This window comes from Nesoenas mayeri, assembly GCF_963082525.1.
Source record: "Nesoenas mayeri genome assembly, chromosome: 23".
Classification (NCBI taxonomy): Eukaryota; Metazoa; Chordata; class Aves; order Columbiformes; family Columbidae; genus Nesoenas; species Nesoenas mayeri.
The window spans coordinates 6,480,395-6,552,483 of record NC_137574.1 but is presented as its reverse complement, the minus strand read 5'-3'; the positions used below and the strand labels follow the sequence as shown (position 1 = coordinate 6,552,483).

At 50.7% G+C, this 72,089-nt stretch overlaps 1 protein-coding gene and 1 long non-coding RNA gene across 3 annotated transcripts; both read right to left on the bottom strand.

Moving 5' to 3' along the window:
• Positions 1 to 14,577: 14,577 nt before the first annotated feature.
• On the bottom strand, positions 14,578 to 22,562 carry LOC308048945. Of its 2 annotated transcripts, XR_013923199.1 has the most exons (5): positions 22,315 to 22,562; positions 20,895 to 22,220; positions 20,284 to 20,567; positions 17,027 to 17,310; positions 14,578 to 15,012 (listed from the first exon to the last, which is right to left on the bottom strand). It is a non-coding gene; the product is annotated as an uncharacterized lncRNA (long non-coding RNA). The 2 variants fall into 2 exon arrangements; XR_013923198.1 differs by having other exon boundaries at positions 20,895 to 22,562.
• An 8,568-nt stretch (positions 22,563 to 31,130) lies between these two features.
• LOC308048910 (olfactory receptor 14A16-like) lies at positions 31,131 to 32,063 on the bottom strand (the record flags this gene model as incomplete). The annotated part of the gene is made up of 1 exon (XM_080358239.1): positions 31,131 to 32,063. The coding sequence occupies one exon, from the start codon at positions 32,061 to 32,063 to the stop codon at positions 31,131 to 31,133; it is 933 nt and encodes a 310-aa protein (XP_080214365.1).
• Positions 32,064 to 72,089: the final 40,026 nt, after the last annotated feature.

Sequence of the window (72,089 nt, the reverse complement as noted above, 5' to 3'; positions counted from 1 at the left end):
AACCCTAACTCTAACCTGAAACACTAACCAAACCCTAAATGTAAATCCAAACTACATCCTAACTCCGAAACATAACACTATTCCAACCCATACCCTAACCTTACCCCTAACCTCTACCACTAACTCTAACCATAAATCTAAAACTGAGCCCTAACCCTGACTCTAAACCTAACAGAAACCCTAAACCCTAACCCCAATACTAAACTCTAACCCTAAACTAACACTAACCCTATCACTAACCTAACCTTAATGGTAAGCTGAAACCAACCTAACCTAATCCTAACCCAGACCCAACACTAACCCTAATTCTAAACTGAAATCTACACCTAACACCTAAATTCACCTCTAAACCAATCTTTAACCTAAACACAACCCTAATCTAATCCTAGTCCCATTCATATCCCTAGACCATGAACCCAGCCACCAACCGTAAGCACTTAGACTAAAATTAACACTAACCCAACCCTAATATCTAACCCTAACCATTAACTCAACCTCTAAGCCTAACCCTAAAGCCTAACCTAAACCTATCTCTAATCTAATGCTAAATCCTAACCCATCATTCTAAGATAAACTTTAACCCTAAACTGCTATCCCAAAAATAACATTAACACTACCTCTAACCCTAACCCAGTGTCCTAGCCCTAACCCTTCAATATAAATCTAAAACCTAAACCTGACAATCCAAATAACAAAACTCCTAACCCCAGCATCTAACTCTAATCCAACCCCCTTACCCCAACCCTAATCCTAATCCCTATCTTTAACTCAAATCTTAACTCTAAGTCTAAAATCTAAGCCTAATTCTAACCCTAAATCTAATCAAAATTATAATGGTAACCCCTAAGCTGACCTCTAACCCTTACCCCTAACCCTAATTCTAATTCTAACCCCTAACACTCACCCCTAACCTAAACCTAACTATAACTGTAATACTTACAAATAGTGCTAACCCTAACCATATTCCTACCCTTTCCTCCTAAACATGAAGTCTAACTGCTTATACTAACACTATTCTCTAAACCCTAACCTTAATCCTTACCTCTAACACTAACCCTAATAACTAACCTTTACCACTAACCACATCCCTACCCATAAACCCTAAACCTAATCCTAATCAAACCCTAATAACAACCCTAACACTACCCCTAACACCTATCCCTAAATCTAAACCTCTAATGTTAGTCCAAGCACTTACTGTAATCCTAAAGCAAAGGCTAAATCTAAGACCAACCTCTAACCCTAACACTAAAACTAATTCAATGCCCTAACCCTGATGCTAACCCTAAACCTTAATCTAACCCTACCCCTAAATCTAAACCCAAAACTTAACTCTACCCCTAAGACAACTTCGGAACCCCTAACACTAACCCTAATCCAACCATTACCCTAAACCAAATACTAAAACTTAAGCCTTAATGTAAATCTAAATACTAGTCCCAAATCAAATGTAAAATTTAAGACAAAACCCTAACTCTAACCCTAAGACCAACATCACATAAATAGAAATCCAAACTCTAACCTAAAAATACCCCCAACCCAAAATCTAACGCCAACATCAAACGCTAACTCTAACCTTTCTCCCTAACTGGTAACGCTACCCAATCACTGACTCCAATCTAACCCTAAAAGGAACTATAACCCTAAACCTAAGTCCTAACCACTTATCCTAGCCATAATCTTATCCTTCAATCTAACCCTAATTCTTCTCCCTAATACCTAAGCCTAACACAAACCCCCTAAAGCTGACTTTAAAGCTCAGCCCTAAACCTTAACTCTAACCCTAGCCATTAACCATCAATCTAAACCTCACCCTTACTCGAGCAAGAACCCCTAAACCCTGAAACTAACCCTACCTAACCCTAACCAGTCCCACTAACCGTAACACTACTCCCTAACACAAACATGATAACCCTATTGCTGACCCCTAACACTAACTAAAACCTTCATGGTAAGCCTAAACCCTAACTCTAACCCTAACTTGAAAACTAGTCCTAACACTAAACATAAACCCTAACCTTAACCTGACCATAACCCTATCACTAACCTAACTTTAACCACAACCCTTAAACCAACCTAACATGAAATCTCACCCTAACCTGACCTCTAAACAGAATCCTAACCCTAACTCTAACCCTAACTCTAGCCTCACCCCTAAACCTAATCTCCTATGCTAATCTTAACCATTTACAATAACATTTCTCCCTAGCCATGAACCCGAACCCCTATCTCCAACAGAATTCTAAAACCTAAGCCTAACCACCTTTCCTAACACTACTGCCTAACCCCTAAACTTTAATCTAACCCTTACTCTAATCCTAATTATATTTCCTATCCCTAACTCTAATCCCAACCCCTAAATCATACCCGAAGTCCCAACTCCTGCACCTAAGCTACTCCTAACTATGTCCACTAATGCTACTCCCTCAACCCTAAGCCTAATCCTAAATTCTAGCCAATTCTCTTCACTTTAATGGAACACTAATGCAAACCCCTAGCTCTAACTCCAACTCTAAACGTAATGCTTAGCCTTCTTACTGTAATCACAAATCTAAGCCTAAACCTAAAACCAAACTCTACCCCTAACCCAAACCCAAAAGCCCTAACATTAATTCTAACCCTAATCCTAATCAAACCCTGACCCTACCCCTAACTCTAACCCTAAACCTGACTCTAAACACAAGCCTAACCCTAGCCCTACCTCCTAAAACTAACCCCTAACCCTAACCACTTCCACTGACACTACTCTCAAACTCCAATACTAATCAAATCCTACCCCTCATACTTGAACACCTAACCCAAACCCCAATGCAAACACATACCTGAACTTCAAACCCTACCTCTCAGACTAATCCCTAGCTCCTAACTCTAGCACTAACCATAACTCCTAACCCTAAAGCCTAACTCTAACACATAACCCTAATCCTAAACCTCATCTAACTCAAACACAGGAATTCTAACCCTAACTCTGACCCCTTGCCCTACCTTTAACCCTATTTCTAACCCTAAATGTAACTCTTCCCCCTAGCCCTAGCTCAAACCCCTAATCCCAAAATCTAACCCAACCCCCTAATTCCTAAGCCTAACCCTACCTGTAACTCCTAACACTTACCTTTACCCTAAATCTAACCCTAGACCTCAACCCTACCACGTAACCCTAACCTAAACCTCATATAACCCAAACACAAACTCCTAACCCTAACCCTTAATGCTATACTTTAACCTCTTGCCCAAAGTTCAATCCCAGCTCTAAGACTAACTCTAACCCAAAGCCTGACCCATAACCCTCACTATAAACCCTAACCCCAAACACTAACCCTAGCCATGCTCCATAAGCCTATCCCAAACTCTAACCCTAACTCTATTCCCTAACCCAAAACCTTATCTAACAGTAACCCTCAACCTTATCTAAAACCTAACCCTCATTTAAATGCTAAACCTAAACCAAATTCTAACCCTAACTCTCAATCTAACCCTAACTTAATCCTTAAATTAAGCCCTAATTTTTACCCTAACTCTAACCTTTACTGTAAATCCTAACCCTAAGTCTAAACCTGAAACCTAATGCTAACTCTAGCCCTAACCAAAGCCCTAACACCAAACCCTAACAATAACCCTAATCTAACCCTAAGCCTAACTATAACCATAACCCTAAGTCCTAACTGCTTACTATAACCCTGTCCTTAACTCTACTTCTAACTCTAACCACAAAAACAAACCCCTAACACTTATTCTAAACCTAACTCCTAAACCTTAACCCCAACCCTAGCCTGCAAGCCTCATTCTAAACCTCATACTTACTTTAACAATAACCCCTACACCTTAACACTAACCCAAATCCTATCCCTACAACTAAAATTAATTCTTTTCCCTAAGGCTAAGTCTAACCCTACCTCTAATTAGAACTCGAAAACTAACCACTAACCCTAATCACAAACCCTAATCCTAACTATAACCCTAACCCCTAAACCTACCTGTAATCTACACCTGACCTGAAACCTTACCTAATGCTAACTCTAACTCTACACCCAAACCCCTAACGCTTATCTAAGGCTCACCATACACCTTATCTAAACCTAACACTACTCCTAATCCCTAACTGGTAACTCTAATCCTGACCCTGTGCTTTACCCTGGTCATAAATGCTAACCCCACCTCTACCCCAAATTCCAACCCTTACTCTACCCATCGCTCTAACACTAATTCTTAACCCTAATCACTATTCTAAGCACTACCAGACACCTAATCCTAATCCCAAACCCAAAATCTAACCATTTCCCTTACCCACAAACTGTACCACTAACTACAATGCCAATTCCTCATCCCTAACCCTACCCTAATCCTAACCACTAACTCTAAACCTAAACCATAAACCTACCTCTAACCAAAACCCAACCTTAACTCTGTCCCTACCCCTAACCCTAACTACTTACCATAATACTCTTCACTAACCCCAAGTCTAACCCTAGCACCTAACAGCAAACTGTAACTCTAATCCTAATCCTAACCCCTAAACCTAACTTTAACCCTATCACTAACTCAAACCCTAAACACTAAACCTAAACCCAAGCCTTCATGCTAACCCTTACCCACAATCTGTAACCCTAATGCTAAACCTAATTCTAACCCTGAGCAGCACTCTTCTGTCTCCTCCATTCTCCTCTTTTTCTTCCTCTTGAGGGGGCAGATGGGCTCTGTGTCCAGACAGGTCCTGGGGCCTGACACTTGCACCACGGGCCTGATCTTTCGGTGCTGACAGCTGGGTGCCTCCCTGCCACCGCTGGGACCCTTGCCTGCCACCTCCTTCCCCGCAGGGGACACTGAGCCCTCCTGTGAGATTCTTCTTCTTCTTCCTTGGGGGCTGGAGACTTGATCCTTGTCCTTCAGAGCCAGAGCACAGGGGCTGCTGTCTGCTCCACGGGTCTGCTTACACTGACACTTTCTGGAGGAACCAGGGGTGACCTGGCTGGGCTTCTTCTCGCTGCTGCAGGGAGGAAGATCGTGCGAAGTGTGGGATGTGGAACAGGTGGTCACCGGGAGGCTGGGAGCCAAAGGGCTGAGCTGAGGATGAAGCTGAAGGTCGGCTTTTCAGGATTTGGCCAACGGAGAGCAGATGAGGACAGCCTGCAGAACAGGAAAAGAGGCTGACATGATCTGAAGGCCAAGTCAGGAGCAGGAGCCCCCCTCTTCCTCCACACTGCACAGTGCACAAGCACAGCACCCAACTGCTCCCATCTTAGCCAGTCCAAGAGAACAGGAGAGGTGGCTGCTGAAATCACTCCCGCGGGCCACCTGCCATGTCAGACAGTTGCCTCGTGGACTACTGGCCTTGCTGCCATGCAGGAGCCGGGGAGCGACTGGCACCACTTACCTCGACTTGCCAAAAGGCCAAGGAGTTGGGGTGGGTGGTGTCCATGGGGTAGGTGTGGTTGGCAAATTGTGAATGAGGTGGTGTGCAATGGTCACTTCTGCTCGCCTTCCACAGGATGCTGCGCTGCAGTTATTGACATGAAAAAAAAACAACAATCTTGGTGATCTAAAGAAAAGAGGTTTCCATGAGCCAAGAGAAGAAAATAAGAAGGTGAGCCCAGAGAAAAAGGAAGGGTAAAGACACAGAAGGGGAGAGGAAAGTGGGGGGTGGTCAACAAATCAGAAGTGTTTTCTCTTAGAAGCAGAAACGGAAAAAGGAAGGAAGGAAATTTAAACAACGGAAACCCCAGCGCACTGTCCTGAGCCCTGGTTGCACAGCGGCGCCCAGAGGGCCGGTCCCAGCCCCTGCCTGGGGAGGAGGAGACTCTGCAGCCTCCAGCTGGGGAGTCACCTGCTCCCATGGCCCCAGGGGACAAGACACTCAGAGAAGATTGGTGAGGCCACCCCGCTCCAGGGACTGGCACAGCCGCCCCTCTGTCCTGAGCAAGAAGACAGGAGGCGTTTCTCCAGCCTTAATCAGGGACGGGAACAACAGCGGGGACCTGGCCCTGTACCCCAAACCAGAGCAACTGCTGCAGCCCTGGGGCTGAGGGGCTCTCCCTGTCTGCCTCCAGCTTAGCAAGACACCCAGCATCCCGTCTACACTCTCCCCAACACAATCTCCAGCTCAGAAGACACAAGGCACCTGTAGAAGACTCCAGACAGAAGCTCAGGCTCACTTTTTGGCAGAATGCACCAGCTTCATGGCTGGTGGTGGTGACATGGTGATGTTCAGCTCCAGAGCAGCACTGGCCAACAGGGACTATTTCAATTTTGCCAGTTTGGAGTCTTTGGGTGCAGCCATCTTGGTGCTGGAGCCAGTAGGGAGGTCCATGCCACAGCCTGATTCCTGAGATGTGCAGAAGCTGCTGGTTCCACCCTGGGCCTTCTGGGACGCTCTGGGCAGATCCCCGCTGTGCCGTGCACTGGGCTGGCAGCACCGCTGCTGCAGGAGTCCCTCTCCAGGGTCTCAGCATTCTCCCCACTGCCCCTGGGCTCCTGGCTGGGGATGGGCTCCAGCAGCAGCTTGGCTGAGGTAGGTGGCTGCTTGCTCTCCCAGGAGCTCTGCCAGGACAGCTCTGCTTTGGCCCCACTTGTGCTGCTGCTGTTGCAGGAGCTCTGAACTGTTCTGGACACAGGAGGCAGCTGCAGGAGGGCGAGCAGCTTTTTGGGCCACTGACCAGGCCTGGAGCTGTCAGGAGAAAGGACTCCCTGGAGCTCACCCAGCTCTAAACTCAGCCCAACCTGCCGCTGGCTCGGCAGCCGGCACTGCGAGCAGCGCAGAGATGGAGCGGTTGGCAAAGAGCTTTGCAAGGCAGAGCCCTCTGGGGCACAGCACTGAGGCGGACCCACTTCCCCTCTGCGTGACCGAATGTCAGCCAAGAAAGTAGCAAGCTAAATTTCACAGGAACAGAAAATTAACATGGAAACGCTCATTTGTTCCAAGGTCGAACCTGTGGGATCGCCCCGAGGCTCACGGACAGATTCAAGTCAAGAAGTCAAGTAGCCGCTGCCTACAGGGACGGCTGGAATCAAGGAGAAAGGAAAAGAGTTTCCATTTCACATTGTGATCTACCTTGTCCTCAGTGACCTGCAGTGCCTGGACGGGGGTCAGGCAACAACACGGGACCCAGACGCATGCTGAAATTGCCAAAGCTGCAGAGGGGCTGCAGAGCCCTTGGCTGGGACCTGGCAGCTTCCAAACCCCTGTGTCCAGGCCACATGCAACACCCCTCAAGGACCAGATGGACAAACATGGAGGCTCTCAGGGCCTTCTGACCAGGACACCTCTCACATACACAAAAGAAAACCCACACTAAGGTGGGAGCATGGAGCACCAGGGCAAAAAATGATCATCCATGTTTCTTCTAGCAAAGAGCCTGCTGGCTACTGCAAGGCTCAACTATTGCAGGAAAATGTTAACAAATAATAAACCAAATATTAACAAATGCAAAAGGCCAGTGACCAATGAAGGCTGAACACGTACTCCTGGGATTGCCCCAGGCTCAGGACCAGGATTACACCAAGAGTCTTGATCACCATGGACTGCAGGAACCAAACAGGGAGTCAAACACAGGGGAGGAGCTTCCATGGCATGTTGTGATCTCCTTCTTCCTCAGTCACCTGCAGTGATGGGAGGGGGTGAGGTAATGACACAGGACACATACAAAGGTGTACGTTCCCACAGCTAGAAATGGAACATGGGTGACCTTTTTGCTGAGACCTAGCAGGTTTTCTTGTCTGTGTAACACCACCAAGGCACAAAAAGCTTTTGAAAAGCCTCTGAGATGATCCTGGGTACAATCACACATTAATAACCTATTAAAATGTGAGTGTGTATTCCTTCAAGCAGACAGACAGTGACAACTTACCTCTGGGACAGCCCAAGGCTCATAACCAGGATCCAGCTGAGAAGCTCGATCAACTCTGCCAATGCCATGGCCTGGAGTCATCACAGATCAGAGAGGTTTCCAGGCTCACAGAGCAATACTCCTGCATTTCGGGTAAAAGAGGACATAAAGAAGAGAGAAAAAACAAAACAATACACAGCACAGCATATTTAGGACAACAATGCCCATATATTGCAGAGAATTAGCCCTATTTAGGGAGAAAACTGGAAAAATGCCTAAGTATTCCAAATATTTGGGGGCTCAATTGGCCAAGACAGGCAAAAGATTCTGAGTATTTGGGCAAAAAGTGGCCAAAAGCGGCAAAAACATCCACATTTGGGAGCAAAACTGCTGGCAAAGGTGAAAATATCCCATATTTGGGAACACAGCACCTCCATTAGGAGAAAAAATGGGCAAAAGCACCTGAGCATATCGGGTAAAAAGAGCCAGAAAAACCAAAGCACCACTAGATTTGGATCAAAACGGGCTAAAAAGGGATATAACATCTCCAGATTTGGGGTGAAATTGGACCAAAAAATCAAAGTATGCCCAGATTTGGGTAAAAACGTGGCCCAAACACCCCCAGATTTGAGTATAAACTGGACTACAAAGCCAAAGAACTCCCAGATCTAGGCAGAAATGGCCCCAAAGGGCACAAATGTGCCCAGATTGAGCTCAAAACTGGCCCAAAGGGCCAAAGCAATCCCAGCTTTGATTTGAAACAGGCCCAAAGGCTCAAAGCGTGCCCTGGGATGGGGCCGTGTGGCACGGGGCTGGGGGGCAGGGAGGGCCCCACAGGGACTCAGTGCTGGTTTCTGCCCCTGTGCCACCACTCCCAGCCCCTGCTTGCCCAGAACTTGCCCCTGAAGCAGCCGCAGCCCCTCTCCCCTCCCTGCGGGGCGTCTGCCCCCTGCCCACACCCTGGTGCTGCCTGGCTCGCCCTGCCCGGCCCAGCCCGGCTGCTCTCCCGGCCCCAGCCCCAGCCCTGGCCCCACTGCTGCCCTGCTGAGCTGCTCGGGGCTGGGTGCTGCCCCTGCCCGCCCACCTGCTCCCTGCGCTCGGCTGGAGCAGCCTGGGCCTCCCGAGCTGGCAGGGACACCAGCAGGAGGAGGAGGGTGAGGACCATGGCCCCCACGCTCGCACCGTGATGCTGCTGCTGCCGAGACACAGCACAGCACGTCATCGTGGGGCTGTGACCTCATAGTCACATTGGAATCACCACATCTGCACACGACTGCATGGCCTTGTTCTACACCAGCATGGAATGAACAGAAGTGGAGAAGGGTGAACCTATTTTGGGAGGCAGTGCTGCCTATGGGAGTGCACAGGCTCTCACTTCTTGCTTCCCAGAAATCAATCAATCAATCAATCAATCAATATCAAAAGCTCCATATTAAGAGTAAATTAAAAAAAAAAAAAAAGGCCAACTTCAAAGGTCTTTACTTGTAACTATTTGTGTCAGGCAGCTCTCTAGGAAGAAACGAGCTTTACCTGCTAGTTTTACCACAGCTTCAATGCCTTTAAAGCCACCACTTCTTACCTCTGCTGCTCCAACACAGCCTCACAGCCCAGCAAAATCATAGTGCAGGCAGAAACCTTCACCATACAAAGAGGGAGAGTCAGGAATACGTTACTCTCAACAAACAGACACTGTCAACCACTCTTGCTCTCGCTTACCAAATTCAGACAGTGTAAGAAAACAACAAGGAAGCGAGATTCTTATTTTATGGACCCCATTATATGGACCATTCAACATCAAGTCCAACCAGAGTCTGAACCTGGAGACATCCCAGGCCAGGCTGGATGGGGCTCTGAGAAACCTGAGCTGGATGAAGATGTCCCTGCTCATGGCAGGGGTTGGACTAGATGAACTTTGAAGGTCATGTCCAACTCAAACTATTCTGCGATTTGATGATTCTATGACAGGAAAGCCTGGATGTAACGATGATTGATTGCTGGAAAAGGTCTTGCCTGGCTTGTGCAAGCCAAGCTGGCAGATTCACCCGTCAGCTTTCCTGACTCAGAGGGGAGTAATAAACCGATTCCCCCACTCTCACACTGCCCCACAGTGCCCAGAGGATGCTGACCAGGGCCCCCAGGATGGAGATGCTTGGGCCAGGGGTGCAGTGAAGGGAACCCCCTGCCCCCCGAAAAGTCAGGGAGAGCTGCAAGGCAGGCGGGGGAGAGGGCAGGGAGGCCGTACCCCTGGGGACACAGCTCCATCCCCCAGCTGCTCTGAGCCCCACTCCGGCAGGACTCCCCTGCCCACAGGCTGTCCCGAAGCAGAGCGGCACCCCGGCTGTCCAGCTGCTCCCCTGGGACCCCCCGGCCTCTGGGCTCCAGCCTGTGCCAGGGCAGCCAGGGAGCCCCAGGCGTGCGGGTGCCCCAGCACCTGCTCCTCCCCGCTGCCCCAGCACTGCCCTTCTCTGTGGGCTCTGCCCGCTGCCAGGGCTGGGGGAGCCCAGGCTGCCAGGCTGCTTTAACTGCCCTGGATCCCCCGACCGGTCACTCTGTGAGGCACCGATCTTGGTGAACGGGCTTCTTGTGCCATGGGCCCTGGGCAAACAGAGCTTATCAGAGCCGCTGTGGGAGCAAACATCCCTCCTCGTGCCAGGGCAGCTCCGTCAACAATTAGTTCTGAGCAGCTGCCTGGGAACAAGCGCCCGCTTCATCACGTCCCTCTGGATGGCCACATCCTGCTCAGGGACAGCGCTGGCCTGGGCCGAGGATGGGGGCATTGGAGGGACACTCGGTGGGGACAAGGGCCTTTGGTGAGCTGTGGCCACGTCCCAGGAAGGGACGGGGCTGGAGCCAGAGCCTTGTTGGGGACGGGGACACTGGGACCCACCATGCGGGATCAGCTCTGCAGAGTGGGAGCCAGGTTGTCTGGGAGGGCACAGTGACCCCAGGCAGGGGCAGGTGAGAGCCAGGGCAGGGGATGTTCCCTCTGCTCTGTTCTCAGCTGTGGCTGGAGACTGGACCAGTTGGGCGCTGGCGGTGCAAGGGAAATGGGGTGGGCTGGAGCTGGGCACTGACACCACCCCAGCGCTTCCCCCAAGCCCAGCCCTCCTCTCCCAGAGCCCAGGATTCACCAGTGCTCCCCATTGTCAGCGCCACCAGTGACTGAGGATCCCAGTCCCCAGCTGTCCACATTGCCCATTGCCCCAGCTGTCCTCCCAGCTCCCAGAGTTCCCGAATCCTGGGGTCCCTGGTGCCCCAACAAGAGGAGTGACTCCCAGCCCCTCATTTATTTAAGGGGCTGGAAAGGGCTCAGAGATAATTGTGCTTAGAGACCCCAGATTTGAGGCTGGTGTCATCTCTGAGGGGGGTTCCACAGGGAAAGACTGGCCTGGGTGTTGAGGGGCGCTGGGACATGGTGGTGCTGGGAGGTGAGGGGCACTAGGAGGTGGGGGGATCTGGCTTTTGGGGCTATTGCAGGATGGTTTCGAGTTGGAGCAGTGGGTCATCAGCACAGGGTGTCTGGCTGTCAGGGACACACTCCTGTCCCCCCTCGCCACCGTGGATGCCTGGGCCCTTCCCCGTGCAGCTGCCCCATGCAGGAAGCTGCACTGGTGCCAGGGAAGGCAGCCGGATCAGTGCTCAAGGCGGGGGTGACTCTGTGCCAAGGCTGGGTTGCCAGGGCAGTGTCTCTGCCAAGCCTGGCTTTGCCCTGGGGGCTGGAGGGGTGGGGAGGGGCAAGGAGTCGTCCTGGGAGGGATAAAGGTGCCCTCACCTTCTCCGGCATCACCCAGGACTCCCTGCACCGCAGAGGAAGATGAAGGTCGCAGTGCTCAGCGTGGCCCTGCTCTTCACCATCCTGCTGTGCACCCGCGAGGATGCGCAGGTGAGGCTCCAGTGAGGGCCCCCACCGGTTTCTTGTCTTGGTGCCCCCACAGCCCTCTTCTTTGGGCCTCCCCATTCCATCCTTTTGGGCCCCTCAGGTATCTCCTCCTCAGGATCTCCTCTGTGTCCTATATAGGGTCCCCAAATGCCCTCCCTTTGATGGATGCCAATGCCTTTCTTTCCATCTTTCCCCTCCGTCCTTTGCCTTTCATCCTGTCCACTGCGGTAATGTCCTCAGATCTCCTTCCTTGAACATCCCCTCCCAAACACTTTCCCGATCCCCACGTTTTGTTCCTCTGCTCTCCTCTTCCTCCTGCCCCCACCACCAACCTCACTTGAATTCCCCGTGTCCCCTCCCCTTGAATTCCTTTACCCCCCACTTGCATCCCATGCAGTCCTGTCCCTCCAGCACCCCCAGCCCGGTCCCTTGGGTTCTGCTAGTTCACAACAGTGCCCTGTCTCTCGGTCCCCCTCAACCCCCGTCCTCCTTGGAGGCCCCAAATTCCCTTGTTATCCTTTTCCCCGACCCGAGCCCTGGTCCCTGCATGAACAGGTATCCCCGGTGAAACTTGGAGGAATGAGGCTGGGGGGAGCAGAAGGGATTTTCAGGCTCAGATGAGGGAGAATCCACGGGCCTGGGTGGGGCTGGTGTCACCTGTGTCCCACCCACAGCCCCATTTCTCTCCAAGCCAGACCAACCCCTTTCTCTTCTTTCATAGGCATATCCAGGAGCGTTGCTGGAAGCAAGTGCAGGTTCTCTCCTGCATGTAAGTAGTGGGGTGGACTTGGAGGACATCCAGTCTGGGGAACTGGAGGGCACTTTGGTCCTCCCCTCCCTTGCTGGGACTGGGACATCCCAGTGACCACTGAGGTCTCATGGTCTCTCTACAGGGGGGACTCAAACTCGGGCGAGTGAAGAGGGCTGCGGTAGGTGTCACAAGTTCTGCTGGCCCCACACCCTCCCTCCCATGGCCACGAAACTCCAGGGCATCCAAGCGTGACCCAGAACATGCCAATGTGCCCCAGTACACTCCCATGCACCCCTCGCAGCCCCCCAGAACATCCCTGCTGCCCAATGTTTTCCCAGGATGCCCCATTGCCCAGGGCTCCCATTGCATTCCCGTCCATCCCATCACAACCCACTACACCCCAGTGCACCCCAGGATACCCCAGGACACAGCCCCTTCCCCAGGACCTCCACTGCTTTCTGTGCCCCACCACACAAGCTCACGTACCCCATTTTTCCCTGGAGTCACCTTCCCCAAGGACCCCATCGCTTTCTCCTGCCTCCCAGTGCACCCAAGTGTGCCCCTCACCCAACCTTTCTCCCCAGCTCCCTCTGTCTGTCAGGGTGGATGATGTTTTGCAGCAGAAACGCCAGGTTCCAGATCTTCCAGATGTTGACTTGGAATTGCAGAATACGCTGTTGCGACCTCTTGAACTCGAGGTGAGCAGCATCAGGGCATCTCCAGCCCCACCAAGGGTCCTGGACCCCGGGGCATCCCTGAGCTGTCTGGGTGGGCAGAACGTGGATCCAGGACAAGAAAACAGAGGGGACTGTCCATGACCTGTGTCCCAGGCCACACTGGACAGAGCTGCCCCCATGACTTTTGTTGCACCCAGTGGGGCTCTATGGACCCAGAGGGTCACCATGCAGGCCAGGCAGGGGCTCTGGGGCCATACAGACCCCGAGGATCACCCTGAGGGCTGGGCAGGGTTCTGCAAGATGTAGGGGCATCCCTTCAGCAAAGCTACGCTTGCGTGTGGATGGGTGTGTCTGTGTCCATGTTCCCACTGCTGTGCCAGCACTCGGACGCCTGGGTCCTCTCTGGCCACACCACGGCCATGAGCGGAGTGGCTGAGGGAGCCCAGACACCCGGGGTGTCACTGTAAAGGACACCTCCTTCCCACCTGCCATGTGCCCCCAGATACGGGCAGATTAGGGGAAGGTGGAGTGTTCCCCCATGAGGCTGGAGGAGGCTGGTTCATGAGGACTGGGTTATGGACCAGTTAAACAATCTGGACATCCATAAATCCATGGGTCTGGGTGGGATGCACCTGCAGGTGCTGAGGGAGCTGGCTGAGGTCACTGTTAGGCCACTGTCCATCATCTTTGATAAGTCATAGGAAACGGGAGAGGTGCCCGAGGACTGGAGGAAAGCAAATGTCACTCCAGCCTTCAAAAAGGGCAAGAAGGAGGACCTGGGTATCTATAGACCGGTCAGCCTCACCTCCATCCCTGGGAAGATGATGGAACAACTTATCTTTGGTGCCATCTCAAGGCATATCAAGGAGATTAGGGGTCATTAGGGGCAGTCAACATGGCTTCACCAAGGGGAAGTTGTGCTTGACCAACCTCATTGACTTTTATGAGGACATAACAAGATGGATGGATGATTGCAAAGCGGTGGACGTGGTCTACCTTGACTTGAGTAAGGCATTTGACACAGTCTCCCACAGCATCCTCACAGCTGAACTGAGGGAGTGTGGTCTGGATGAGCGGGGAGTGAGGTGACTGTGAACTGGCTGAAGGGAAGAAGCCAGAGAGTCGTGGTCAATGGGCAGAGTCCAGTGGAGGCCTGTATCCAGTGCAGTGCCTCAGGGGCAGTGCTGGGGCCAGTACTTTTCACTATATTCATGACTGACTTGGAAACAGATTCTTCGTGGGGCTCTGGTGAGAACCATCCCCCAAGGAACATATTTTGGTGTTGGGGCAGGAGAGGAGCGTGGACGGGCAGCCCGGACCCCTGGGTCCTCTGCCCTGCTCAGGGAGGGGAGGTTGTTCCCTGTACGATGGGCTCAGCACTCCTGGGCTCACAGGAGATGTCACCACCTCCAGAAGCCATCGGCTGTTCCCAAGGCCACCAGTGCAGCAAGTCAACATTTATTTGATGCAACCAGTCTGTTACAGCCAGTAATCCTGTGTAAAATCGATGCAAAATTACCACTGCGCTTAATTACAATGTGCCATATTACAATCAGGCCTTGACAAATTTCTCTGTTTTCCCTGAGAAATCACATTTCTGGCACTTCTACCCCCACATTCCAGCAGCAGCGTTTGTTAACACCGGGCAGCTCTGCTCTCCCAACAGCACTTCCCGTCATTCACGCCCAAGCCAACACGTCACTGGAACCTGGCCACGCATTTTCAAACAATGTCCTTCTGGGGTCCAACTGATGCTGGGGTCGATTTTCTCCTGCAGAAATCCAGAAAATTCAGGCAATCCAAGGGAGGTTGGGATGGTTATTTGTTACCGGTCTCAGAGCTCTTGATGGTGACGTTGTTGCATTGCAGAGTAAAAGAAGAGAACTGGAAAAGGAGGTTGAGATTTTACAGGATGCAAAGGCCATCACACAAGAAGTAATTACTGTTCAAGCGGAGCGGTGCTATGAGCTGCAAGATAATGTAGACCGGCTGCTAGCATGTATTGCTAAGGAACAAAAGGAAAAATATGCCAAAAGTGAGTTCTTGTGTTCTCAGGTTTGTCCTCTTACCACAAAACACTCTTGGAATCCCAAGGAACGGGATGGAAATATTTGGAGTGGATCCTCAGACTCCAATATTGAGTTTGAACTTGATCCTGACTTCAATGGCAGGGAGGTGGTGGGAGCACAACCCCCATACAAATGATGCTGCAGCAGGAACAAGCAGATGAGGGGGGCAGATCACACAAACTCACTCTCCGAAGGAGTTAACGACATTTTCAGAGATCTCTCAGCAGACGAGCGGGGAAGGAATTCCGGCACAGATTTTGCCAGCTTGGGATAGTGGAGCTGTGTCTATCCATTTATTGGCAGATGAACAAGATTTCTTAAGCCCTATAGCCTATGGTGATCAGATACAACAACAATATGCTCAGCTGCAAACTGTCAGAGGTCCGGACAGGCAAGATATTATTGCACCTACGCTATATCAATGTTTGTGTGCAGCAGTTTCAACAGCATATGCTGAACCTGTTGAATCTGTGTTGTCCCGTGGAAATTGGTGCACAATGGAGGAAAGTATTGATTTAGTGCGGCAGATGGGGGTGGTGTATGCATTGATTATGGGATCCGATTCGGACAGGGTAGCAGTGACAAGTGCTACAGGTAATGCAGCACTCTGGCAAATGCCTTGAGGGGAACTGGGGCTGTAATTTCAGGACCCTCTGTTTGGGTGGTGGATAATGGAAATCCGGCAACACTGAGCAGAGTTACAGCACAGGTGATGAGAACACCAGTGCGGAATGACTTAGTACAAGCTGGTATCCCACGATCAGAAATAAGCGGGATCATACCATCACAAATTTTTTGCCGCTTGTAAAAGTTAATGCTTATGCAAAAAAGCCAACCAGCCCCAGCCCCCCCGCCCACACTGCACCCACCCTCCACCCCCTGCCACCTCAGTGCAAGACCAGCTTGCCTTTACCTGGCAACAAAAGCAATGTACTAGCCGAGTACTGTCTCAGAGATAAAAACACGGTCCCTCCGTTTGCCACCAGATGATAGTAGCTGATATAGCACTGTGGTCGGGTACTGTTACTGACTGCCATGAGATTGATGATCTGTTGATTGTGGCAGCGTCACAACAAGAAGCTGAAGCAGCTGCTGAATTTTTGAAGGTGCATTTGCAGGACCAAGGCTGGGCAATTACTCTGACGAAAACGCAGGGCCCTTGTGCCACTGTACTACTTTTAGAAATAGTTCTGCATAGGCAGCTTAGAGAAACACCAGATTAAGTACAGCACACAGTGCAGCAGTTTTCTGCACCAGCTCCAAAAAAACAATTACATGCCTTTTTAGGACTTTTAGGGCATTGGAGCATTTTCATGCCTGGCTGAATAACTTGTGTAATTCCTTGGCAAGATGAATGGGACACCTGATTATTGCAGAAATATGTTTTTTCCTTTTTCTGTATGTTTACTGTGTGCCCCTGTAAATTGCTCTGTGCTACACCTCACAAGCACAAATGAACAACTCTGGCTTCGCTGGCCCCAGCAGAAGCAAGTCACCTGAGCGAGGGGCTGGAACGTATGGGGATATAGCGAAAGATTTGGCGAGGTGATGAGTTAAATGTAAATACACTCCAGTGACTTGCGCCTGCCTGTAGAAAGGGATCGCACAGACATTTTTACAGCTACGCTGCTTGCTAAAGTCTTCCCACAACAGTAAAGCTCCAAGTCGAACCACAGCCCTGGGCCAGGTCGCATTCTCCCAAGGAGCCTCAGCACCAAGAGCCCAGCTGTGCCCAGAGCCTCGGCTGACACAGGGATCGCACAGACACTCTTACAGGCAGCGTGTGACACTGGCTCATTTAAAACATCTCCATCTACACACACACTCACCCGTCCTGCGCGGCATTCGGAACCTCCTCATCCACCACAGCTCAGGCGGGAACAGAACAAATCCTCCTGCTTTCCCCACACCGAGAGCAGCCAGTTTTCCCTGCAAGCACAACAGCAGCTCGTGCGCTGCATCTCCCAACCACGCTCGTTACCGCAGAGGCTTCGGCAGCGCTAACCAGGACAGTCTGTACTTGCGCAAGTGATGAGCTCGGTCTCAGCACAAGGGCCGGGACGGCTGCAGCACACAGGGAGAGCGTTGTAGCTGTTTCTCCTGGAAGGCAGAGCTGCAGGAAAGGAAATAAATTAGTTTTTCAGGAACAAGAAGAACACATTCAAATCACAAGGGAAAATCTGGAGGAAAACACTAAAACCCCAGGTTTTGCAGGGAGCTGGAAAAAACACCTAAAACCTGTCCCCGGACCCTTCCCTTTTCTGTCTCACAGACAATTTCTTCACTCATCGACAAGGGCACGTGAACACTCCAGGGGTCTGTCTGTGTGCTGCGGGTAAACACAAACACCACCTTTTCAGCTGGTCCATATATCCCCAGATAGAAGCAAAGGAACTCAAACGCTGTCGCCTGCCAAGAGCTTTGTCACCTCAGAAATTACCTGCAGGGCCCGCTGGACAACTGCAGAGCGGGCGACTCACACACCCTGGGCCACAACCTCGGCTGCCTGGAATGGTCACGGCTCTCTCAGAAATCTGGGCAGGAGTCAAAACCATTCTGGTTCGAGAGCAAGACCGGCTCGAGCTCGAGTTTCCTTTCGCATTCTGACACCTGGAAGCTCAATCATAAAGGCTCCACGGGTCCACACCAACGGAGCTCTCCCAACAGGCACTTCCAGTCATTCACGCCCAGGCCAACACGTCACTGGAACCTGGCCACGCATTTTCAAACAATGTCCTTCTGGGGTCCAACTGATACTGGGGTCCATGTCCTCCTGCAGAAACCCACAAAAATCCAGCAATACAAGACATGCTCCTCTCTGCTCCAACAGCTCTCAAACTCCCACACTTGAGCTTTCATGGCATTGCAGAAATAACAGAACAAACCCCAACGCAAAAGATTCAAGCAGAGCACGCTCCTTAAAAAGCAAATCCCAACACGAGTGCTCATTGCAATCAAAGGAAGCTGGGACACCGCCCTTCAAACGCTCTGGCTGTGCAGCCTGGACGAGACGGTGTCTGCGGTTCAGCAACATCCACGCTCGTCACAACCGGCTGGTGCCGTCACCCACAAATCTCGGCAGCAGCGATTGTTAACACCGGTTAACAGCTTTGGGTACCCAGAGCTGCCTTCAGCTCACGTCAAAGCGTCTCCTCGTAACGCCCAGTGTGAGCCCAAGAACGACACCTCCCTAACACACACACTGAGGAACCTCAAACAGTGGCCCCTTCTCCATGGGCTGCGTTACAACCTGTGACAGAAAGGGGATTCCACAGCCTGGAAAAGCTCCACAAGGAACGGGAGCCTCCTGGGTCTCAGAGTAATTCTAGAGCTCAAGTGGTGACAGACATCAGCTCCAGCTCAGATAATACATGCCAACACCCATCACTGACCCAAGAAGGCAGCTCCTCCCGTCCTGACCGAGGGCTTCAAATCCAACACACTTTGTCCCTCCAACAGGATGCAGCTTATTTCTCTTTCTCCAGATGAACTAGAGATACGTGAAAAATTCTCTGTCCCAGCATTGAAAAAAAACCCCAGCCCGAAGATCCCGACGCTCCTTAAAGACACAGCATGATGCTAATGGAATATTCTCACTGACCAGTCTGGGCGTCAGTCAAGCTCTGCCCCATCCACCCCCCTTCCCAGCTCCTCACACCCGCGGGCAGAGCTCAGACCTTGGCTCTCAGACACCAACAACTAAAAACTTTAACTCTGCCCGGGTGTTCCTCTTGTTCTCAAACTGAATCCGAACAATGACTGTGCCAGCTAGGAAAAAGAAAGGCTTCTAACTGCGTGGAGAAAATTGACTCACTTTCCAGGCGTCTCACCTGCACAAACCAGATTCTAAAGGCGGATGCGCTTTGCCGGGCACAAACCAGCCACGTAGTCAAAGCATGAAAACTCTGCCCCACTGCTGCCACGGCTGTTACCTGAAAACGATTCACCTGTGCTGCTGGTGCTCAAGGGGGACAGAATACAGAACAGCATCCACCACCTCTGACTATTTCTTGGAGCTTAATCCAGCAACAATCACAATTTCCAGCTGCCCAGTGCTTTACATGGAAATGCAAATGCAACAGGCAGTGCTAGAATCTGGATCACAGACATTCTGGGGTTCTTTGAGCTTGCTTTCACAAGCAGAGCAGAATTGGCTCCAACTGAAGTGGTATCTGCCCTGTTCAGCTAAACATCTAGTTTGAGTTAACCAGGGGCACAGGAATTCCTTTGACTCGCTTTCTGCAGAGCAGAGAGACTCAAATGAAATGACCTGTGAAAACAGCCTTGAAAAGCTTCCAAGACCAGTGTGTGCCTGGAGCCCCCGTGCTCTGCCTTGGCCTACACCACGTCAGTCTCTGGATGAGGAGGAAAACCTTCTGACCTTTTGCATACAGCCCAAACAAAATAACAACTACCTGAGACACTTGGACCAAGACTCAACATCAAAAATGAATGCTTCCTGCAGGGTAAAAGTGCACAGGAATTAAAGACTTGCTAAACAGACCCATGATTCTCCGAAATAAACAACCCCCAAGGCTCGACAAGCCAGGGTTACTGCTCTAAATCCAAGCGCAGCTGCACCGACCTGAGTCAACACGGACACAGTCGCCTCCCTTGTCCCACACGAAGCTGCACAGGCCACGTGCTGCTCCAACAGGAACGTGCTGGGGACACCCGGCTTTCCCACGGCGGCCTCTGCGCTGCCCCCTGCACAGAGCACCAACAGGCCGGCAGTTGTGGGCTCAGCTCCGGCGGTTCCCGGGACTGGGGGTCACTCGGATACTCGGCAGCACCAACTGGCTGAAAACTCTCCAGAAATGGAAATTTCACTCAGCGGAAGGCCGTGCTCACTGCTGGAAAACTCTGGGGAGCAATAAGCTACGCTGCTTGCTAAAGTCTTCCCACAACAGTAAAGCTCCAAGTCGAACCACAGCCCTGGGCCAGGTCGCATTCTCCCAAGGAGCCTCAGCACCAAGAGCCCAGCTGTGCCCAGAGCCTCGGCTGACACAGGGATCGCACAGACACTCTTACAGGCAGCGTGTGACACTGGCTCATTTAAAACATCTCCATCTACACACACACTCACCCGTCCTGCGCGGCATTCGGAACCTCCTCATCCACCACAGCTCAGGCGGGAACAGAACAAATCCTCCTGCTTTCCCCACACCGAGAGCAGCCAGTTTTCCCTGCAAGCACAACAGCAGCTCGTGCGCTGCATCTCCCAACCACGCTCGTTACCGCAGAGGCTTCGGCAGCGCTAACCAGGACAGTCTGTACTTGCGCAAGTGATGAGCTCGGTCTCAGCACAAGGGCCGGGACGGCTGCAGCACACAGGGAGAGCGTTGTAGCTGTTTCTCCTGGAAGGCAGAGCTGCAGGAAAGGAAATAAATTAGTTTTTCAGGAACAAGAAGAACACATTCAAATCACAAGGGAAAATCTGGAGGAAAACACTAAAACCCCAGGTTTTGCAGGGAGCTGGAAAAAACACCTAAAACCTGTCCCCGGACCCTTCTCTTTTCTGTCTCACAGACAATTTCTTCACTCATCGACAAGGGCACGTGAACACTCCAGGGGTCTGTCTGTGTGCTGCGGGTAAACACAAACACCACCTTTTCAGCTGGTCCATATATCCCCAGATAGAAGCAAAGGAACTCAAACGCTGTCGCCTGCCAAGAGCTTTGTCACCTCAGAAATTACCTGCAGGGCCCGCTGGACAACTGCAGAGCGGGCGACTCACACACCCTGGGCCACAACCTCGGCTGCCTGGAACGGTCACGGCTCTCTCAGAAATCTGGGCAGGAGTCAAAACCATTCTGGTTCGAGAGCAAGACTGGCTCGAGTTCAAGTTTCCATTCGCATTCTGACACCTGGAAGCTCAATCATAAAGGCTCCACGGGTCCACACCAACAGAGCTCTCCCAACAGGCACTTCCAGTCATTCACGCCCAGGCCAACACGTCACTGGAACCTGGCCACACATTTTCAAACAATGTCCTTCTGGGGTCCAACTGATACTGGGGTCCATGTCCTCCTGCAGAAACCCACAAAAATCCAGCAATACAAGACGTGCTCCTCTCTGCTCCAACAGCTCTCAACCTCCCGCACTTGAGCTTTCATGGCATTGCAGAAATAACAGAACAAACCCCAACGCAAAAGATTCAAGCAGAGCACGCTCCTTAAAAAGCAAATCCCAACACGAGTGCTCATTGCAATCAAAGGAAGCTGGGACATCGCCCTTCAAACGCTCTGGCTGTGCAGCCTGGACGAGACGGTGTCTGCGGTTCAGCAACACCCACACTCGTCACGACCGGCTGGTGCCGTCACCCCCAAATCTCGGCAGCAGCGATTGTTAACACCGGTTAACAGCTTTGGGTACCCAGAGCTGCCTTCAGCTCACGTCAAAGCGTCTCCTCGTAACGCCCAGTGTGAGCCCAAGAACGACACCTCCCTAACACACACACTGAGGAACCTCAAACAGTGCCCCCTTCTCCATGGGCTGCGTTACAACCTGTGACAGAAAGGGGATTCCACAGCCTGGAAAAGCTCCACAAGGAACGGGAGACTCCTGGGTCTCAGAGTAATTCTAGAGCTCAAGTGGTGACAGACATCAGCTCCAGCTCAGATAATACATGCCAACACCCATCACTGACCCAAGAAGGCAGCTCCTCCCGTCCTGACCGAGGGCTTCAAATCCAACACACTTTGTCCCTCCAACAGGACACAGCTTATTGATTTCTAACACCATTCATCTCTGTCTTCCTCGAGATGAACTAGACACGCATTATACAAGCAACCAAGTCCCTTCCTGGAAGCAGCGGGGCCTTTTGCCTTCTCTTTTCCACCCCACTTTGCAGGAGAAGGAAAACAAACGGCAGTAGAGATGCTGAGAAATTCAACCACCAAATGGAGAGGGAACCTTTGAGAGCGGGAAAACTTACCCGTACAATCGAGAGAGCTACGCTGAATGAATAACACTGAAAACGAATCCTTCTTGTCAGGGTAAGAGTGCACAGCAATTAAAGACCTGCTGAACAGACCCGCCATTCTCAGAAATAAACAACCCCCAAGGCTCGACAAGCCAGGGTTACTGCTCTAAATCCAAGCGCAGCTGCACCGACCTGAGTCAACACGGACACAGTCGCCTCCCTTGTCCCACACGAAGCTGCACAGGCCACGTGCTGCTCCAACAGGAACGTGCTGGGGACACCCGGCTTTCCCACGGCGGCCTCTGCGCTGCCCCCTGCACGGAGCACCAACAGGCCGGCAGTTGTGGGCTCAGCTCCGGCGGCTCCCGGGACCGGGGTCTCCAAGGGCCCGTTCGCACACGGACCTTTGTGCGCGCGCCCCGACCGCGGGCGCTTCTCCCGCCCCCATCCCGACCCGCCGCTCGCCCCCGGACCCGCCGCTCGCCCCCCCGCACCCGCCGCTCGCCCCCCCGCACCCGCTCAGGAGCCTCCGCTCGGCCCAGCGCTGCAGCCGGAAATGGCGTCACCGGGACGGGCGAGGCGAGCCGCGCTGCCGGCAGGACCCCGCCAGAGCTGTCCGATCATTCGCCTGACCCGCCACATGTTTATACGGAATCTGGTTGCTCTGAACCATTATTAAAATACAAAAGTCCCCGGCAGCCGTGCCGGCATGGCGGCTCAGTGCAGTGGAAACTCTCTGAGCTGCAGATCAGCCTCGGCTCTCAAACAAACTCCTCGCTGCCCGCTCCGCAGCCGCGGAACCCGCAGCACGGAGCGGCCGCACGTCCCGCGGGCGGACACGGTGTCCGCGGCCGCTCGGCACCGCACCCGCTGGGGCAGCAGCGCTGAGGGCCTGTGGGTTCCGAACCGGAGCGTCCTGTCCTGTCACAGCGGAAAAGTCTCGGCTGCTGAGAACAGGCTCCGTTTTGCAGTCGCTGAAGAGAAGTTTCCGCTCCCTGGAATCTCAGAACAGCAGCAGCTGTAACGAACTGACAGACCGTGGGCCGCCTGCACTTCTCAGTGTCTGTGCTGATCGCTTTATCCGGTCGTTATTGTGAAAAATGCAGTTGTGACTCGTGCTGAGATGTTTAATGTTTACAGGTATAACCAAATGAGGCACGGACTCTGAACTTGGAAAAGGGAAAGGTGGTTAAGTTCTATGTAAAAGTTATGAAACTTGTTTAGGAAGTTATATTGATAGAGGGAACTAACATTTTAAGGGTTAAGCAACTATATAATAAGGGCCTACTAACAAGCTAACATTTTAAACCACATTATTAATATCTAGTTTAGAGCTGTATGGAACTAATTGTGCTAAAAAAAGCAGGACTTCATTAAATGCCGAGATAAGAAGTTCTACAGCACCAGCTGCAACAAGACAGCCAAGATTTACAGCAAAAAGGGGGCGCCAGTCTGGTTGCTGTCGGTTTGGCAGCTCGGGTTCCAGCCAGTTCCTCCTAAAGAGCCAAAGGTACAAAGTCCACTGTGACGAAGCTGAAGGAGCTTCATCCAAAGACCCCTAAAGACCCTTCCTCAAATTCACCAAGTGACACTGCGCAGGCCAACAGGGGAAGGTCAAGGAGGGGAATATGTAAATGGTTATCTGAGACTCATTTTAATAAAAAGCGGGAAAGGTCATGAATATGTAGAGGCGTTTCTGGGGTCATTATGAATATGTAATACTATACTGTATTTAAGCACGCTTCTTATTGTTAAAAGTATGCGTGTTGAGCGGAGTGAATCCCCCGCGCACGTTTTTACGGAACACAAGGAAATGGATTAAACGTTGTTTATCCATAGAAAAAGCGTAAGTTATTTATTTCATTCTTAATGCCAGAAAGAGGTGGAAAGATAAAGACGACAGGTTGTGCTGCACAGAATTACATCATTTTTGCCAAATAAGGAACTGAAATAAATAACTTACGCTTCTTCTATGGATAAACAACATTTAATCCAATTCCTTAATTGCATTCCTTAAACACGTGTTCATTAGAGCATAAGCAAAACAGCGCTGGGTACGCGGGGGATTCGCTCCGCCCAACGCGCACACCTTTTAACAAAAGAGGTGTGCTTAAATACAGTAAGGTGTTACATATCCATAATGACTCCAGGAACGCCTCTACATATGGTGAAGCACGTGAAGCATCTAACCTCAAAACTTAACTGTACCGCTAAGACAACTCCGGAACCCCTAACACTAACCCTAATCCAACCGTTGCCCTAAACCAAATCCTAAAACTTAAGCCTAAATGTAAACCTAAATACCCAATCCTAAATCTAATCCTAAAATTTAAGGCAAAGCCCTAACTCTAACCCTAAGACCCCTTCCTTACTGGGCGAATGATGGGCATGGTGTTATGAGGTAATTTGTGTCTCAGAAACTCCTAATCCAGGAAAAAGCCTGTGGCTGTGAAGGGGACCATGGGGTCAGTTCTGACTCTGGAGGTGACAGACCAGCAGCAGGGACATGGCTGGGAAAGAACCTCTGCACTAGGACAGGCCCTGTCCACGAAGAGGACTTGGAGATGGGTTGTCATGTCCATTCTGCCTGAGTACGTGACAGGACAGCAGCTGGTATATGGTCATGTCTGCCAGAGAAGCTGAAAGGCACTCATGGGTTTTACAAGATCACGCTGAGGTTGCTTCTGTGTGGTGAGGTGAAAGACCACAAGAAGCCTGACAGGTTGGGCTCCCTGCTTGAAGGGCAGTTTCTGAGATAGTCGAGCTTTCCATGGTAGTGGGAAAATGCGGGAGAGGGAGAAAAAAAGGCAAGAAGAGCAACTTGGAAGATAGAGACTGAGTATGAGGAGGAAGGAATGTCACTGGAAGGGCAGTGCTGTGGTGCAAGAGGTCGCCCAGAGGTAGTCTGGATCAGCCCATGGTTGTGTTCCAAAGAACAGCCAGTGAGGGTGCAGACACATCAGTGAAGGTGCAGAAATGCCGGGGTGAGAGCAGGTGGGGAAGCGAGATGGGCGTCTATAGCCTGCAGGGAAAGAGGGGAAGGTGTAGGACTGTGTGGAGCAGCCGGTGGTGGAGATGGCAAAGGGCGCTGGCGAGGCTGGGAGGCACCAATAGAACCCAGGTCTTTGTCCCCTTGGCCTTGGCAGTTGTCTCTGCCACTGAGGCCAATGAGAAAACATGTTGTCCTCATGGCACTGGGGCCTCGTTGCCTCCTTGCAGCCCCATGGGGAAGCTGGAAGTTGTTGTTTCAGTGTTGTCCTTTTCTCGGAGAGCCCTGAGCCGTGTGTGAGGGACAGGATCCCCCTTCCCATTGCCTGGAGCTCATGGGTCTCCTTTCTGCTTCAGAAAGCAAACCAAGGAGTTTCTCAGCATCAGAGCCACCTGCACAGGGCCTTGGCCCACCTGTCATCAGAGCGTCCAGCGAATCCCTGGGGAGCCTTTGTCAGTAACAGGTCTCAGTGGGGCCCATTAATGCTTCAAGGAGCTTTGAAGTTTTGTTTCTGACTTGGCCTCCTTGAGAGCTTTGTTTGTTCTCAGTACCTGAGGCTCATGGACTCAGCATCAAATGCAGCATGAGCTCACTAAAATGCCCCAAGCTCTCACAAGCCATGTCTCTTGCATAATTTTCTTCAAGCTCTACAAAGCTTGTAGAGTTAATTAGAGAGGTTTCAGGAGAGCAGATAAAGAGGACATTTTGAATGAGCACATTGAAGATGTGATAGAAGAATTCCCCCATGGATACCGATGCAGAGTGTCTCCTGAGGAGGTGTGGACAGACAGGAAAAGCAGATTCAACTCCAGCAGATCCCCACCACAGATGACCTGTGTCTATCAGTGCCAGCCCCTCTCCTCAGACCAGAACAAGAGTCCTGCTCCAGCAACAGAGCAGCCTGACCCCAATGAGTGTCTGCAGAAAGAGGTTTCTCTTCCTCCTGGATTCCTCCCTGAAGAGCGGGAGGAATCTACAATAGCTAAAACAGCTACAACAGCTAAAATAGCAACAATAGCAACAACAGGAACAATAGCAACAACAGGAACAATAGCTATAATAGCTAAAATAGCAACAATAGCATCAACAGCAACGATAGCTACAATAGCAACAATAATAACAATAGCTACAACAGCAAGAATAGCTACAATAGCAACAATAGCTACAACAGCAACAATTAGAACAATAGCTACAATAGCTACAACATCAACAATAGCTACAATAACAACAATAGCTACAATAGCTACAATAGCTATAACAGCAACAACAGCTACAATAGCAACAATAGCAACAACAGCTACAACAGCAACAATAGCAACAACAGCAACAATAGCAACAATAGCTACAATAGCTACAATAGCCACTATAGCTACAATAGCAACAACAGCAAAAATAGCTACAATAACAACAATAGCAACAATAGCTAAAACAGCAACAATAGCAACAACAGGAACAATAGCAACAATAGCTACAATAGCTACAACAGCTACAATAGCAACAACAGCAATAATAGCAACAATAGCAACAATAGCTACAACAGCAACAATTAGAACAATAGCTACAATAGCTACAACATCAACAATAGCTACAATAACAACAATAGCTACAATAGCTACAATAGCTATAACAGCAACAACAGCTACAATAGCAACAATAGCAACAACAGGAACAATAGCTATGATAGCAACAATAGCAAAACCAGCAACAATAGCTACAATAGCTACAATAGCAACAATAGCTACAATAGCCACAATACCTACAATAGCTACAATAGCAACAACAGCAACAACAGCAACAACAGCAACAATAGCAACAATAGCTACAACAGCAACAATAGCAACAACAGCAACAATAGCAAAACCAGCAACAATAGCTACAATAGCTACAGTAGCTACAACAGCAACAACAGCAACAACAGCAACAATAGCTACAATAGCCACAATACCTACAATAGCTACAATAGCAACAACAGGAACAACTGCTACAATAGCAAAAAAAGCAACAACAGCAACAATAGCAACAACAGCTACAATAGCTACAATAGCAACAATAGCAGCTATAACTACAATAGCTACAATAGCAACAATAGCAATAACAGCAACAATAGCAACAACAGCAACAATAGCTACAATAGCTACAATAGCAACAATAGCTACAATAGCTACAATAGCTAAAATAGCCACAATAGCTACAATAGTTACAATAGGAACAATAGCAACAACAGCAATAATAGCTTCAACAGCTACAATAAATGTAATATAATAATGATAATAAATAAAATAATTATAGTAATAGTAATTATAATAATGATGATGGCAGTAGTAAGAGTAGTAATTGCAAAAAATGGTAATAATAATAACAGCAGATATAAACCAAGTCACGCATAATGCAATTGCTCACAACCCATGTTGTCATGTTCTCTTGATTTATGTGAATAGTTTTAGGCAGCCACTTATGAAAACAAATTTTCTGCTGTATTTAGAGTGTAACATTCTGTCTATGTACTTCTGTTTCACTGGCGTTTCTCCATCCTCTCCCTTTTCTGTCTTCAAAGAGCTCTCCAAGGGAAGATTCCTTGCATCATAGATTCACTCAGATTGGAAGACACCTGAATGTCATCCTGACTGTGCTGCTTGAGGCAGGTGAACTCGATGGGGTAGCTCAAGGGCTCCCCGCAGTTTGCCTTTATCCACAAAGGACCATAAGGTGAGCTCTAAACCATCATACAGGCAGATAATGAAGATGTTCACAGGTGTTGGCTCAAGTGCTGGTCACTGAGGGATGCCAACAGTGACTGGCTGCCAGGAGGAGTCCATTCCACTGATGGCATCTGGGCCTGACCATCCAGCCAAACTGCCACACTTGTTGTCATCTCTATTTTCCATCCAGATATCACCAATATGACTATGGTAGAACATGTCAAAGGCCTTGTTAAAGTCCAGGTACACAACATTCCCTGCTTTCCCCTCCCATGCAGGTTCTGCACTCTTTTTTGTTTCCTTCAAGTGCCTGGAGATGTCTGGAAAGCATTTGCCCCATCACTTGCCCAGGGACTGAGGTGAAGCTGCCCAGCCTGTAATTCTACCAATCATCTTGCTTTTTAACCTACTTGAAGACAATTTTGATATTTTATTTCTCAGAGGACCATGGAACCTCCCTGATAGCCACAACTTTTCTGAGGTGTTTGAGAGACAGAGACACCAGCCAGCTCCACCAGCAACTCTCTGCCCCTTCCCACACCAAAGGCTCTCTCTATATCCTGTCCTTCCAGGTGAGTTTCTGGGACACAGCAAATGCTGTCCAGGTCCTCTGGGCCTGTTCAGAAGGCAACGGGAGGTCAGCAACTCTGATGGTCTCTGTGTGAACATCAAAGCTTTCTTAAAATTCTTTCTCAGTGCTCCACTTCTGCTCAACCTTCCTGGTTCTTGGGCTGCAGGTTGAGCAGGGATGTGAGGATGGTGTAGGAAAAAGGCTTTGTCAAACTGTCTCAGGAGTGCTGTTCTGGCATCATGCAGTCAAGCGTGAGGGTGCTGTAGAAAACAGTGGCACTGGTGAGGTGAGAGGGCCAGGTGGAGAAGGTCTTCTGCCTGTCTGCACTGGGGTGAAGAGCAGCGATGCATTCACAGGATGCCCATGTGAATTGGAGGGGAAAACTGGCTCTAAAATGGTGATTATGAAAACATGAGTGTCACAGTATTACTGCAGGAGATCTCCAGCAATGAAGCAGAATCACAGAAGTTGTCGGCTCCATTGGGGTCACAGAACTCTGGGGCAAGAATGAAATGTAGGGAATAGAAATCCCCATAGCCAAGGCGCAGCTGCCTTCTGGAGACAGACCATCCAGTGCATGACTCTTGCATTCAGGTGGTTATTGGGGAAGTTACTCTCAACATGAAGTGACCTCGATACACTGTCCCACAAGCCTCCATGGCCTCCTCAGCAATCGCTGATGGCATTTATGCTCATTCAGGTTCATCTCTCCCAACACATGCACATGATGTGCATGCTCATATCTTGCCTCAATGCAAACCTGGACTTCTGATCTAGTCACTCGGTCTCCTTCCATGGAGGAAAGAACAACCTCTCTCAGCTGTGGTGAGAGGACAATGACCTACAAGGTGGTTGCAAGGGGCTGGTTGGTGACAATTGTCCTGGAGTAGGTGCCCCATGATGTCCAGGAGCTTGGGCACAGACCAGACCCTGCTCTGCTGGTCTTTCATGTCTCTCCCAGGAGGCCTGGCTGTGTGAGAACATTGCTGTGTGCCCCCACCATGCACGCTCACACGCTTCATCTTTTCACGGGTGGTTTCCTCTCTGGGGCACTTTCCAGCCCAGCTCCTCGCCGGCTCTCCACACATCCTGATCTCATCCCACTGAGCCCACAGAAAACACAGAAAACAAAGCCTTTTGAGAGTCTATTCCTTACACATGTTCTTGAGAGCATGTCACGGAGGCACCCCATAGGTTAATTTAAGGGACAACAGAGTCCAAAACCAACTTTTATTAAACCGGTGAGAAACAGAGTTTTAGCACTCCAAAAGTGACTTAATTAAAGGCTCGGATATCAGTTGAAGAAAATTACTAAGGGGCAGCAACTAATACAACGGGCGGTCCACAGAGTGCATGCACGTGGCTTCACTCAAAACAATGCCGGAGCCGGCCCTGAGTCCCGGAGAAGTACACACTTGCCTGAACATGGTGCGGGATTATTTTTAAAGAGATACACGTACTTGTAGTAAGTACGGGAAGTGTACACTCGCAATTCCGCGAGGGTAAATTTATAATACACTCGCAATCCTGCGAGGGTTAATTTACTTACACGTGCAAATGCACACAGAATATTACACGTGCTTACGTGGAAGCACGGGAGGAAAATACACTCGCGATTGTGGGAGGAAATAAAGTACACGTGCAAATGTGCACAGAAAGTTACATGTGCATATGTGCATGGAAGGAAAATAAACCCGCGATTCTGCGAGGATTAATTTTACACGTGCTCATATGGAGCACAGGAAGTTATATGTGCATATGTGCAAGTATAAATGGAAGCCTGAGTTTGTAATAAATGTCTCTCATTGCACCTTCCCGAGAGTCCGTGCCTCATTCACTGCACCCTCACTGGCTGTTTGTTGAAACACAAAGCCATGGGCTGATCCCGACTGCCTCTGGGTGACCTCCTGCACCGCAGCACTGCCCTTCCACTGACGTTTCTTCCTCCTGATATCCAGAATGCACCTCCCAAGTTGTCCTTTTCAGTTATTATTTTTTTCCCCCTCTCCGGCGTCTTCCCACTACCATGGAAAGCTCGACTATCTCAGAAACTGCTCTGCAGGCAGGGACCCCAACGCGTCAGACTTCTTGTGGTCTTTAGCCTGACCAGAGAGAAGTAACCTCACCATGGACTCCTTATGCACCCATGGATATTGAGAGACAGAGTGTTTCCCTTGTACACACAGATGCAGGAGTCACTGTGTCTCTCTGACCTCCTGCTGCCACTCCAGGGGGCTGGGAGGCACCTCAGCCCTGCCATTTGTCACCCTTCTCTGCACTTACATGAGATGCCTCATGGCATAAAGAATGGACAGGGGATCTTCTGTTCCAGGAAGCACATCCCAGTGCTACATTCAGGTGGTTCCCCAAAGGATGTTACTCTCAACATGAAATCGCATCAAGACACTGTCTGTCCCACTGACCTTCATGGAACCCCAAGGAATAGCTGATGGTGTTTCTGCTCACTTGGGTTCATCACCTCAGAAGCACTTTGTGCGTTTGTTTGCATCTTGTCTACACAATGCAAACATGGACATCTGACCTACTCATTAGTTGTGCTGCCAGGGAGGGACAAAGAACCTCTTCAAGCTGAAGTGAGAAGCCAGTGCTGGAAATGATGGTTGTGAGAGGCTGCTCCATGACAACTGACCTGCAGCAGGTTCTCTAGGGTGTCCAGTGGACACGGGCACAACCACTCAGTGAGAAAATTATTTACATTATATATGCCATGCAGAAGATTATGGGCAGTTTATTGCTTCATCAAACAGCCATTCATTAGTTGCCACACTGAATCCTTGATCTCCTTGTTCCTCATACTGTAGATGAGGGGGTTCACTGCTGGAGGCACCACTGAGTACAGAACAGACACCACCAGATCCAGGGATGGGGAGGAGAAAGAGAGGGGTTTCAGGTAGGAAAATATGACAGTGCTGATAAACAGGGAGACCACGGCCAGGTGAGGGAGGCACGTGGAAAAGGCTTTGTGCTGACCCTGCTCAGAGGGGATCCTCAGCACAGCCCTGAAGATCTGCACATAGGACAGCACAATGAACACGAAACAGCCGAATGCCACTGAGAAAGAAATCACAAGAAGCCAGACTTCCCTGAGGTAGGTGTCTGAGCAGGAGAGCTTCAGGATCTGGGGGATTTCACAGAAGAACTGGTCCACAGCATTGCCCTTGCAGAGTGGTAGTGAAAATGTATTGGCCGTGTGCAGCAGAGTATAGAGGAACCCAGTGGCCCAGGCAGCTGCTGCCATGTGGACACAAGCTCTGCTGCCCAGGAGGGTCCCGTAGTGCAGGGGTTTGCAGATGGCAGCATAGCGGTCATAGGCCATGATGGTGAGGAGCCAATACTCTGCTGAAGCTAAAAAGACAAAGAGAAACACTTGGGCAGCACATCCTGTGTAGGAGATGGCCCTGGTGTTCCAGAGGAAATTGGCCATGGACTTGGGGACAGTGGTTGAGATGTAGCCCAGGTCAATGAGGGAGAGGTTGAGCAGGAAGAAGTACATGGGGGTGTGCAGGTGCTGGTCCCAGGCTATGGTGGTGATGATGAGGCCGTTGCCCAGGAGGGCAGCCAGGTAGATGCCCAGGAAGAGCCAGAAGTGCAAGAGCTGCAGCTCCCGTGTGTCTGTGAATGCCAGGAGGAGGAACTGAGTGATGGAGCTGCTGTTGGACATTTGCTGATTTTGGCTATGGGGGCTATCACAGAAGAAAAAGACAGTAAGAATTTTGGGGAGATTTCTCTGACCAAGGTCTAAGCCATTTCTCACACACCCCTCCTGCTCCACAGCCCCTTGTCCTTTTCCAGACCTTCCCTCAGCTCCGTGTCTGAGCCCTGGGTGGTGCTGGCTGGAGGTGCATGAGGAGCAGGGCCTGTGCCCGCTGGCTGCTGAGGAGTCAGCCCTGCTCTGCAGCAGTGGGGTCATGGGAATGGGGGCAGGGGACAGTCCTGGGGTTCAGCTTTGTCACATGAAGCTGCTCCTGGTGCAGAAATACCTGTCAGCATCTGCACTCCCAGGGACAAGGAAATGAGGTGGCGGGAGGAGTTTTGAGAGGTCTGGGGTTTTTTACAGCTCCTTCTCCCCTCTCACCCTGGGGAATGTTCTTGGATGTCAGAAACCATCAGCATTTCTGCTGCACTCAGGGAGAACAGAGCGAGTCCTGCAAGGCAAGAGGCTGCCTGTGGCTTAGTGCAGAGTGAGGGTAGCTGGTCTGTCCCTCTGTCTTGCTCCAGCTGCCCTGGGCTGGCACCTTTCTGAGATGGAGGGTGATCACACTCCCATGTTACCCTGAAAAGCCACCAGACACTGCTGAGAGCAGAGGGATCCACCTCAGACCATTACACATCTCACTGTTTTCTAAGGTCTCAGCAGCCCACATTTAGCCCAGGGCAGAAGTAGCTCATTTCACAAACCAAACAGCATTTTGACTGTCGCACCATTTCTGTGCTTCTCCTTGAGACTTTCAGATAACACAGATGCTATAGGATGGGTTTGCATCCCAGAGGGGAGCTCACAGCTGGGATGGAAACCTCATGCAGATAGCCAAGAGTCCTAATGATGGCATTTGATTCAGGGAGATTCAGCCCCACAGACTTCATTGCCCACACCCCACAGGTCAGAGCAAAGCTGGGACACGTGTGCCCATGGACACACCTGCAGGAAAGGACCCACAAGATCAGGCTGTGACTCTGCAGCTGAAACTGCCATCCCCAGAGAGCCTGACAGCAAGAACAAGATCCCAACAGCAGTGACCCAGAGCAGGGGAGCAAGAAGGAAAAATCTGGTGAGGGTGGGGGTGAGAGAGGCCAGGGCAGGGGCAGCCGGGCACTCAGACAGCGTCCCCCTTCCCCAGCTGTGCAGCCACCTCCCAGACACCAACAGTGCCGGGCAGCTGCTCTCAGCCCCTGTGCTCTGCAGAGGAACTGGAGCTCTGGCTGCACAGGAGCTGCTTCATGCCTTGGAGCCCCCGGCCCTGAGGGCAGAGGCTTTGCTGGGTGGGAGAGCAGGCGAGGGGGCTGCTCAGAGGAGGGATCTGCACTGCAGGGGGTCAGTCAGAGATTTCTACATCCTCCCTCCCACAAGAGCTCTGGTTTGTCTCCTCCTTCCCAGATCATGTCCCTGCTGCCAGGAGATTTTCCTCCTGGGAGGTGATTCCCTGTCCCATGTCTTTTCCCTGTCAGTGCTCACAGACCCCATCCCAAACTCTGTGCGCTCACCCTGGCCCTACAGACACCTGCCTGTTTGCAGGGCACCGCCTGGGAGCATCTTCCTGTTGAAAACAAAGACAGGTGGGTGATCCTGCTGGGTCCAGCAAAGGCGATGCTGCATCTGTCCATGGGCAGAGGAGTGGATGAAGGCTCATCAGGAGGCTCCTATCACACCTACTGACTACTTGAAGTTACAGCTGAGTGGTCTCCATGACTTGTTCAAGTATGAGAGCTCCTTTTCCATTTCTCCTCTCAAATTCCCCAAGAGAAACAAATTGAAAATAAGGACTTGGGAGAGCTCCTTAGCTTTACTGTAATCCCTTCCTTTACCTTCTCCTTGAAAAAGCCCATTAAAAATGTCCCTCTGAAGGTGCATCAGAGAAACTCATCTCTATATAACATGTTTTCTCTGCACTAGAGAAACTGCAAAGTCCCTCCTGACAGATGCCACAGCTTGTGGAATGTTCCAGCTTTAGCTTCTCTCCAGGAACTGTAGTTGAATTCGGCTGTAGCCAGAGACTTACTCTTTTCAGGGCTGTGAAGATTTCTCTCCCAGTGATGTCTCAGCATCCTCCACCCCATGTTGTCTTTAACCTCTCTGTGCCTGTCTCTGTGCCCTCGGTGCTGCAGGCAGAGCCCTCAGCCCTGCTGCGTGTGCAGAGGAGCTGCTCCAGGGCAGAGCTGTCTCTCTGCAGCGCTGCCGCTGCCATGAGCTCCCTGTGTCCCAGGAGCCCAGCCCAGCTCACAGCACAGGAGCAGCCCATGATGTCCCTTTCTCTGTCCCCTCTGGGCTCCTCCAGGTGTCCCTGGGGCACCTGCTGTGAAACAGCCTCAAGTCATCACTGATGTTCTCTCCTTATGCTGGGCAGAAACACTTATTTCCAACAGTGTATTTTCCCTCCCAAAGTTACCTCGAATTATCATCTTTTTTTTTTTTTTTTTTTACTTTTGTTTTGACTTATTATTAGTCAGGACACCCAGAAAGTGACAGGGAGGGATCATCGTTACCCGTGCTGAAGGAAGGGATTCAGCTGAGTCGGTGGAGGCTTTTCCTCCTGCGTTTCTATTCCCAGCACTTGAAGGACACTCAGCTCTGCCATCCCTGCCACACACCTACATGCGGTGGGATTCCTTCCTCTTGCCTTTGTTTAGGAGCTCTCAAAATAGACACACAAAGAAGCATATCAGCCTCTTTTCTCCACTCCTGTGCTAATTAAGGGAGACAGAGGCAGGAGTGAGATGTTGTAAGTAACTGGTGACATTTGTGTTTCCAGAGGTGGTACCAGATACACTGCAGGTAACTGAAAGGTGCTATGGACAAGTTCATAGAGACAGGATGACATCCTGGGGGTCATACATGAGCCTGGTGGGAAAGTCCTTTGGCCAAATGAAATGACAGCTCATGTCCAAGTAAAAGTCAAAAGGCCCTTTTCCTGCTCACTATTGTTATGGCAGTTTATGTTGGAGTGCATAGGAATGGTTGCAGTCCTGTACCATAGGGCCAGCTCGTTCTCTCTCATGTCCATCAGATGAATTTCCAAGCTCTCCAGTGACTACATTGGCAGTTGTCCCATGGTCATCCCCACATTGCCTGACAGAACACAGGGTAGATGTTCCATTTCATGTTCCAATTCAGGCCCACATGAGAAGCCAAGGCTGACATGGACCACACAGGACCTACAGGAAATCCATTCCCATTCAGGGCAGGTGCATCACAGCTGCCCCAGACAGCATTGCAGAATGTGATTTATTGCCTGTGTACCGTTGACGGATACAATCAGTCCAAGGTATCAGATGTCATCAGAAAAGCAAGGTTGGTCTCTTCTCTACCCAACAGCTGCAGGCATTGCATGGACAAGCAGCACATCACACAGGGATCTTCACTCAGTCTCTTGATGATACAATCAATGAAAAGACCAAATACTTTCACAATATGCCTGGATACATCTTGTTTTCAAGAACAGCGTCCTCCAGGCACAGCAATGGTTCATATCAAAACACAATTAAAACTCCAAAAGGAATTGAAGGTCATCAAGATAAGCTGTTGCTATTCCAGAAACAGCTAAAGAAGAATCCTAAATACTGTGAGACTACTACTGAATTTAGTAAGACAAGGTGTAGGTAGACCTAAGATGTCTCTGTGTCTTTGCCTCAGTTGTCAGCAGCAAAGTCTTCCAGGCCTTTGTGCTTCCAGGCAGGACTCTGGAGGGCAACAGCTGTGGTGGATGGGAATCAAGCCAGGGGTTTCATGAGCAAACTGCAGCCTTACCAGCCCTTGGGAGCAGAGGGTTTGCATCCAAGAGTGCTGGGAGAGTGTTTTTCCCCAGTTTTTTCATACCAGCTGGTCTGGTATGAACCCAGAAAGAAATGGACTGAGACTCTGAGGTATTGTTTCAAATACTGTTCATTAGGTCTGGCTCTACACGAGGGGTATCACAGAGGCAATCTGTGTCCCTCTGGATGGTGGAAACCCAGGTTTTGTAGCAGTGAACAAGCTTCCGAACATCCACTGCCAGGAGGAGCCCCATGTCTTGTCAAAGCACTGTGACATTTTTGGATTATATGAGGTGAGGTGGGGCAGCTTGCTGAGCTGTGGTGTTTCAGCTGAAGGATACAGGGTCTGCTGGAGAGAGTCCCAGGGAGAGTGAGGACAGAGGGATCCCCCTGTCTGAAGGATCAGCTCAGATATATGGAGCTCCTCAATGACATGGGCAACAGGTTGATGTATCTTGTGTGAGTGAGGATGACAGAGAAGTTGGTCAGGATGACACTGTTTCGGCAGTGAGCACTTTGAAACTGCGATAGAAGGATTCCCCCATGGATACCGATGCAGAGGGTCTCCTGAGGAGGTGTGGACAGACAGGAAAAGCAGATTCAACTCCAGCAGGTCCCCACCACAGATGACCTGTGTCCATCAGTGCCAGCCCCTCTCCTCAGACCAGAACAAGAGTCCTGCTCCAGCAACAGAGCAGCCTGACCCCAATGAGTGTCTGCAGAAAGAGGTTTCTCTTCCTCCTGGATTCCTCCCTGCAGGCACAGAAATGCTGCCTTGCTCTTCTCCAGCGACATCCCTTTCCCCAGGTGAGGGTGTCCAGCCTGGCCTGGCCGGCTGGTCCTGGTTCCCTCCCTGTGCTCCCCACAGGGCCCTGAGCTGGCCATGCTGCTCTGCAGAGCGAGGGGCTGTGGTGTCCTGGGGCCATGGGTGACTCTGCTGTGGCCACGCTGGTTGGGCTGGGAAACAGACCCAGCTGGAGGAGGATCACTGCTGCTGAGCCCTTTCCATCTTCCCAGCTGGCTCAGGAGCCCAGGACAAGGCTGGGCAGGACCATGGGGTGTCTCTCCTGGCACAAAGGGCAGGGGAGGGCTGAACCCAGATGGTGTCCTGAAACATTCTCCAGTCTGACATCTTTTGGCATCCTGGCTCCTCACAGCCTGTCCTGGCATTGAAGGGCCCTTGTTACCCTGTGCCCTCCTCAGGTTCACCTCTTCCTCTGGGACACCTGCACGATCACTCCTTTCACCAGGACTGTTTTGTTTAACCCAGCAGGCAGCTGAACATCACACACAGCCCTTCTCTTCCTCCCTCCAGCCCAGTGGGATGGGAGAGGGAATCAGGAAAGAAAGAAACATCTTGGGTTAAAATGAAGACAGTTTAATGAGACAGAAAGGGAAAACAATAACAACAGCAACAATAGCAACAATAGTTACAATAGCTACAATAGGTACAATAGCTACAATAAATATAATATAATAATGATAATAAATAAAATAATTATAGTAATAGTAATAGTAGTGATTGCAAAAATCGTAATAATAATAACAGGAGATATAAACCAAGTCACGCACAATGCAATTGCTCACAACCCATTGAGTGACACCCAGCCAGATCCCAAACAGCGCTCCCCCAGATAACTTTTCTCTAGTTTACACACCAAGCATGACATCATATGGTGTGGAATATCCCTTTGGCCACTTGGGCCAGCTGTCCTGCCTGTGCCCCTCCCAACTTCTTGTGCATGTCCAGACTCCTTGATGAAAAGTCCTTGGTTTGGTATAAACATGGCTTAGCAACAACCAAAACATCCCTGTGCCATGAACATTCTTCTCAAATTAAATCCAACACGCTGCACTCTACCAGCTACCAGGAAGAAAATTAACTCTCTCCCAGCTGAAACCAGGACAGTGCCCCCCGCTTCTTCTGTACCATCTGTGTTGTGCCCGGGTCCCACACTCTCCAATACATTCCAGTTAATCAACAGCACTTTCCTATCTCTGGATATACACACAGATCTCATTCCTCAGTCTATAGGCCACGCCTCTAAAATGTCCAATGAGTTCATGTGGTCCATGGCTTTGGGCTCCAGGGGTCATAAGAGTCTTTCAGGACAGGAGGGATGGTCTTTGCGGTTGGACTGTTGTGTCCTGTGTCCAGAGCTTGTAGCTGGTGTATCTGTCCCAGCCAGGGACAGTGTGTGAGTCTGGGTGGGCAGCGAGTGGCACCTCAGGGAGATCCTCTGACAGTGCCTGGCAGCTCCACTCCTCTCCAGGATGCATCTGCCACTGCTGGTGGGACAGCGCCAGGCAGATCAGTCACAGACGTGTCCCTGTCTTTTGGACGTGTGCGACCAAGAAGGGAGCTCTTCATCCAGGCCTTGGTACCTGACAAATCCCCCTGGCACCCTGAGCCAGACCCCAACCCTAACCACTTCCACTGACACCACTGCCTAAGACCTAACCCTAACACTTATCCATCCCTTACCCTAACCCTAATCCTAACCCCTGCACTTAAAACTTACCCTAAACCTATCATTCACCTAAAACTAACCATAACATTAACCCAACCACCCTAACCCTACCTCTTGACCAAAATCTAACCTAAACCAAACCCCCCCCTAACCCTAAAACTAACCCTAATCCTAGCCTTACCCTAACTCTTACCTGAAATATCACCCTAACCCTAACTGTAAATCTAAAGCTAACCACTAACCTTAACTCTAACCTGAACACTAACCAAACCCGAAAGGTAAGTCCAAACCCTAACCCGAAATCTAACCCTAGTACCTAAACCCACTCCTAACCACTACCACTACTCCATAACCCCAACCCATAACACTAACCCAATAATTACCAAAAGCCTAATCCTTATCCTAAACCCTAACCCTGACTCTAATCTGAACCCCAAACCCCTGTCCAAAAACCTAACTCTACCCCCTAATCCCAAATCCTAACTGCAACCCTAACCCATCATTCTAACTTTAACCCTATCCCTACCCCTAACCCTACCCCCTTACAGTAATCCTAACCACTTATAATAACGCTACTCCCTAACCCCTAACCCTAAATAAACCCCTTCCACAAACCCTAACACTAACCTAAAACTAATCTAACTGTAACCCCAAGCCCTTACCCCAATTCTAACCCTAACCCTAACTCCTAACCCTAACAGTAAGCCTAATCCTAACCTGAAAACTAACCCCTAACCCTAACTCAAATGCCTAACCCCAAGAACTAACCATAGGCCCTTACCCCTAAACCTTACCTGTACTCTAACCCTGACCCTGACTCTACCTCTACTCCCTAACCCTAATCTAAACCTAACCCTAAATCTTCTCCAAAACTAACCCTTATCTAAATGATAACCCTAGTTCTAACCCTAACTCTAAATGCAATCCTAACTCATAAACCTAACTTAACCCTTAACCTAAGCCCTAACTTTTACCCTAACACTAACCTTAACTGTAATTCCTAACCCTGACTCCAAGTCTAACCCTAAACATCTAACGCTAACTCTACCCCTAATAAAACCGTAACACCAGGCCCTAACTCTAACCCTTCCCCCAACTGGTAATGCCAACTCTAACGCTAACCATCATCTAACCCTAGCTGAAACCCTAACCCTAAGTCATAACTGCTAACCCTAGCCCTATCCTTAACTATATAACTAACTCATCTCCCTAATCACTAACCCTTCCCCTAACCCATAAAACTAACCCGTAACCATAACCACATATATGAACATTCATTGCTAAACCTCAACCTTGATCCTAACCTCTAAACCATAACCATAACCCTATTCACAACCTAACCCTAACTATAAGCTTACCCCCTAACACCTATCCTTAAAAAAATCTAACCATAATGCTTAACCCATACCCTCACTCTAATCCTAAAACAAAGCCTGAGTCTAAGCCTAAACTCAAACCCTAACCCTACCTCTAACTTTAATCATAAACCTAAATCTAAATCTCAACTTAACCCTAACCTATTCCTGTCCCTAACCCATAAACCTAACCTCTAAACCCAACCACTTCAACTGACCCTAACACTACACCCTAACCCCAAAACCGAACAGTATTCCAACCCATACCCTAACCTTAATCCTAACCCCTACCACTAATTCTAACCATAAATCTAAAACTGAGCCCTAACCCTGACTCTAACAGTAACCCTAAACTCTAACCCCAATACTAAACTCGAACCCTAACCTAACACTAACTCTATCACTAACCTAACCTTAATGGCAAGCTGTAACTAACTTAAACTAACCTAACCTAATGCTAATTCTAACCTGAAATCTCCACCTAACCCCTAAATTCACCTCTAAACCAAACCTTAAACCTAAACATAACCCTAATCTAATCCTAGCCCCATTCATATCCCTAGCTCATGAACCCAGACACCAACCGTAAGCACTTAGACTAAAATTAAGACTAACCCAACCCCAATATCTAACCCTAACCATTAACTCAACCTCTAAGCCTAACCCTAAAGCCTAACCGAAACCTATCTCTAATTTAATGCTAAATCCTAACCCATCTTTCCAACTATAACCCTAAACCCCTATCCCAAAAATAACACTAACACTACCTCTAACCCTAACCCAGTGTCCTAGCCCTAACCCTTCAATATAAATCGAAAACCTAAAACTGACCATTCAAATAACAAAACTCCCTAGGCCGTAACCCTAACACTCATTCATCCCTTACCCTAACCATAATCCTAACCCCTAAACCTAAAACTTACCCTACACCTATCATTCACCTAACCATAACATTCACCCAAACATAACCCTGACCCTACCTCGTGCACAAAATCTAACCTAAACCAAACCCCCTCAACCCAAAAACTAACCCTAGTATAACCCTAAACCTAAGCCTATCCCTACCCCTAACCTTAACCACTTACACTAAAACTAACCCTAACGCTACCCTTACCCTAATTCAAACCACTGAAAGCTTACCCTAATGTGACCTCTAACCCTTACCCATAACCCTGGCCTAACCCTGAAACTAACTCTAACCCATCATACTAACACCAGCCTTAAAACAAACACTACACTAAACCAAGCCCTAACCCGAAATCCTAACCTGCAACTCTTACAACTTACTCTAACCCTAAACTAACCCTAATTCAAACCCTAACCCATTATCCTAACCCTAAAGCTATCCCGACCCCTAACCCCTAAACCTAACCCCTTACACTAATCCTAACGACTTACACTGACCCTGCCCCCTAACCACTAACCAGAATTGCAACCCTTAATGCTAACCCCAACCTCCATCTCCAGTATAAATCTAAAACCTCACTCTGACCATTCCACTAACACTACTGCCGAACACTAACCCTAACCCTAGTGCTAACCCCATCCCTAACTCTAACCTAAATCTAAAGTTAAAACATAATCCTAAATCTAACCCAAAACACCAAACTAACCACTAACGTTAACTCCAACCCTATATTCTAACCCTCTTCTAAACCTAATCTAATACTTACCCATAATCCTAACTCTAACCCTAAGCCTAGTCCTACCCTTCAACCCTAATATTAAAACCTAACCCTAACTGCTTACACTAACACTATTCCCTAACTCTGAAACCTAATCCTTAGCCCTAACACTAACTATATCCTAACACTAATCTAATCCTAACTGTAAACCTAACCCTAAGTGTAAATCTAGAACTAACAACTAACCCTAACTCTAACCTGAACACTAACCAAACCCTAAATGTAAATCCAAACTACATCCTAACCCCGAAACTGAACATTATTCCAACCCATACCGTAAACTTACCCCTAACCTCTACAACTACCTCTAACCATAAATCTAAAACTGAGCCCTAACCCTGACTCTAACCCTAACAGAAACCCTAAACCCTAACCCCAATCCTAAACTATAACCCTAAACTAACACTAACCTTATCACTAACCTAACCTTAATGGTAAGCTGAAACTAATCTAACTTAACCCTAACCCAGACCCAACACTAACCCTAATTCTAAGCTGAAATCTACACCTAACACCTAAATTCACCTCTAAACCAAACTTTAACCTAAACATAACCCTAATCTAATCCTAGTCCCATTCATATCCCTAGCTCATGAACCCAGCCACCAACCGTAAGCACTTAGACTAAAATTAACACTAACCCAACCCTAATATCTAACCGTAACCATTAACTCAAACTCTAAGCCTAACCCTAAAGCCTAACCTAAACCTTTCTCTAATCTAATGCTAAATCCTAACCCATCATTCTAAGATAAACTTTAACCCTAAACCGCTATCCCAAAAATAACATTAACACTACCTCTAACCCTAACCCAGTGTCCTAGCCCTAACCCTTCAATATAAATCTAAAACCTAAACCTGACCATCCAAATAACAAAACTCCTAACCCCAACATCTAACTCTAATCCAACCCTTACCCCAATCCTAATCCTAATCCCTATCTTTAACTCAAATCTTAACTCTAAGTCTAAAATCTAAGCCTAATTCTAACCCTAAATCTAATCAAAATTACAACAGTGACCCCTAAGCTGACCTCTAACCCTAACCCTAATTCTAACTCTAACCCCTAACCTAAACCTAACTGTAACTGTAATACTTACAAATAGGGCTAACCTTAATCATATTCCTACCCTTTCCCCCTAAACATGAAGTCTAACTGCTTATACTGAAACTATTCCCTAACCCCTAACCTTAATCCTTACCTCTAACACTAACCCTAATACTAACCTTTACCACTAAACACATCCCTACCCATAAACCCTAAACCTAATCCTAATCAAACTCTAACACTACCCCTAACACCTATCCCTAAATCTAAACCTCTAATGTTAGTCCAAGCACTTACTGTAATCCTAAAGCAAAGGCTAAATCTAAGACCAACCTCTAACCCTAACTCTGAAATGAATTCAATGCCCTAACCCTGATGCTAACCCTAAACCTTAATCTAACCCTACTCCTAAATCTAACCCCAAAACTTAACTCTACCGCTAAGACAACTCCGGAACCCCTAACACTAACCCTAATCCAACCATTACCCTAAACCAAATCCTAAAACTTAAGCCTAAATGTAAACCTAAATACTAATCCTAAATCTAATCCTAAAATTTAAGTCAAACCCCTAACTCTAACCCTAAGACCAACATCACATATATAGAAATTCAAACCCTAACCTAACAATACCCCCAACCCAAAATCTAATGCCAACATCAAACGCTAACTCTAACCTTTCTCCCTAACTGGTAACGCTACCCAATCACTGACTCCAATCTAACCCTAAAAGGAAATATAACCCTAAACCTAAGTCCTAACCACTTATCCTAGCCATAATCTTATCCTTCAATCTAACCCTAATTCTTCTCCCTAATACCTAAGACTAACACCAACCCCCTAAAGCTGACTCTAAAGCTCAGCCCTAAACTTTAACCCTAACCCTAGCCAGTAACCATCAATCTAAACCTTACCCTTACTTGAGCAATAACCCCTAAACCCTGAAACTAACCCTACCTAACCCTAACCAGTTCCACTAACCGTAACACTACTCCCTAATATAAACATGATAACCCTAATGCTGACGCCTAACACTAACTATAACCTTAACGGTAAGCTTAAACCCTAACACTAACTCTAACCCTAACTTGAAACCTAGTCCTAACACTAAACCTAAACCCTAACCTTAACCTAACCATAACCCTATCACTAAACTAACTTTAACCACAACCCTTAAACCAGCCTAACCCAACACTAACCCTAACATGAAATCTCACCCTAACCTGACCTCTAAACAGAATCCTGACCCTAACTCTAGCCTCACCCCTAAACCTAATCTCCTATGCTAATCTTAACCATTTACAATAACGGTACTCCCTAACCATGAACCCGAACCCCTATCTCCAACAGAATTCTAAAACCTAAGCCTAACCACCTTTTCTAACACTACTGCCTAACCCCTGAACTTTAATCTAACCCTTACTCTAATTCTAATTATATTTCCTATCCCTAACTCTAACCTCAACCCCTACATCTTACCCCAAGCCCCAACTCCTACACCTAAGCTACTCCTAACTATGTCCACTAATGCTACTCCCTCAACCCTAAGCCTAACCCTTAATTCTACCCAATTCTCTTCACCCTAATGGAACACTAATGCAAACCCCTAACTCAAACTCCAACTCTAAACCTAATGCTTAGCCTTCTTACTGTAATCACAAATCTAAGCCTAAACCTAAAACCAAACTCTACCCCTAACCCAAACCCAAAAGTCCTGACCTTAATTCTAACCCTAATCCTAATCAAACCCTGACCCTACCCCTAACTCTAACCCTAAACCTGACTCTAAACATAACCCTAGCCCTACCTCCTAAAACTAACCCCTAACCCTAACCACTTTCACTGACACTACTTTCGAACTCCAACACTAATCAAATCCTACCCCTAATACTTGAACACCTAACCCAAACCCCAATGCAAACACATACCCGAACCTTAAACCCTACCTCTCAGACTAATCCCTAGCTCCTAACTCTAGCACTAACCATAACTCCTAACCCTAAAGCCTAACTCTAACACATAACCCTAATCCTAAACCTCATCTAACTCAAACACAGGAATTCTAACCCTAACTCTGACCCCTTGCCCTGCGTTTAACCCTATTTCTAACCCTAAATGTAACCCTTCCCCCTAACCCTAGCTCAAACCCCTAACCCCAAAATCTAACCCAACCCCCTAATTCCTAAGCCTAACCCTACCTGTAACTCCTAACACTTACCTTTACCCTAAATCTAACCCTATACATTAACCCTACCACGTAACCCTAACCTAAACCTCATATAACCCAAACACAAACTCCTAACCCTAACTCTTAATGCTATACTCTAACCTCTTGCCTAAAGTTCAATCCCAGCTCTAAGACTAACTCTAACCCAAAACCTGACCCATAACCCCCACTCAAAACCTTAACCCCAAACACTAACCCTAACCATGCTCCCTAAGCCTATCCCAAACTCTAAACCTAACTCTGTCCCCTGACCCAAAACCTTATCTAACACTAACCCTCAACCTTATCTAAAACCTAACCCTCAATTAAATGCTAAACCTAAACCAAATTCTAACCCTCTCAATCTAACTCTAACTTAACCCTTAAATTAAGCCCTAATTTTTACCCTAACTCTAAACTTTACTGTAAATCCTAACCCTAAGTCTAAATCTGAAACCTAATGCTAACTCTAGCCCTAACCAAAGCCCTAACACCAAACCTTAACAATAACCCTAATCTAACCCTAAGCCTAACTATAACCATAACCCTAAGTCCTAACTGCTTACTATAACCCTGCCCTTAACTCTACTTCTAACTCTGACCACGAAAACAAACCCCTAACACTTATTCTAAACCTAACTCCTAAACCTTAACCCCAACCCTAGCCTGCAAGCCTCATTCTAAACCTCATACTTACTTTAACAATAACCCCTACACCTTAACACTAACCCAAATCCTATCCCTACAACTAATTCTTTTCCCTAAGGCTAAGTCTAACCCTACCTCTAATTAGAACTCAAAAACTAACCACTACCCTAACCGCAAACTCTAATCCTAACTATAACCCTAACCTCTAAACCTACCTGTAATCTAAACCTAACCTGAAACCTTACCTAATGCTAACTCTAATTCTAATCCCTAACCCATATCTAAGCCTCACCATACACCTTATCTCAACCTAACACTACTCCTAATCCCTAACTGGTAACACTAATCCTGACCCTGTGCTTTACCCAAAGCCCTATCCCTACATCTGACGAAACACTAGCCCCCTCTGACGCTAATACAAACCTAATCCTAACTCTAACCTGTAGCACTAACTCTCAATCTAACATATCCTCTAACCCTAGCCCCTAACCCTAACACTGAAACCTAACCCTAAACACTAATCCTAACTCTAAAGCTACCTAATACACACTAGTCAAGAAACCATAACAAACAAATGATAACCCTAAGCAAAACTCTGATCCTGGTCCTAACCGCTAACCCCAGATCTACCCCAAATTCTAACCCTTACTCTACTCATCACTCTAACACTAACTCTTAACCTTAACCACTACTCCAAGCACTACCAGACCCCTAATCCTAATCCCAAACCCAAATTCTAATCATTTGCCTTATCCACAAACCATACCACTAACTACAATGCCAATTCCTCATCCCTAATCCTATCCTAATCCTAACCACTAACTCTAAACCTAAACCATAAACCTACCTCTAACCAAAACCCAACCTTAACTCTGTCCCTACCCCTAACCCTAACTACTTACCATAATACTCTTCACTAACCCCAAGTCTAGCCCTAGCACCTAACAGCAAACTGTAACTCTAATCCTAATCTAAACCCCTAAACCTAACTTTAACCCTATCACTAACTCAAACCCTAAACAGTAAACCTAAACCCAAGCCTTCATGCTAACCCTTACCCACAATCTGTAACCCTAATGCTAAACCTAATTCTAACCCTGAGCAGCACTCTTCTGTCTCCTCCATTCTCCTCTTTTTCTTCCTCTTGAGGGGGCAGATGGGCTCTGTGTCCAGACAGGTCCTGGGGCCTGACACTTGCACCACGGGCCTGATCTTTCGGTGCTGACAGCTGGGTGCCTCCCTGCCACCGTTGGGACCCTTGCCTGCCACCTCCTTCCCCGCAGGGGACACTGAGCCCTCCTGCGAGATTCTTCTTCTTCTTCTTCCTTGGGGGCTGGAGACTTGATCCTTGTCCTTCACAGCCAGAGCACAGGGGCTGCTGTCTGCTCCACGGGTCTGCTTACACTGACACTTTCTGGAGGAACCAGGGGTGACCTGGCTGGGCTCCTTCTCGCTGCTGCAGGAAGGAAGGTGGTGCGAAGGGTGGGCAGTGGAACAGGTGGTCACGGGGAGGCTGGGAGCCAAAGGGCTGAGCTGAGGATGAAGCTGAAGGTCAGCTTTTCATGATTTGGCCAACGGAGAGCAGATGAGGACAGCCTGCAGAACAGGAAAAGAGGCTGACATGATCTGAAGGCCAGGTCAGGAGCAGAAGACCCCCTCTTCCTCCACACTGCACAGTGCACAAGCACAGCACCCAACTGCTCCCATCTTAGCCAATCCAAGAGAACAGGAGAGGTGGCTGCTGAAATCACTCCCGCGGGCCACCTGCCATGTCAGACAGTTGCCTCGTGGACTACTGGCATTGCTGCCGTGCAGGAGCCTGGGAGCGACTGGCACCACTTACCTCGACTTGCCAAAAGGCCAAGGAGTTGGGGTGGGTGGTGTCCATGGGGTAGGTGTGGGTGGAAAATTGTGAATGAGGTGGTGTGCAATGGTCACTTCTGCTTGCCTTCCACAGGATGCTGCGCTGCAGTTATTGACATGAAAAAAAAAAACCAACAAACTTGGTGATCTAAAAAAAGAGGTTTCCATGAGCCAAGAGAAGAAAATAAGAAGGTGAGCCCAGAGAAAAAGGCAGGGTAAAGACACAGAAGGGGAGAGGAAAGTGGGGGGTGGTCAACAAATCAGAAGTGTTTTCTCTTAGAAGCAGAAACGAAAAAAGGAGGTAAGGAAATTTAAACAACAGAAACCCCAGCGCAGTGTCCTGAGCCCGGGTTGCACAGCGGCGCCCAGAGGGCCGGTCCCAGCCCCTGCCTGGAAAGGAGGAGACTCTGCAGCCTCCAGTTGGGGAGTCACCTGCTCCCATGGCCCCAGGGGACAAGACACTCAGAGAAGATTGGTGAGGCCACCCCGCTCCAGGGACTGGCACAGCCGCCCCTCTGTCCTGAGCAAGAAGACAGGAGGCGTTTCGCCAGCCTTAATCAGGGACGGGAACAACAGCGGGGACCTGGCCCTGTACCCCAAACCAGAGCAACTGCTGCAGCCCTGGGGCTGAGGGGCTCTCCCTGTCTGCCTCCAGCTTAGCAAGACACCCAGCATCCAGTCCACACTCTACCCAACACAATCTTCAGCTCAGAAGACACAAGGCACCTGTCGAAGACTCCAGGCAGAAGCTCAGGCTCACTTTTTGGCACAATGCACCAGCTTCATGGCTGGTGGTGGTGACATGGTGATGTTCAGCTCCAGAGCACCATTGGCCAACAGGGACTATTTCAATTGTGCCAGTTTGGAGTCTTTGGGTGCAGCCATCTTGGTGCTGGAGCCATTAGGGAGGTCCATGCCACAGCCTGATTCCTGAGATGTGCAGAAGCTGCTGGTTCCACCCTGGGCCTTCTGGGACGCTTTGGGCAGATCCCCGCTGTGCCATGCGCTGGGCTGGCAGCAACGCTGCTGCAGGAGTCCCTCTCCAGGGTCTCAGCATTCTCCCCACTGCCCCTGGGCTCCTGGCTGGGGATGGGCTCCAGCAGCAGCTTGGGTGAGGTAGGTGGCTGCTTGCTCTCCCAGGAGCTCTGCCAGGACAGCTCTGCTTTGGCTCCACTTGTGCTGCTGTTGCAGGAGCTCTGAACTGTTCTGGGCACAGGAGGCAGCTGCAGGAGGGTGAGCAGCTTTTTGGGCCTCCAGGCTGAATCACTGTGCCAAGGACACAGGGTGATACTACAATCCCATCCCCTCCAAGCTCACACAGCAACTCTTAACTGAGCAGGATCCTTCCTGCAAGTCATCCTCCCTCACCCCTGTCCATTGGGTGCAGTGCCTGCCTCCCTGCCAAGCTGCAGCCCACCTGCCCTCGCAGAGCAGGCAGAGGGGCAGCAGCTCCTGCAGCTCTGGCCCAGAACAGCCTTCAGGACTCACCTGGCCTGTCACTGGTGAAGACCTGGGTCTGTTGGTCACAGCTTTTTTCACCTGTTCAGAGACGCTGGCCCCAAGAGATAAAACAGAGCATGAGCACAGGGCCACAGACTGCACCAAACCCCTGAGCCTGCCCCCAGCCAGGCACTGGCCAGCATGCCATGAGGGACGGCTGTACTGTCCCCAGTCCCATGGAGCCTCAATGGAGGAGTCGTGGCTCGTGCTCAGGCAACAGGCTCTGCTCTGCCAGACAGAGGCAGCACAACAACAGAAGCTGCTTCCCTCTTGCCTGCACCCTGCCTGACACTGGCAGTTAAGCAGCCTCCAGAGCAGTAACGGTGCAGCTGCAGGAACATCCCCTGTGAGAGCAGAGCTTCCCCCACCCACACCCTGCCCCACTATCTGATCTCCAGCACCAGGTCCAGGAAAGGGTCAGAGCTCTCCCAGATGCTCTTGCACACTCAGAACTTCACTGCAAAAGCAAGAGCAGGAAGCACACCCTGGCACAACACCTGCACCCAACACCACCCCAGCACAGCACAGGCAGCTGCCGTGTGCCCCCTCTCCAGCTTTGGGCTCTGGGATGTCGGCACCAGGATTCACAGCGTGTAATTCCACTGTGTGCTGGGACAGCAAGTGCTGCTACATAACTGCCAACATGGGTTCCTCAACTGGTGGCAAAGAGCTGGGGGCCCCCAGCCAAAAGCTTTTTCCATCACTACAACACACGCCACAACCCACAGGAACCACAAGACTGACCAGCTGCACCTCTGGATAAGTTACACACACTCAGCAGTTTTCCCAAAAGATTTGTACTGCAAGGCTCTCAGGGAAACCGCTGCCCTGAGAGTCACAGGCCCAGGACCTGGCAGCCAGCGCTCACCACGGAACCACAGGGATCCGCCAAAGATCTGGTGAACCAGCATGGTGGCCTGAGTCTGGTGAGCCAGCCTGGAGACAGCAGCACCAGAGCTCACACTGCTCCTCCGCAATGGCCACCCCTGTCACCCACCGCTGTGTCCTCAGGATCCAAACCCATCCCAGTGGCAGCTCCTCTCTCCCTTCCCGTCAGGAGCATCTTGCCAACATTTATCCAGCCCTTGCAGTGGCCACTGACCAGGCCTGGAGCTGTCAGGAGAAAGGACTCCCTGGAGCTCACCCAGCTCTAAACTCAGACCCAACCTGCCGCTGGCTCGGCAGCCGGCACTGCGAGCAGCACAGAGATGGAGCGGTTGGCAAAGAGCTTTGCAAGGCAGAGCCCTCTGAGGCACAGCACTGAGGCGGACCCACTTCCCCTCTGCGTGACCGAGCGTCAGCCAAGAAAGAAGCAAGCTAAATTTCACAGGAACAGAAAATTAACATGGAAACGCTCATTTGTTCCAAGGTCGTACCTGTGGGATCGCCCCGAGGCTCACGGACAGACTCAAGTCAAGAAGTCAAGTAGCCGCTGCCTACAGGGATGGCTGGAATCAAGCAGAAAGGAAAAGAGTTTTCATTTCACGTTGTGATCTACCTTGTCCTCAGTGACCTGCAGTGCCTGGACGGGGGTCAGGCAATAACACGGGACCCAGACGCACGCTGAAATTGCCAAAGCTGCAGAGGGGCTGCAGACCCCTTGGCTGGGACCTGGCAGCTTCCAAACCACTGTGTCCAGGCCACATGCAACACCCCTCAAGGACCAGATGGACAAACATGGGGGCTCTCAGGGCCTTCTGACCAGGACACCTCTCACATACACAAAAGAAAACCCACACTAAGGTGGGAGCATGGAGCACCAGGGCAAAAAATGATCATCCATGTTTCTTCTAGCAAAGAGCCTGCTGGCTACTGCAAGGCACAACTATTGCAGGAAAATGTTAACAAATAATAAACCAAATATTAACAAATGCAAAAGGCCAGTGACCAATGAAGACTGAACACTTACCCTGGGATTGCCCCAGGCTCAGGACCAGGATTACACCAAGAGGCTTGATCACCATGGACTGCAGGAACCAAACAGGGAGTCAAACACAGGGGAGGAGCTTCCATGGCATGTTGTGATCTCCTTCTTCCTCAGTCACCTGCAGTGATGGGAGGGGGTGAGGTAATGACACAGGACACATACAAAGGTGTATGTTCCCACAGCTAGAAATGGAACATGGGTGACTTTTTGCTGAGACCTAGCAGGTTTTCTTGTCTGTGTAACACCACCAAGGCACAAAAAGCTTTTGAAAAGCCTCTGAGATGATCTTGGGTACAATCACACGTGAATAACCTATTAAAACATGAGTGTGTATTCCTTCAAGCAGACAGAGAGTGACAACTTACCCCTGGGACAGCCCAAGGCTCATAACCAGGATCCAGCTGAGAAGCTCCATCAGCTCTGCCAATGCCATGGGCTGGAGTCATCACAGATCAGAGAGGTTTCCAGGCTCACAGAGCAATACTCCTGCATTTCGGGTAAAAGAGGATATAAAGAAGAGAGAAAAAACAAAACAAAACACAGCACAGCATATTTAGGACAACAATGCCCATATATTGCAGAGAAATAGCCCTATTTAGGGAGAAAACTGGAAAAATGCGTAAGTATTCCAAATATTTGGGGGCTAAATTGGCCAATATAGGCAAAAGATTCTGAGTATTTGTGCAAAAAGTGGCCAAAAGCGGCAAAAACATCCACATTTGGGAGCAAAACTGCTGGCAAAGGTGAAAATATCCCATATTTGGGAACACAGCACCTCCATTAGGGGAAAAAATGGGCAAAAGCATCTGCGTATATTGGGTAAAAAGAGCCAGAAAAACCAAAGCACCACTAGATTTGGATCAAAACTGGCCAAAAAGGGGTATAACATCTCCAGATTTGGGGTGAAATTGGACCAAAAAGTCAAAGTATGCCCAGATTTGGGTAAAAAAGTGGCCCAAACACCCCCAGATTTGAGTATAAACTGGACTGCAAAGCCAAAGAGCTCCCAGATCTAGGCAGAAATGGCCCCAAAGGGCACAAATGTATCCAGATTTAGCTCAAAACTGGCCCAAAGGGCCAAAGCAATCCCAGCTTTGATTTGAAACGGGCCCAAAGGCTCAAAGCGTGCCCTGGGATGGGGCCGTGTGGCACGAGGCTGGGGGGCAGGGAGGGCCCCACAGGGACTCAGTGCTGGTTTCTGCCCCTGTGCCACCACTCCCAGCCCCTGCTTGCCCACAACTTGCCCCTGAAGCAGCCGCAGCCCCTCTCCCCTCCCTGCGGGGCGTCTGCCCCCTGCCCACACCCTGGTGCTGCCTGGCTCGCCCTGCCAGGCCCAGCCCGGCTGCTCTCCCGGCCCCAGCCCCAGCCCTGGCCCCACTGCTGCCCTGCTGAGCTGCTCGGGGCTGGGTGCTGCCCCTGCCCGCCCACCTGCTCCCTGCGCTCGGCTGGAGCAGCCTGGGCCTCCCGGGCTGGCAGGGACACCAGCAGGAGGAGGAGGGTGAGGACCATGGCCCCCACGCTCGCACAAACTCTCATGTTCTTCAGTGCCAAACATGTAGTTTAGAACTGAAACAGGCAAGAAAACCATCCACGATCAGTCAGGTTTCATTCAAGGACATCAGGACAAGTTGAGTTCACATTCACCAGGAGTCACAGCAGGTCGCACCCATCCCTGCAGACCCCAGCACTGCTCCTGTGCAGGGTCCCAAGGAGCAGGAAGCACAGAACAAGAAACCTCCCTTCCAAAGAAGGCCCACAGCCGCTCTTCCAACAAGCTGCATAAGCAGCAGCTGAGAACAACCTCTGCTGCAGCTGCACCCAGCTCTGCTGTCCCCAGAAGGAGACCAGCTCCTAAATGATGCCCAGCCCTACAGACACAGATCTTCCCCAGGGCAGGGATGAGGAAACACCAGAGTGCAGGGACCCCTGGTCATTCAGTTGAAGCTGCTGGGGAGAAGGACAGAGGACTAGAGAGAGACAAATCAGACAAGAGAGAAGACAGAGGAGCTGAGAGAGAAAGAAACACACAGGGAAAAGGATGGAGAGATGGAGAGATCAAGGCAGAAAGGGACAAGGAGCTGTGAAGAAACAGGGAGGAAGAAACAGCAGGGCTGATGAGCAGGACAGAGGGATGGGGAGGGAGGAGGAGGAGAAGCAGGAAGCGGCTAGAGAAAGACAGGGAGAGGGATGTACAGATGGAGAGACAAAAAGAAAGTCTGAGAAATAAAGCAAAGTTTGGATGAAAACGAAGAGACTGGAAAGGAAAAACATGTAGAAATGAGCTGGAGGAAGAGAAAAAGAGGGCTGAGGAGCAGGAAAGAGGAAGAGAAGACAAAGAAAAGGCAGAGCCAGCTGGATAGGGGAGATACAGTGAGAAAGGATGGGACTGGGAACAGGCAAGGAAGACAGAAAGAAAACCAGGACAGGTGCAGGGAGCAGGACAGAGACATACAGTGAGAAATGATGGGGCAGGGAGCAGGACAGAGCAACAGACCAGAATGATGACAAAGAGAAACCAGGGATGATGAGAAACACAGAGGGGTGGAGACAGAGAGGGAGATACGAGAAACCCTGCACAGAGATGGAGAAGGGTGGGGAAACGGTGAGGAAGCAGCAGAGAGGGACAGAGAGAGAAGAGATGAAGAGGAAGAAGGACACAGCAGGAAAGAGGAGGGAGCAGGGAGAACTGGAACACAAAACAGGATGAAATGACCCCAAGGGCCCAGGACTCACCACAGTTCCTGCTCTCTGCACTGCCAGGCAAGTTGTGGAGTTCAGGCACTTCTGTCCGTCTGTCTTTTCCTCCCCTCCTATTCTGTAGCTGCAGTCGCTCGCCCATCCTGCACCCAAGAGAACACATCGGTGTTTGACAGCTCTTACAGCACGTGGCTTCCCGGATACACACCACACACACACACTATACGGCCGTACAGTAATTCTCCTCACTGACACAGACCCTGCGGTGCAGGTGTGTGATCTGCTCTGCTGAGGCTGCTCACAGGGACTCTTCCTCACCCAGAGGGGCAGCTGTCTCTGTGCAGCTGCAGCAGCAGCTGTGGGGATCCCCTGCACTTCACCCTCCAGCTGCTTCCCCTTCTCCTGCTCTCTCCAGCTCCAGCCCCAGCAGCTCCTCTCCAGCAAGTGCCCCCTGCCCCCTCCCCCGCCCAGGAGAACAAGGCCAGAGCAGCCCACGCACACCTGAGCCAGAGGCAGCAACAACATCCCCAGGGCCCCAGGGCTGGGCCGGGGGCTGCTCAGCCTTGGGGCAGCTCCGCAGGCCCATGGCAAAACTCACCCTGGCCGCCTGCAGAGCAACCGCCTGCGCTGCGCCACCATTGGTCGGGAGGGCTGTCAGTCTCCTCCCCTGAGCTGATCCTGCAGCTGATTGGCTGCCTGGGCTGTGACTCCGCCCTGGTTTGGGGCTCACCCTGCCCTGAGGCAATCCTCTCTCTGATTGGCTGCCTGAGGGGTCACTCCCTCCACAGTGTCCGCCTTCCCTGATGCACTGTTTCCTCTGATTGGCTGTCTGGGATTTCCCACTTGCTCTCCCCACCAAATGATTGGTCAGAGCATTTGTCAATCATCCATGTGCCACACTCCCACCAGGTGTGATTGGTTCAGCCAGCACAGCCCGCCCCTGATCGCTGCCCAGTTTGTTCCACTGTCGTAGGATTCGTAGGCTGCTGTCTCGGAGTCCTTCCCCTGCTGGGGTCAGGTGCCAGAGCAGTTCCAAAAACAACAAGATGGGCACACACAACACACAGCTCCCAAAACCCACCACAGAGACTTCTCAGAATGGGGATTTCTCCAATTGCCTCAAAACCCACAGAGAAGCAAACACCCCATGAATGACACACACGAGGCCAACAGGAGTTTGTTTTTAATCGTGGCTTTGGCTTTTCTGCCCGCTGGTGCCCAGTGAGTGTTTCTGAGCAGCAATCCCAGCCGTGGCACGCAGGTTGCAGCTTTTCCTCCAGGGGCCTGTGGGCAGGCGGGCCGGCCGGCAGAGCTGCCCGTGGCTCTGGAAGGGCTCTCTGAGCTCTTCCTGCCAGAGGCAGCACTGGCTGCTGGTGCCCTTGGGGCAGCTTGGTCCTGCTGGGGCAGCTTTGCTGCTTCCTGGACTCTTCCTCCTCCTCTTCCTCCTCTCCAGCATCACAGGCGTCAGATGCTGTGTCCTCCCTCATCCAGGCTGCAATCTGCCCCCGTCACCACCGACCCTTTTCCTCGTCTGCCTCTGCAGGGCACTGGAGCCTTCCTGCTCGTCCTCCTCCTCTGTGCTGAGGGGTCACAGTCCGTGATCTCCACAAACTGCCTGTGGAGATCATAGCGGCGCCGCGGGGATCTGCTCCGCTCCCTCTGCCTCAGCTGGGTCTGCCCCCGAGCAGCTTTGCGTGAGGAACGACACCGGGAGCTGCCGCTGGAGGGCCCTGGAGACGCATCACCCCTTAGGGCTCGGTCAGACTGTGGAGGACTTGTTCTCCAGCTCCTCGTCCTCCTTGCTGAGTGATGCTGGTCTGTGATCTCCAGAAACCGGCTGTGGAGATCATAGTCCCGCCGCGGGGATCTGCTCCGATCTCTCCGCCTTGGCCGGGTTTGCCCCTGAGCAGCTCTGGGGGCAGGAGCAGACTGGGAGCTGCTGCTGGAGGGCACTGGAGGGGCTGGTGCAGACTGGGAGCTGCCATTGGAGGGTCTTGGAGCTGCCTTGTCCCTGTGAGTGCGGTCACAGCTCAGGGGACTGCTTCTCCCCCTCCTCCCGTCTGAATGTTCATAGTCCGCGGTCTCCACAACCCAGCTGCGGAGATCGTTGCCCCAGTGCGGGGATCTGCTCCTGGGCCTCTCCCTGGCACTGTTCTCCTGGCAGGGGGCAGAAGGGCTGAATCCCCGCTCCTCTTTGCTGCTGTCCTCTCGTGCAGAGTGGAGCACACGGTCACGGGGGTGACAGCGCAGCGGGCACGCAGCTTTCCTTGTGGACACCAGCCTGAGAAAGCCATGGAAGAAGCGACGCAAGCAGGAGCCCACGGAGGAGCTGCTGTTGATCCTTGCTGGCCAGATGGGGCACGGCCAGCCCGCAGCTGCCTCCTGGGCACCTGCCTGGCTTTGCTGGCTGGTGATGGCTGGTGCGGATGAGCTGCTGTCCTCTGGAGAGTCCTCCATGCCCCCCGCCATGTCCTGCAAAGAGAGCTGTGAGAAGCTCCTGCCCTTTCCTCCTGACAGGACCCACCAGTGGGGAACCCCCAGAAGCTGTGAGGGAACAGCTAATGGCCTCTCAAAGGCCCCTGGAGGCTGCAGAGGGGCCAAGGAGGACAAATGGGATGGATTCAGGAGGATGTTGGGAGTGGGAGCCGTGCTGCAACTGTGCAGAAAGCTGCCGTGTGGGAGGGAAAAGAGAGCGCTGCCAAGATCCCCAAAAGAAACCCACTGTCCATCTGCTGCCCTGACCACCTCCCCACAGCCACCTTAGTCCTACGGGGCAGATGCTGCTGTCCCACAGAACCCACCTGCTTGCTGCCGGCTGCCCACTGACTGAGGAGGGAACGGGCTTCTGATGGTGCTGGTGAGGAAGAAGCCCTTTGTCCAACCTCCAAATCAGGGCACCTGGGGAAAAAAAGAGGGATCTCTGTTGAGGGCTGTTCCTGCAGCCTCCTCCGGGTTCCGGCATTTTCTTGGAACAGTTTATATGACAGAGAGAAGATGCAACTAGGACCACAAATGGGAAATGTGTTTGGGCTGAAGGATGCAGGTGGTAATTGCATGCTATGACAGAAACACTCCACAGGATGAGAAGAAAAATAGCAAAGCCAGGAAAAGGAAATGTGTTCTGAACACAGTTTAAAACTTGTGATTACCTGATGTAAAACAGTAAGTAGGCTTGCTGCATGAGGACTGTGTCACTGTCACAAAGATCCACAGTCTCATCGTTCATGTGGTACCACAGTCCATCACTGGCCTGCAAAGAAAAGCGTCGATATCTGGAGATGAATGGCACGGCTTCTCCACAAAACACAGGCCAGAAACTGCCGAACCAGCAGTGTTCAAAACATATGCATTCCAGCCCCTGAGGAAACCTTCTCCCCTCAAATCCTTGGCTGTCAGTAACACGGCCAGGAAAGTCAGTTTTCCCCAGGATACATTTTTCCTTTGTTCAGAAGGAAGTCACTTTTCACCTTTATGTAGCAGAAGTAGTGTCCTGCACGGCAGCTGCCACCTCCATGCACCAGGACGGCGTATAAGGAGTAGAGGAGCGGTTCTCCGGCTGCCTGAGACATGTACGGGCGAAGATCCAGGTACTGGGGATACTCCACAACCTACGGAGAGACCAGGAGGGCTCAGCAATGACCCCAGAACACTTCAGGACACAGCAATATGTCCCGAGTTGGGTGGCAGGAAACTCATATGGACTAAAGCAGCTCTGTGGGAGCAGAGGACACACTTGTCTTCCCACGGGAACTGTCCCCAGAAGGGAACGTGAAAATCTCAACATGAGCAGCTTGTGACAGAGCGTCCGGCTTTGGGAAACCCGCTCCAGGAAGAGAACGTTGCACTCCAGTTGTGCACACACCTTGCTGATCTTGTCGCCGGTGAAAGCTTCAAACCTCTTCAGACACACCGTGAGAACCTTGGGCGCACGATGGACTGTGAACCTCTTGGAGACGGCAGTCATCTTGTCACACCTTGAAAGCCAGGACAGAGCCAAGGGCTGAAACACACCATTTTTTCCCCCAAAGGCCAGACAGCCTTTCCTGTCTCACACATCCTTTCACTCTTTTAAAGCTATTCAGTACCATAACGCCCTGTTAAAAAGCCTGCGTCTCATTACTGTGCCTTAATCCAATGTGAAAAGCTGACTTCTGCTCAATGACACCTTGGCACAGGATCTAGTATGAATACATCATCAATAATAGCCTTACTTGCTACATTTAAAGCAGTTTTCGCCATCCAGGTGCTCAGGTTTCACAAAGTCTTCCAGAGCTGCGGTGACAGATGCGGCTGCCTGGAGGAGTGAGAAGGGAGAGCCCTGAGCTCTGGGAAATTCCAACACCCAAACACTTACGAGAAGTTTACACAAAAAAACGAGCTTGATGACGCTGAGGAGACCCACTGTGAACCCGCAAGCAGTGCCCAGGAGGCAGAAAGAGTGTGTGATGCTGAACATCTCCCTCATTTCCCAGGGACTCCGAGAGTCCTCCAGAGCCACCTCTTTGTGGCACCGCACAGTTCAGCTACGATGGTATGGGTGTCACCAGTGATGGAAACAACACCCCCACGAGCCTGGGAGCCAGACGGGTGCTGAGGGAGGGCAAGGGAAGAAGGAGGTGGGTACGTCACAGTGCAGAGAGGGGCACGTCTGCCTGTCCAGCTGAAACCAGCACCGACAGTGAGACCACTGCCATGGCCTCTGCAGAACACAGGCCATTCCACCTCCCGCCCACCACCAACCTCTCTTGTCAGTTACGTTTTTAAGCCAACTGTTTGGGATCTGGAAAGCTACAGGGGCCTTGGGACGTCTTCAAGCACAATTACAAACTCTCTTACTTTGATATCCAGAGGAACATCCAGGAAGGCCTCGTAGGAATCAGAAACCGCTTGGCAGCTCCAGCATGTGACTGGAAGGCAAATGGAAATGCTCAGTGACGGGGGAAGTCGACTGACTGTGCCGGGTTACGCTCTTCACACCCACTGCGCCAGTCACACCATCGGCTGTTATCGCAGGCATGCGAGAACAGGAGGGCACAGACGATTCCAAGGAGAGCAATAGCAGTGGAAAAGTACCTCTGGATCTCAGAAAGCCCCCAAAGATCTGGTGGACGATGGTAGTTGTTTGAGAGGACATGTCCAAGCTGCAAAGCAATGGGAAGGTGGAGTTATCTCCTCCCAGAGTCTGGCTTTGTCTGAAAGCCCTGGCCATAGTTCTCCTTGAGGGGAGGACATCAAGGACTCCAAAGGGTTTGGGAACGCTGGAAACACAATTTGCTTGCGCTTACTCGCTGTTTCCGCTCAGGCAAGCTCTCTGCATGGCATCCACGGTGCAGCGTAAGAACTCGTGGGCGTCCTCCTGCCTGCCATGCTGGAAATTTTCTCCTATTTCTACGAAAGAAGAAATTACTAGTTCTCTCCTACAAGAACGGCATCAATCATGTCACAGCACCTGCACTGACTCACCTGTGAGAAAATCAATGACAGCCCAAGGCTCGATGGCACTGGCTGAGGAATGCAGGACCTGTTGAACGTGCACTTCCATCCTGCACATCACACAGAAGCCTTTCTGGCGACCTGGAGAGGGAGGGAGGAATGGGAGAGGGAAGCTCCTGAGGTTTGCAAAATATGCACAGGGATGGGAAACCTAATGGGGGTCTTGCAGTTCTAAGAATTCTCCATTCCTCCCAAGGTGCCCAAGTCCCAACAAGCCCAGGACATTTTAATGCACAGAAAGCTTTCTTCAGAGGGATGCTGAACCGACAGAAGCTTTCTGTGCAGTAAGCAAAGGAGTTTAACTTGCAGGAACAGGGACCAAGAGCCTGGGATAGAAAGAGGTGCCTTTCTGAAGTGGACACATCCAGATACAACAAGCTGCTTCTAGGCTTGAGTGTTCAGAGAACAGCAACTCAGGGAGCTGACAAAGAAGGGCCACTTTTCTCCTAGATCAGCTTCCAGATTCTGGCAGCCCTTGGGCCCTGCTCAACAGATGTACAAGGAATGTTCCCAAAAGTACTGACAGGCCCAGCTGTGCTCCCCAGAGAGCAGGTGGTTGGCCAGAGGGGGGGTGTAGGTCAGGCACTGCAGGATGGAGTTGAGCCAGCACGTGTTGCCCAGGTTGTGCAGTCCCGCTCCAGCTCTCTGGCTGTGCTGCCAGGCCATGCAAATCTTCTCTGGGGGAAAGAGGATCCTCTGCGGCGGAGCCATTCCCTCAGCAATGACTGCCAAGAAACCACATTGGAAGAGAGATGAGTCCATGTTCTTGCACAAAAGCAGATTGAAAAGTTGAGTTCTGGACAGAGCACCCAGGAACACATGCTCTAACCTCCCATGCAGAAACACCGGGGGAAGCCTAACACTGCTCTTGAAAGTTCCTGGTCAAGGAACAGTTTTGGAAAAGAGCGTGTCCCTCTGCTCACTCTGCCAAAAGTGCAACAAATCCGCACTCTGACTTCTGTGCTCTGAGCAACCTTCCTTTCCCTCTGGAGTCTTGACCTGGATCAACTCCCGGCACAGTCTCCCCGTGCGTGTCAGGGCTGGAGGGTGCCCGGCAGACGGGCTGCGGTGCTGGAGCCAGGCAGGACGGGGAAAGCCCCCAGTGCAGCGGGTGAGGAACTCGCTTGAGACGGGCAGGAAAGGTCCCCGTCCCACAGCACGGCTGCCTCCTGCCCGCCCAGCTGCCTCTCGCTGCCCGTGCCCTGGAGCAGGAGCTGGGTCCCCTCTGCCCGCAGAGGCTGTGCTGGGGCCGGCTCCCAGCTCGGAGCAGCCCTGGACTTGAGGCAGCATCATGGCCAACACCTGTGGAACCCCCCTGCCAGCGTGCAGGGAAACGTGATCCTGGTGTTGAGCAGGGAGCGCTCGCTGGCCCCCGCCCTGCCCAGACACTCAGGGCCCCTCACTCACCCATCTCCAGGTGCTGGGCCATGCACATCTCCTGGGGCTCTGCTGGAGAGCTGCTCTCCTGGGGAGCCCTGTCCTCCTCCAGGGCCACCATGCGGCAGGTGGGGTGTTTGTCTGCCATCTCGTGGGTTTGGGAAGGAGGTATAGGTGAGGAATGGGGAAGATTTGGTGAAACACCACGAGTCTGCCAAGGGCAGCCGGCAAAGACGTGGGCTGCACTTGGGGAGTGCTCGGCACAAGTCTGCCAGGGGCAGAGGGGAGTCTGCCAGGGGCAGCTCAGGTGGGGGTATGGTTGGACTCAATGATCTTAAAGGTTCGTTTCCAACCAAAAAGATTCTCTAAATCGCAAACTCAATCAAAGACGTGGGCTACGCTCGGGGGCTCTCGCCAGCTCCGTGCTCACACCCTGTCTCGTCACCGTCCTGCCGGACAGTGTGGGCTGGGGCTGCAGCTGCGCTGAGCACATGCAGGGCAGTGGGTGTCACAATGTGAGGTCACAAAGGGCCCCACTGTGACCCTGCGCCTGGGGAGCGAGGGGCAGCATGTCCCATTGGGAGGCACAGGCCTGTTCAGCCCTGGGCACCTGGGCGCTCTCAGGTCTCTCCACGTCCCCCTTTGCCCTCCTGTCCCCTCGGGACTGCCCTGTTGCCCTGTGGTATGTTCCAGAGCCCCATGTTCACCTGCTGGTTGATCTCAACAGCAGTGAAGCTGCTCCTTTAGTGGCTTTGTAGAGATTTCTAGGGAATTCCAAGGGTGGGCAGCAGAGGGGATGTGCTTTGTGTGCTGTCTCACCGCTTACAGAAGCTCTCAGTGGCTTGAGGATAAACTGGCCATATAACCAAGTGACAGACTGTTGGAGCGGGCAGAGCACAAAAGGAGGAATCCAGGTGGTGGGGGGTGAAAAAGGTGGAAAGGCTGAGGTACTAAATGCCTTCTTCGCCTCAGTCTTTAACAGTCAGAACAGTTGTGCTCCAGATACCCAGCCCCTTGAAGCAGAAGACAGACATGGGGAGCAGAGTGAAGCCCCAATAATCCAAGGGGAAATCGTTGGCAACCTGCTATACCACAAGTCTGTGGGGCCAGATGGGATACACCCAAAGGTTCTGAGGGAACTGGCAGAGGGGATCACTGAGCCCCTTTCCATTATTTACCTGCAGGAGGACAAGAGACTCTTGGGACACAGGGAGCTCATGGCAGCGGCAGCGCTGCAGAGAGACAGCTCTGCCCAGGAGCAGCTCCTCTGCACACGCAGCAGGGCTGAGGGCTCTGCCTGCAGCACCGAGGGCACAGAGACAGGCAGAGAGAGGTTAAAGACAACATGGGGTGGAGGATGCTGAGACATCACTGGGAGAGAAATCTTCACAAATATTAAGCCTGTGGCTGCAGGACATTGCATCTGCAAATTATGGCAGAATCTCTGATAGCTGTCACACTGCAGAGCCTACAAGAGACGTATGTACAGCTCTTAGAGATTCCCTGATGCAGGAGAGAGAATGAGCTGCAGAGCAGGGGTTGCCTTCTGCGCTGTCAGAGTGAGAAGACGTGAATGCTGCGTTCTCCCCAGGATGGCTGTGGGCTGTAAATGTAAATGTGCAGGCAGGGGTGCCCAGGGCTGTCCTGCAGAGCAGGGTCCCTGCACCCCAGGGCTATGCCAGGGCAGAGACTCTGCCGCCTGCCAGGGTCAGCGCTCAGCCTGCCCAGGGAGATAAAGACAACACTGAGGGGAGAAGCCGTGAAGGGAAGGAACAAACCCTATTGGGCAGGAAAGTTCCTTCTGCTGTTGAGACGGTGCCGTGTGGTCTGTGCTGCTCACAGTTCCAGATCACCTGCAGGATTTTTTGCGGCAATTAGAAATGACGCATACCAGGACTCGGACAGAAATTCACGCAGAGGCAGAGATCTTGTTCAGGAAGGAGCGCAGAGCCTGGCCAAGCAGAGACCTGACCTAGGCCTAGGCTGCCTTCTTTATTCACCATTCACAATTTCTAGGATTTACAGCTACGGGCCTGGACTAAGATGTTTACAAAAGGTGTTTTTCCACTAATTGTTATTAAAAACACACTAAACTCATGTGATGTTTGTCTCACTTGTTTTTCCACTCATTCACAGACCAGGCCCAAGGACATTCACACATCCCATGCACTTGGGACGGTTATCCAGCCTGAGATACCATTCTCGCCAGTCTGGGCTATAACTTTTTAAAATTATGAGAAACATACTTCTAAGTAATCTGTCCAAGGTCCTTTATATATTATTATGTTAGTATTATGTCTTTGACCATCCAGATGGTCATGTCAGTATTGATCTTCATTTATCATCCAGGTGGCTTGAACCACACATCTTGCTTTCCCATATTTTACGTTCCAACACGGGTCCTCAAGACATTATCTTACAATCTCTCACATATGGCCAGCTGAACAGCTTGTCAGAGGAAATAAGGTGAAGTGAGTGCACTCTGATGGAAACAAGGTTACATAAAAGTTTATCATTGTTTTACTTGTCTATTAATACTAATCTATTAATACTTCCTACGATCAGCTCTTTGGGAAAGAGCGTGAAATCCAGGTGTTTACTTTGCTCCAGTTGGGAGGGAAGCAAATACAGCGGTTTTGACTATTGATGTGATTCAGAGCAGCAGATCAGACAGATGCGCTGGGAGCAGCTTTTTAATGCAGGACTTGCAGAATCAAGAGGAAAAAACCCAAACAAACACTTTCTCTGGGAACTGAGTTTCTAAAGGGAACATGACTCAGAGTTTTCCAGTAGCCACCCATTTTTTCCTCCAGGGCATTTACTCCTGACGTTCATCTTCTAGATGGACTGTTTCAAGTGAAAAATGTGGTTTTATCTTGTGCAGTGCCCCTGGACCTCAGAAATCTTGTGATGGGACCCGCAGTGATGGAAGCTCTGCTTGCCTGTGGAGAATCCAGGAAGGTTCCTTCCAACTTGAGCCAAGAGGGGGAGAATCTTTTTACTCCATCAGCTTCTGAAGCCATTTCCGCCAAAGAAGCAGCTGCTGAAGGTGACAGAACACAGGCTGATTATGCACGTCCCAGTGTGAGTCGTCAGCATAAGACCAGGAGAAAACCCTTGGACACTGAAGATGAATTTGGCGCTTCCCGCCATCGCATCCTCCTCTGCTGAGGCCATGACATGAGGGGCAAGGTGTCGGGCAGAGTGACAGCTCAAGCAGCCAATCAGAGGTCAGCACCTCAGATGAAGGGCGGGCACTGCAGTGCAGGAGCCTGACCAGCTGGGGGCCAATCAGAGCCGGGATCAGCTCAGGGAAGGGCGGCCCAAAGCAGGGCAGAGTGACAGCCCAGGGGACCAATGCGGGGCAGCGTCACCTCAGGGAGGAGACTGGCCGCCTTGCCGCCCTGTGCTGGCAAAGGTGGATGTGAGAAGGCGGCGGCTCTGCCGGTGGCCGGGCTGAGCTTGGACATGGCGCCCGTGGGGCTGCCCCAGGGCTGAGCAGCCCCCGGCCCTGGCCCCGCCTCCTCTCTTCAGCCCTCCCCCAGCTCTACCCCCCTTGCCCATGTCCTGGACCCCCCGTCTCTGTGGGAGCCACCGCCTCCCAGAGTCAGTGTCCCTGGGCTGTGCCACCACACAGCAGCCATGGGCCACCGGGCTTCTCGCCGCCAAAGCCGCCGGCACGTGACCGACAGTGACGAGGATGTGACGCTGAGGGGGAGGACGGGGTGGGTGGGCAACCATGGCAGAGGCCGTGTTTGCCGTGGGGGTGCCCGCCATCACCTCCCCCACATCCCCTCCCGCAGCACAAGCGACCCCACAGCAGCTGGAGGACGGTGAGGAGGGGAGGACGTGGCCGCCATCACACGTCTGCCCTGAGATGGTGAGTTGAGCAGGGGGGATGGCAGGGCTGGGGTCTCCCCTCAGAGCAGGGGGTCCCAGGGCTGACACTCTCCCCGCCTCCCCACAGCTCCTGCTCATCATCTCCTGATGCTGCCCGGCCTGCTGAGCCGGGGCCAGACCTGCTGCTGCCGCCATGAGCTGTGAACAGCGAGGCCGCCTGGGGCCGCTTCTGCCCCCTCTGCCCCCACCAGCACCCGGCCCGGCAAGATGCCGCAGTCTCAGCTGTGAGCCCCCGGCACCGCCAAGGGAGGAGAGGGTGGTGGCACTTTGTCCCCAGCCCATGACAACGTCTCTGCTTCCCCCTGCAGACACCAACGGGCTGAGCCTCCAGGGCCTGGGCCCCTGTCAGCAGCCAGCGCTGGTGGCCTCCATCCCATCCCCCTTTGCTCACGGCCACTGCAAGCTGCTGCCTGCCCAGCAGCACCTCTTCTTGCTGGGTTATGGCAGGACCCTCTTCTTCCTCCATGACTCTGGCTGCCACACCTGCCACTGCCAGGCCCTCTCCTGTGGCATCGATGACGTACGCCGACCCCTCACCCCCACCCCTTTTGCCCATGCCACCGCCATGCTGGGTGACCGTCCCCTCCTCCCCACAGGTGACAGCAGACCCCTGTGAGGAGCCCACCCATATCTACGTGCTGATGGGGCAGGAGCAGCAACAGGTCAGCAGCAGGTCCTCTTCAGAGGAGGTAACGTGCATTGGAGGCTTTCAAAAGGCCTTTGAAACTGCTGTGAACTGGGGCCCTGTGACAGTCATGGGAAGGTCATCAGCCTTGCAGCTCTGCAGCAGTTAAAACTGCCATTAAAACACTCTTGGTGGCAGATGCTGTTCTGTTGGTTTCAATTTGGGTATTTTTTAATCATTTTGTTGAGGTACAATTCTTTATTTGGAATCAGGTGACGGGATTGACGCTTATCATCTCTTTCGGGAGCACATCCTGACATCCTTTTTCATCCAGAGCCCTGTGTTCCTGAGAGGAGCGATGGCCACAATGGAGAATCCCCAAAGTCAACGGACGTGGCTGGTGCTCAGTTCCTGAATACTGATGTGCTGGCAACCTGGAGTGAATTCTGGGGCACTTCCTGAGAGCAGCCAGACTTACCAAGGTGTTCTCAGTTAGACACGGGAAGATGTGTTTTGTCACTCCCTGCCACTCTGTACAGGAGTTTTAAAGACGTCGTTGCTCGCAGAAAGGTCTGACATCAGTAGGGTTACCTTCTGTGCCAGGGACTTGGTTGTTTTCATCAACTTAAAATCAAGAAAAGGGAAGACTTGACCTGCTAATGCAATTCAAGACTCTAGAGGGAAAGGAAAGTTGCCTGGGGCACAGAAATGAGTGTGCGTTTGTTGGACTTGAGGCAAAGTAAGCAGGGGAACACTCTTTTTCAAAACTGTTTCTTGACCAGCAAATTGCAATGGCAGTGTTAGGCTTGCCCCAATGTATCTCTGTTGGAGGTTAGGGCTGGTTGTCCTGGGTACTCCTGACTTTTAAACTTGACTTTTAAAATGTGCATTCATGCAACAACGTTATTTCTTTTCAAATGTGGTTTCTTGGCAGTTGTTGCTGAGGGAATGGCTCCACCACAGAGGATCCTCTTTCCCCCAGAGAAGATTTGCATGGCCTGGCAGCACAGCCAGAGAGCTGGAGCGGGACTGCACAACCTGGGCAACACGTGCTGGCTCAACTCCGTCCTGCAGTGCCTGACCTACATCCCTCTCTGGCCAACCACCTGCTCTCTGGGGAGCACAGCCAGGCCTGTCAGTACTTCTGTGAACATTTCCTTGTAAATCTGTTGGGCAGTTCCCAAGGGCTCCCAGTATCTGGAATTGATTTAGGAGAAAAACAGCCCTTCTTTGTCAGTCTCTGCAGGGCTGTTCTTTGAACATGCAAGCCTAGAAGCTGCTTGTTGTACCTCTTTCTATCCCCAGGTCTCAGTCCCTCTTCCTGTAAGTTAAATTCTCTTTGCTTATTGTACAGAAAACTTTGGTCAGTTCAGCATCCCTCTGAAGAACATTTTCCATGCACTAAAATATCCCAGGGCTGTTGGGACATTGGCACCTTGGGAGAAGAGAAGTGGAGTGTGTTCTTATAACTTCAAGACAAGATCTCCATTAGGTTTCCCATTGCTGTGGATATTTTACTAACCTGAGAAGCTTTCTTCTCTCCCTCCCTCTTCAGGGAGCCGGGAAGGCTTCTGCATGATGTGCAGAATGGAAGCACATGTTAACGAGGTCCTGCATTCCTCAGCCAGTGCCACTGAGCCTTGGGCGGTCATCAGTGTTCTCACACGTAAGCCATTTCAGGTACTTTGATATGTTTTCTTCCATTCCTGTAAGAGTGAACTATTAACTACTTCCTTTTTAGAAATAGGAGAACATTTCCAGGATTGCAGGCAGGAGGATACCCACGAGTTCTTACGCTGCACCGTGGATGCCATGCAGCGAGAGATTATCTGAGTGGAAGCAGCGAGTAAGTGCAAGGAAATTACCTTTTGAGTGTTCCTGAGCCCTTTGGACTCCTTGATGTACTCCCATAATGGCAAACCTGGGCCCAGGGCTTTCAGACAAGCCAAAGTCTTGGAGGAGATAACTCTCTGCCTTCCCATTTGTTTCCAGCATGGACATCTCTTCTCAGTCAACTACCATCATCCATCAAATATTCGGAGGCTTTCTGAGATCCAGAGGTACTTTTCCACAATTATTGCTCTCCTTGGAATTTTCTGTGCCCTTCCGTCTGCCTGTGATAATCAGCTGATCAGCTAATTAGCATAGTATATATGAGAAGTGTAAACCAGCATAATCAACTTCTCTTATCACCGAACATTTCCATTTGCCTTCCAGTCTCGTGCAAGACCTGCCAAGCTTTTTCTGATTCCTATGAGGCCTTCCTGGATGTTCCTTTGGATACAAAAGTAAGAGGGTTTGTAATTGTGCTTCAAGACATCCCAAGGCCCCTGTAGCTTTCCAGAATCCAGGCAGTTGGCTGACAAACTGACACTGCGAACACAAGAGATCTTGGTGGTGGGTGGGAAGCCAAATGGACTGTGTCCTTCTGGGGAGGCCATGCCAGTGCTCTCCCTGTGGGTGCCGGCTTTAAGATGGATGGACACACATGACCCTCTCTTGCCTCCATGACGTGTTTTCCTCCTTCTTCCCTTGCCCTCCCACAACATCCATCTGGCTCCCAGGCTGATGAGGTGTGTTGTTTCCATTGTTGACAACCCTGCACACCATCGGGAGCTGAACTGCGTGGTGCCACAGAGAGGGAGCTGTTGAGAGCCCCAGGAATTCCTTGGCAATGAGGGAAATGTTCAGCTTAATACCCTCTGTACGGACGCTGCTTGTGGGTTCACAGTGGGTCTCCTCAGCATCAGCTACCTGGGTTTTTGTGTAAACTCCTAGTAAGTGTTTGGGCAAAGATGTTTCTTCAAGTTCATTTCTCTCCTTTCTAACTCCTCCAGGCAGCTGCATCTGTCACCGCAGCTCTGGAGTACTTTGTGAAACCTGAGCACCTGGACTGCAACAACTGCTTTAAATGTAGCAAGTGAGACAATTACTAATGATATATTAATACTAGATCCTGCATGAAGGTGCTGCATGTCATGGAGCAGAAGTCATCTTTTCACATCAGTTTAGTGCACAATGAGACACAGCATATTTAATATGGCCTTTTGGTACTGAAGAACCTTAAACCAGTGTAATGATGTGTGAACAGCAACAAAAGAGGATTCTAGAAGAACATCAACAGCAAGAGTAAGACAAGGGAAAACATGAGGCCAGTGACAAATAGGCCTGGAGTCCTGGTTACGTAGGACGTGGAAAAGGCTGAGGGAGGTATGAGACCATAGTCAGTGGTGCCCAGTGACAGGACAAGAAGCAAGAGCACAATCTAAAACAGAGGAAATTGTAACTAAACTGCAGAAAGCACTTAATTAAGGTGTGGATGTTGATTACTGGACAAGCTGCCCAGAGAAGTTGTGGAGTTCCCATATTCAAGGCCCAGTGTGGCTCTGGACAACCTGCTGTAGCTGACCCCACTTGACCAGAGGAGGTGAACTAGATCACATTCAGAGGTGCCTTCCAAGTTCAACCATGCTGTGATTCTGCAATACCTAGCAGTGTTTCTGACAACTTCTCTGTGTTACAGAATCATTGAATCATAGAATTGTTTCAGATGGAAGAGACACTTCAGATCATCAAGTCCAACCATTAACCCAAAACTGGCACTAAACCATGTCCCTAAGAACCTCATCTCCATGTCCGTTAAACCCCTTCAGGGGTGGTGACTTCAGCACTGCCCCGGGCAGCCTGTTCCAATGCCTGACAATCCTTTCCATGAAGAAATGTTTCCTAATATCCAATCTGGACCATCCCTGGCTCAATTTGCAGCCATTTCCTCTTGTCCTATCAGTTGCTACTTGGGAGAAGAGACCAACACCCTCCATGCTACAACCTCTTTTCAGACAGTTACAGAGAGCAATAGGGTCTCCCCTCAGCCTCTTTTTCTACAGGGTAAACAGCCTCAGGTCCCTCAGCTGCTCCTCATAAGACTTGTGCTCCAGGTGCCTCACCAGCTTCATCACCATCCTGCTGTGTTCTCCATCCAACAAATGCCAGGGTTATTGAAGTCCCCAGCAAGGCCCAGGCTTATACATTCAGAGATTTCCCAGATGACTTAGAGAGGTCTATGGCTGTTTTCCCACACTGATGCGGTTTCCTTGTCTCCTACCACACTTTCACATTTGCTGGACTCTCCTCTGATCCTCACCTACAAGGGCTCACTGAGCTTGTCTGTGCCCTGGGCTGAGGGAATTGGTGCACACTTTGGCTGTAGCACATCAGCTGTGCCTCCAGGCAAAGCTCAGACTTATAAAGAAAACTCGTACCAAGTGTCTAAGACCCCGTTTGTTCAAAGGCTTTGCTTCAGACCTGAGGCATGATGGAGTGGTCGGCAGATGGAAATCTAAAGCTGAAAGTGGATGCCAAGAGAGTGAGCAACCCCTGCTGTAGCCATGGCCACAGACAAACAGGGCTGGCAAGTGCAACCCTGGAAAGAACCTGGTTTACTTCAGAGGTGGCTCTGCTGCCTCTGAGGGACTTTGGCAGAGGTGCCACTGATCTGCAGGAATGACAAGATGCTGCTGAATGGCCCACTGTGAAAATGGTTTATCTGTTGCTTGACTGTATTCTCAAGGGGGTGAGTATGACGTGATAGAGAGAAAAAGCAGCAGTTTGAGATTTAGGTAAACAAGTGGAGACCCTAGTATGATGGCCCTTGTGTTCCTGTACTGCGCTACATCTACTGCCTAGAGAAGGAACAGATGTGCCACACTGCAGTGGTGGCAATTAGTGGCTCACACAAAGGCAACGAATCTCTGTGCAATGCTGTCTGGGTGTCTGTCACACACTCGCTCTGAGTGGGATTGGCTTTACTGAATTGTACCTGCCAGCTCCATGTAGATACGTGTGAGAGCCTTGGCATCTCACCTAGCACTACAGGCCTCTAGTTGGGCATTAAATAGCGTAACTGCCTGGAATTTGATTAGGCGATGTGTAGATGAAAACAATCATTATAGCCAATGGCGATCTAGTCAACACAGCTGATGGAAAAGACAGAGAGAAACTTGGCTGTCGTTACGATACAGGACACCTTTCGGTCAGATGGCAGCATCGGCTGACAAACAAATCGTAAATAAGGACAGTGCCGGTGGGATGAACAAGCTTGGACAACCTCTGGAACCTCCAAAGTCACCAGGCATTTCATCTGAACAGCTCACTCCTGACCTACATCTTCATTACTTACCATGGAAGCTGAGACAAGGAGCTCACATACAGGTGCTGTTTAATGCACACCTGAACAGCAGCAAGAGGAATCCCAGCTCTCAGGGCTTTGTGGCAGCTGTGGCAGAGAGTTGAGTCCACTTCCAGTGCTAACAATAGAAACACAGGATGAGATACTTTGACTGAGCTGACTCCCCTCAGAAGTGGTAAAGCAGATCCCTGCCTGTCATTGTCTGGGTGTCCGGTCTGATAATAACACAAAAAAGGGAATTTTTAGAAGTAACTCTATCTCTGAGAGAAGAACTGACGCTGCTGGGAATAAGAGTTTCTCCCCAGCTGAGGGAGCATCAGTGGTGACTTCAGCCTGTTTCACAGCAGGTTCTCCTGGAGCCCCAGGGACACCTGGAGGGAGCCTAGAGGGCCAAGAAAAAGCACCACCTTGGGCCGCTTCTCTGCTGCTGAGCTGGGCTGGGCTCTGGGATGGAGGGAGCTCATGGCAACCCGGTAGCACTGTAAAGAGACAGCTCTGCCCAGGAGCAGCTCCTCTGCAAAGTGCAGCAGGGCTGAGGGCACTGCCTGCAGCACCGAGGGCAGAGGAGTGAGAAAGGAAGAGCTTAAAGGTGATCTCTTGTTCATGGAGAACCCTTCACAACTTTTGACACAGTAAGTCAGTGAGACTGGGGAAATTCAGATGAGCATCCTGGAGGGATCTTCTAGAGCCGGTACATCCCATGGCTGATAGGACCCATCAAGATAACTGTCTTGACTGGTCTGGTGTGGAGAAGGAGGACACGCTCTGGAGCAGGGCTTCCCTGCTGCACCATGAGAGGAGAAAGGCATAACGACTGCCTTCTCTGAGAGATGGCTGCAGCAGTGTGAAGCTGGGTGTGCAAGATGGGTGCCCAGGGCTGTCCTGCAGAGCAGGGTCCCTGCACCCCAGGACTGTGTGCCGGGCAGGGACTCTGCCGCCTGCCAGAGTCAGCACTGAACCTGCCCGGGGAGATCCCCACAGTGCTGTGAGGAGAAGCTGTGGGTAGAAGGGGCAACCCCTGGCAGGGCATGCAGGGTCCTGCTGTTGAGAGGGTGCTGCATGGCACAGCACTGGTGACAGCTCCAAATCACCCCCAGTGTATTTCCAAGGGGACTTTTCAAGAAGGTCAAAATGGATTATTATCTAAAAGGGAAGGAGTCTGTGCTTTGAGTTTTCTGCTCTTGGTTGGCTCAGAGTGCAGTTGGAGATAATAGTTTACTCTTCTCCTCTGGAGAAGGCATTCTGATCCCAGTTCTCTTTAGGATATTCTGACTTGCCCCTGATTCGCTGCCCATAAAGAGATGCCTCTGGTCAGGGCCCCACTGCCAGGGGGGTCTGCAGGGCAGAGCCGAGCAAACAGTGAGATGGGGACTATGAGCACAAACAGGGATGAAACATGGGGAGAGAGAAGCAGCTCCTGGTAGGGACAGCTCCAGACAGCAGAGACATGAGTAGGGACAGAGAAGGAGCTGTTGACAGAAATACTGTTGGAGGATGAAGTTCAGGCACATCCCTGCCATCCACTACAGTGCAGACACTTTCCTGGAGCAATTTCCAGGTCTCACACCCAGCACAGCATCTGCCCCCAGGGTCGTGGGGTTTCAGGCTGAATCCTCTTGGAAACGTGACCCCAAAGAGGAGAAACTCCTGAGTACCTGTCTGTCTGTCCCTGTCGTTCCTGCCTTGACAGGAGCATTGGGATATTTGTGTGTCCACAGCAGAGCCCCCTGCTCCCAGAGGCACAGTCAGTCAGCACAGAGCAGAGCTCGTAAAAGGGACATGAAAGGGCCAAGGCAGTCTAGGGTATTTCCATGAGACATTGAATAGATTTCCATCAAAGAACTCTGCCCTAACTGCTCACTGCCTTTTCCTACTTGAACAGGTTGTCATGACCAGCAGCAGAAGATGTCCAACAGCAGCTCCATCACCCTGTTCCTCCTCATGGAGTTTGGAGACACACGGGAGGTGCAGCTCTTGCACTTCTGGCTCTTCCTGGGAACCTATTTGGCTGCTCTCCTGGCCAACGGCATCATCATCATCACCATAGCCTGGGACCAGCACCTCCACACCCCCATGTACTTCTTCCTCCTCAACCTCTCCCTCATCGACCTGGGCTGCATCTCCACCACTCTCCCCAAATCCATGGCCTGTTCCCTCTGGAACACCAGGGCCATTTCCTACATAGGATGCACTGCACAGCTCTTTATGTTTGTGTTTTTCATTTCAGCAGAGTATTTT